General features: G+C 38.6%; 2 protein-coding genes and 1 long non-coding RNA gene across 4 annotated transcripts; 2 read left to right on the top strand and 1 right to left on the bottom strand.

Annotated features, from left to right (window-relative positions):
* Window positions 1–28,354: 28,354 nt before the first annotated feature.
* On the top strand, window positions 28,355–40,262 carry hao2 (hydroxyacid oxidase 2 (long chain)). 2 transcript variants are annotated; one of them, XM_037789069.1, is made up of 9 exons: window positions 28,355–28,450; window positions 30,404–30,462; window positions 35,163–35,315; window positions 36,494–36,645; window positions 36,783–37,066; window positions 37,165–37,386; window positions 38,462–38,620; window positions 39,564–39,633; window positions 39,724–40,262. In XM_037789069.1, exons 2-9 carry the CDS (start codon window positions 30,446–30,448, stop codon window positions 39,777–39,779), a joined length of 1,113 nt encoding a protein of 370 aa, XP_037644997.1. In that variant the 5' UTR covers window positions 28,355–28,450; window positions 30,404–30,445; the 3' UTR covers window positions 39,780–40,262. The 2 variants fall into 2 exon arrangements, with proteins under 2 accessions (XP_037644997.1, XP_037644996.1); XM_037789068.1 differs by lacking the exons at window positions 28,355–28,450; window positions 30,404–30,462 and adding an exon at window positions 34,675–34,813.
* On the bottom strand, window positions 31,545–32,147 carry LOC119499857. The gene is made up of 2 exons (XR_005209459.1): window positions 32,112–32,147; window positions 31,545–31,640 (listed from the first exon to the last, which is right to left on the bottom strand). It is a non-coding gene; the product is annotated as an uncharacterized LOC119499857 (long non-coding RNA).
* Window positions 40,263–41,371: 1,109 nt separating the features above from the next.
* On the top strand, window positions 41,372–55,917 carry si:rp71-68n21.9 (kelch-like protein 9). The gene is made up of 11 exons (XM_037790607.1): window positions 41,372–41,620; window positions 43,922–43,978; window positions 45,606–45,742; window positions 45,919–46,100; window positions 47,427–47,559; window positions 47,985–48,181; window positions 48,357–48,432; window positions 49,533–50,090; window positions 50,344–50,523; window positions 51,791–51,904; window positions 54,457–55,917. The coding sequence occupies exons 2-11, from the start codon at window positions 43,974–43,976 to the stop codon at window positions 54,954–54,956; spliced, it is 2,082 nt and encodes a 693-aa protein (XP_037646535.1). The 5' UTR covers window positions 41,372–41,620; window positions 43,922–43,973; the 3' UTR covers window positions 54,957–55,917.
* The last annotated feature ends 761 nt before the right edge of the window (window positions 55,918–56,678 follow it).

Genomic DNA, 56,678 nt, shown 5'->3' with positions numbered 1-56,678 from the left:
CTTGGTCGGCGAATAGGATTATATAGTGGGGGATTGAGAGGAGATCCTACACAAACAGTGCTATTAAAGCTGGATTTCTGATATATCCTGAACAATAATGGATTTACAAGGCAGGAGTTTTTCCTCTCTCCCGTCTCACAACCTCTTCATTTTCCAGAAATTGAAACCAGACCCTCGGAGAGGAGCGCAGCTCGTCTGCTCTGTGTGCAGTGAGAGGGAGAGAAAGCAGGCCAGATCAGCATTTATCATCGCTTTAAAACACTGAGATACTGGATTGAGAGGAAGAGGGAGAGAGAGAAGCTGCACTGTTTGATAGCTCTCAAACATCCTACATGTGGCAGCGAGAGGTGGAGTTAGAAAGCTCTAACAGATAAGGTGTTATTAGGTGTCTTTCTTATTGTCAACAAACCGTCTCTCAATACTTATTTAACTTCCCGACAATGTCTGTGGCTCTCAGCCCAAAGCCCACCGGTTCCTACTGAAGAGGTCAATCTTTAAAACCTGAGCACCAATATTTAGTTTTTAAAGTGTTATTTTTCAGGATGTTTCCACACACTGTTCGTAGCTATACCTACAAAAAAAGAAATGCACTGTAATTCATAAATATCCCACAAACTCAATTCATATGTAATCCACGTAATTATGAACCAGGAAGTATGAAGAGCGCCACATGACGCGTAGGGAGGAGGTCTGGGTGGATGGGTGCGGACTTTCGCCCTCTCCTCTGTTTGTGTCCCGTGTGAAACCAAAAGTCAACGTTCTTCCGTACTTAAGTTGCGCCATTTCCGGAGTTATTCACGATCTTTTCCAGAACCGAACTAAGTCGTTTTTGTCGCGTAACTTCGGTCACATTCTGTGTTACTTTAACCCAAACCACAATCTTTTCCTAATCCTAACTAAGTTCTGTTGCCTAAATGTAAGTAGTTTTATTTTTGAAAAGGCTGCAGCGGAAATTGACACGTGTTGCTGGACATTCGTAGGAAAACACAAGGAAAATGAGGAATGACGTTTCTTAAGAAATCATACTGTACAAACCGTTGTATGTGTGTTTTTAGCAATCGTCATTCCAACTCAATGTCCGTGGTTCAACTCCAGTTGGTGACCTTTGTTGAATGCATGGCAGGATTAACCTGTTGGTGGCCACGGGCAGCTCAGATAGCTTCATTATACTTTGCACAGAGAACCAGACATCAATCAGTACTCCTATAAAAGAATATTACCTAGTGGCAGATTTTCTGTATGTCAGCTAGTTTATCATAACATTAGAGACTCAGGAAGCTTTGCAGTGTTTAAACCCAGCTTTAAGCTTTGGATAAATTCTATTTATTGTCTCACACTGATGGACTTTATATATTGTGTTGTTTTACTGTATGTAGTGTATTTATTGTCATGTGGTTGTCGTTTGTCTACCTGCCCAGGGACAACAGATGCAAATCTGGTGCAATTAGTTTTAATTGTGTGCTGTTCCTGCAAAAATAAACAATACATACTAATTAATTAATTTGCTAAAATCAAATAAAGAATATTAGAACTGTAATTTGTTTACATAATAATGCAGGACCAGTTGATACTGTACTTTATTTCTGCAAATTCTCAAAAAGCTACTGACACACAGTAAACCCGGGGCTTTTGCATAATGGATAGGATGTAATCAAAATTTCACAGGAAGATTGAAATTCTTATTGGCTAGATAAAGAATAAACAAAACAAATCAAAACAAGATGTGTTTAGTTCCTGCATTTATTCAAAAGAAAAATATATATTTAGATTAAAAAGTCGAACGGGGGAAAGTGTCTTTTCGAGCTCGACTTTTTTCAACAAAATTTCATTTTATTTATCTGACTTCATTCGATTCCTTACTTTACAAATCTATTTCAGTTTAACTTCAACTCAACTTGGACAGAATCTCACGGGGCATTTTTTGGGTGAAGAGGTTTTATAAATAAATTGAAAGACATTCCTTGTTGAACAAACGCTGTCAGCAGTCGAGCCTCCGTCTCTGCTGACTGACCACAGCAGCTTTGTTAAAGCAAAACGCTTCATTCTGTCGGTTCACCACTTTTTCTCCAATCATGCTAGTTGTGGTATTGTCAGCTATTTTAAGGGCATCTCCTTCTTTGTCATCTTAGAACAAATGTTTATGATTTAAATTAAAATGCTGCTTGCTAAGCACTTTGTATTACTTTGTAAATATATTCAAAATGCCACCAGACCACAAATTCGATCTTGACTTGATCTGAAACATGCACTTCTTCTTCTGCGAGTAACAATCGCCCTAGAAAACTGTTGCATGTGTTGAACGTTGGTGTATTGGCTCTGCAAAGAAGTGGACGAAGTCACCGTGACGAACCGTGTCAAATACCTTTTAACGATGCTAATTTCTTTCTAACTTGCGATTTTAAAGCTAGAGTGAAGATACTAATATCACAAAACCTAAGGAATCCATCAGTACCCACCATGTCATGTGTGTCATTGTTGGGAAGGAAGTTAAATAACGCTCCAAAGTTACGCTAAGTATTGTAGAGGAAAAACTGTCATGGCCATTTTTAAAGGGGTCCCTTGACCTCTGACCTCCAGATATGTGAATGTAAATGGGTTCTATGGACACCAACGAGTCTCCCCTTTACAGACATGCCCACTTTATGATAATCACATGCAGTTTGGGGCAAGTCATAGTCAAGTCAGCACACTGACACACTGACAGCTGTTATGATTTGAGCATATTGTTTTATGCTAAATGCAGTACCTGTGAGGGTTTCTGGACAATATCTGTCATTGTTTTGTGTTGTTAATTGATTTACAATAATAAATATGTACATACATTTGCATAAAGCAGCATATTTGTCCACTCCCATGTTGATAAGAGTATTAAATACTTGACAAATCTCCCTTTAAGGTACATTTTGAACAGATAAAAAAGGTGTGATTCATTTGAGATTCGATTGACAGCCCTACTAAAAATGTTTTATAAGTTTCAGAATTTGATAATAGTTTAGATTTAGTTTCATTCGTTTAATTTAAATTAAATAATGTTCAATAGATTATTCAATGGAGGAGAGCAGAATAAGTTTCCATTTGGACATGAAAGAGAGTTACTACACTTGTCTGGATTGTTCATGATTACTTTTTATTTATTATTTTTGTGCTACTTTTAATTATTTAATTTTTTACTTTTTCGCATCTCGCTTCCATTTTGTCTGCTGTTGTCTTAACCCCATACCATGTCTATCATCAACATGACACTGGTGTGACAAAAACAGTGAAATGAACACCAAGGCCAGTTACTGCAATCCGCTCCCCGCTTAGCGACGCGTTAAACACCATCGGTTAGAAAAGCGGGCCGGCGTTCTCAACAGGTCGTCTCGGCTGAAACAGCCTAAAGTATAATGTAACGTGATGGCTTGTGTTGATTTCTGATGAAAACTGCAGACCTCAAAGCCGTCATCCAGATGTGTGTGTCAACACCAGGAAGCACCGGTCATCAAGAAACGGAGAAGAGAGAGGCCAACTGTCAGCATCACACACACACACGCACACACACACACACACACACACACACACACACACACTGCAGACAGGAGATACGAGATAAGAGGGAAACAGTCGCTGTAGATGTGAATGAAGGAGAGCGAGACTGAAACACTGACTGTTGACAGAGGAAGAAAAACTTTACGTTGAAATGGGGGAAAGTGTAACGTTGATGATTATTACAATTCAACTGTGGTTTAAACTGTATCCACTTCAGGAAAACTTTCCCACACTAGAAATGATGTTTCTGGTTTATTTGAAATAAGTTAAATCCAAATGCTGAACATCTTGCTCTAGCAGAAACTATTTGAATATGTTGTCAGATGTTGACGGGAATAAAGATATTGTGGCCAAGTGTATGTTGTAATTTAATGTTGTGACTATATGTTTATGGTATATTATATAACACAACTACCTTCACCTGTACCATACCATACTGTACAACTGACAACAGAACCAGTAGTTTGTATTCAGTAACAGTAATAATGCATTGACTCATGACTTTTGGAAAAAAAATATTTCATTGACTGTTTTATACCGTCACTGACTGCTGACTCACTCACAGTCTAAAAACAAGCCTTACTTCGTCTATTATAGGCCACATTTGAGCCTTTGTCGTGACTCAAAAACTGACATCCATAGAAAAGTTTGCTCTCATTTTGAATCGGAGCATCTGCCGATTATTTCCATACCTTATATGTTATGATAAAGCTAAAGTTAGGCACGATAGAAGATGAATTAATCACAGTTTTTGTTATCTTTGCCGCCATATTTCAGTGAGATTCAACTCTTCTTTGTTTGGGAGGAAGAGGCAGACGCACCTGACACACCAGATGGTTTGTTTTACAGACCCATCTGAGAAGCCGTCATTAGAAATTGTTTGGTAAAGAGCAGACACTGATTGGATGAACCATCTGTCAATCAACTCTTGCCGAAGCCAGTCGGGAGAAGAGCGAAAACATCTTTTCCATCGAGAAAAGCCTTCCGTGCCGTTCTTTACTCTTCCTTCGATGAAGAAATACTCTTCAGTACTGATAGAACTGATGCTTTTGAAGCTACGTTAACCTCTTCAGGAGTTCTCTTCATTGTTGTTTTGAACAAACAGGTCGCCTCTCCGTGTCGTCACGACACACACACGCTCCTCACAGGACACTAATTCGTCCGTGGTCTGGCTTGCCGGACACAAACGCAGTACTTAAAGCCTGACAAGATGGATTTTCGTGTGATATGCGATCCCGCGATTTTAGTATGATATTGTGAGAATCCAGCTGCTGTTCAAGGTAAAGAGGGAGACACACCTGTGGAGGTCTGAGCTTTACTGAGTGCACTTTTCTGGTCTGATATTGATATCAGTATCAGTAGTTCCAATGACATCAAAACCAGAAAGATAAATAACGTTTTGCCAAAGAGATACAAACTTGATAAAGTAAAAACAACAAGGAAATGTAACTGAGCTGAAACGGCACAATCAAGGAGACGAGATGAAGGAAGAATTTCAAGAGAATGTGATTACACCGAAAGAGAAAAAGAAGCAAGAAACAAAACTAGAGAATGTGAGCGAGGAAACAAAATCCTGGAAACTGTCCACAACTCCACAAGTCAGAGCAGAGGTTGAAGCTGTCAGCGGCAGCGTCAGAACCTCCAACCAGAGAGAGCTGCTTCCATGAACATCCACCCAAACTGGCCAACGTACGGTAATCAACACACTGATTATCAGGCCTGGTGATTTCTGGTTGTTGCTCTCCAATGATCTGTGGTTAGCCATCATCTGGATTATATTTCTCTACTGGAAACCAGTAGAAGGAGAGCAGGAGGACGGAGGAGGAGTGGGGGAGATAAAGGAGACAAAAAGAGATGAGAGGAGTATGACAGATGAGGCAAAGGCTGCTCTCTCTCTTTCTTTCTCTCTAATTTGGCTTCCACCGTGGAGCCAAGAGGAAGTGGAGCTGCCATGTCTCCTTTCCCCCACAATCCCTCACCTCGGCTGGCAGCAGACCTCCCGGGGCCCCATGGAGGTGCCTCTGAGAGCGAGGTGCCAGCTTCAATCTCAACCAATCCTCCTCACCTCACTGAGGAGGCCAAACCTCAGGGACGAGGACGAGTGTTATTTTCTTTCCCTACAGGGGGAACCCGGATTCTCACGGTGGTTATCCCTCCTTAGCAGTGTAAATGAGTCGGGATTGGCCTCGCTCCTGGTCTGCATTATACGCCCACTTGTTAATTTGACGCCTTTGTGCTGACAGAGAGAGAGATGATGCTATGAGGCTATGGAGGACAAAAGCTGCCGTTATATTTAATAAATAAATGAAATAATAAAGATAGAAATGTATAGAAATTACCAAGTAAATGTACAGGTTAATTTGAAAATAAATAAATACAATTATCTTTTTTATTTCACAAACTACTTATTTTTGGATTCATTTATTTTCATATTTAATTATTTTCCAATTATTCTTTTCTGTTTATATTTATTTCCCAATTTATTTTTCTTGCAACACAAGTACAATTGATATGTGAACTCTCAAATACATTAATAGCTGTTAAGTGACACCATCAAGACACGCCCCTCCATTGACATATGGGTGAATAAATAAATACATAAATAAATAAATGGTAATAGAAACGAATAAATTGGGAAATAATAAAAAAGAGAAATAAATGTTAAAAGAAAAAATAAATTGTGAAATAATTAAATCTGAAAATAAATGAATACAAAAATAAGTGATTTGTCAAATAAATTAATTAATGTTTCTTTGCATATATATTTATTTTCACATTCATTTGCATATTTATTTGATACATTTCTTTCTTTATTATTTTATTTATTTATTATAGTGGAAATAAATGAATACAAAAATAAGTCATTTGTCGAATAAAAAAAAAATGTTATTTATTTATTTTTTGATTTCTGTGCATATATATTTATTTTCAAATTAATCTACATATTTATTTGATACATATTTTTCTTTATTATTCATTTATTTATTTATTATAATGGAAGCTTGCCAAGCCCTAGTTTATATGCCTTCCCATGAAATCAGGTTGGGCATAAACACTAACAAACATAAAACCATTTAGTCAACATATTAACAGGTACTAGTACTTTTTAGCCTAATTTGCATAATCATAGTATTCTGGTGCATTTACACACTCCCTGCTCTCACACACCACCAGTCACCTAATATTATTCACATGCAGAAAAACACATGCACACATATTAACACCACCCGATACATCTATGACACATGTGGAGCAGACTTCTAAGGCAGATTGATGTTGCACATGTAGCAGAGCGCCCTGATACCAAACCTGCTGTACAGATGTATGGATGGACGCTGGTGTGTCGGCGTGAGGACGAAGAGGGAGAGAATATTTCAGAACAGCATTACAGAAAAAGTTGAGTTCTTCTGGCTGTGCTGCAGCGTCTGACACTTTTGTGAGCTCCGCTATAAAAACCTCAAACTGAGATACAAAAAAACGGATAAAGAGAAGATGTGAGATCAGACGGCTTGCTCATAAACTATAAGCCTGTAAAGCAGCATCATCCAAAACAAATTACATTCATATATGCAGCTATTTAGCATTGTTCTGAAGCCCAGAGTACCACCTGGTTTTCTTTTGTGTTCAAAGCTTTCAAATTGGATATTCTTTCAATATCCATGGGTGGCAGTTAAGGGTTCAACATTTTTGGGAAACACTCATCTTTGCTGTCTTTCCCACTGTGAGATGAGGAGATCAATATCCTGTGAATCAAAGCTGGAGTCACGATGTGTTTAGCCTAGCTCATTATACAGGACGGAGACGGGGAAATATCTGTCCAAAGTGAAAAAATATGTCTACAGACACCAGCAAAGCTCACTAATTAACACGTCATATCTTGTTGTTGACTCTACACACGAATAGAAATGGGAAATCTGTGGTTTCCTGGGGAGTTGCGTGCAGGAACTCTTTCTCGTCACAGTGAGGTGCTCACCAACTACATCTGGCAACCCGTACTATAGCCGGAGACGCTGCACAGAAGTGCCGAGCGAAGGGAAAAAAACTGTTGTTTGTCAAGAAAAAGTAATGGCATGCAACTCTAACTTTACCCGTTTAAATGAGTCAAATCAAATTTTTTTCTTTTATTTCGCTTTTTGTATTTTACTTTGGACAGAACCAGGTTTTCCCTGTTTCAATCCTTATGCTAAGCTAAGCTAACCACCTCCTGAGTCGACCTCTGTACTTTAGGCACAGATAAACCAACCTGACATCAGAGAACTAGCAACGACGAAGGCCGCCTGTTGAGTCTTGACCGACAAGTTACACTTGACCACACCGCAAAGACTACAGCCGATGGCTGACTACCACGTACGTTTTGCGCCTGCGTGAGAGGAAGTAACTCTCCACACCAGCAGGCGGCGGTAGTCTGTATTCATCATTCAAAAAGGGAAACCAGAAGACCGAGGACGGCGGATATACAAGCCGTTGTTATGATACATACATGAAACAAAGTGGAGTTTGCCGAAGATTTTCACACCACTCTACAATAATCTGTGTAATGGAACAATCATATGGGATGAAGATGAAAAACGAGAAGAGCCATCTGTGTTTTTCCTCTTGACTTTACTCGTTGGCTTTCCTCATGTCCGTTTCTCTTCTCGTGCACTGATTTGTTTAAGATGAACAGCCAATAAGAGTGATTTCTCTCAACGACGAGCTCCGCCGCAGATTCAACATGCTGAATCGGCTGAAAAAATGCAGACACGGGCAGACTAGAGCCGACGGTGCGGGACACACCGCAAAAGCTCGGCCGACAGACGCTCCCCAAACTGTCCGACGGCCGACCGTCGGCTTGATGTGTCAGGACCTCTAAACATGACATTGAAATCAACCCTCTCATCTCACTCTCAGAAAGAAAAAGCAAATAAACATAACTTCCAAATTATTAATTAAACTGGTGTGCAAAAAACATTAATGGTAAACTAATTTAATAACATGGTTAGCCAGTTAGCAATTACGAATCTGAACTCAAGGCCCATCTACTGGTCAGAGGCTCTACGCTTCAGACTATGTCACTTTTGGACGTGCCAGGGATGGCGTTTCAGTTTCCGCTTGTTACATGCATAGTGTCTTTTCAAAATAAACTTCCAACGTAGGTTTACTTTGTTTTTAGGTTTACTTACGCAACAAAAGTACTTGATTAGGCGTTAAGGACGGAAGTTACGTAACAAAACTACAGTAAAATAAGTCTACGTTGAGTTTTGGTTTCATATGGGACACGAACAGCTGTTTCCTGGGTGAAAGTCTGGTGTTTGTTTGCCCATCCATCCATCCATCCTCTCCTCCCACCCACCTTAAGCAGATTTTCTCTCTCTTTTACTGCTACTTGCTCTGCCCGTCTAATAATGATGCGGATGTGTTCACATTTTAAAGCCCGGTGCGTCGGTATCTGACCCAGCGTGCCACTGACCAAGTGCCAAATGACCAAGAAAACAGCCACAGAAACCGTGTCTGTAGACGTTTTTCACAACGGACGTTTTGGCATGTCACAGCAGGAAAAACACAGATGTAATTAATAAAATTAATAAGACGTTCATTCCATTTAGGTGTTTCCCATGGCCCCGGTGTCTTGCATGCTGGCTCACTGGCATAGCTTTCTGGAACACTTGAGCGATCTTTAACTAAATTTGTTGCACCTGTTTCTAAATGTCTATTGGCTTCTGATGTTAACTGCCACTCGTTGCATCACAATTAGTCATCTGTTGTCCATATTAGCTCCTCTAATGAGTTTCCAATCGTTTCCACTTGGGGACAGATCCACAGTTTGGTGGTGGGGTTGTTCTTGCTCCAAGCTGCTGCAGCAGTGAAATGTGGATCTTGTATGACGGCTACATCTGTAGTTAAAACAGCATGAAAGCCTCAGTACTTCCCCCCCCGAAGCCTCCGATGCTGGACGGGCTCCCAGTGAGGAGGAACCCTGTAGAGTCAGCTCCGTAACTCAGACAACAACTGGCACACAGGCAGCGCTCGGCCCTTTGTCTGGCCTCTATGTGGGATACATATGTGAGATGGATTTCATCGCTTACAACAATCACAAACAACAACAGCAGTTACACATGGTTGAATATCTATCAAAGCTTTGACTCCACTTCAAAACCCTGTCCGACAGAACGAAACAGTAAAGGAAGCATGTGATAGAAAATTAAGATCAAACTTAAAAGGACATAAGAGGGTTGGGTGTTCTTTCTGCACACTTATGCCTCCCATACACGAGGAGACTTTGAAAAGACTTTTAAAAGACTGAACTCTGAAACCCTCACACATCTCTCACTGAGAGCAACGCTCTCTTTTTCAGGAATGCTCTGAACACATTTACGCCTGGAAGCTGCCCAGTACAACCACAGTCTGATCTGCCGGCCACTGAGCAGCTCCACTGGAGCGGTTGGGGTTAAGTGCCTTGCTCAATGGCACCTCAGTGGTGGTAATGAGGGAGGGGCAAGCGCTGCTTTTCACTTTCCCCACCCAGATTTATCCTGCTGGTCCGGGGGATTGAAGTGTCACTTACATCTAAAGACAATGTGTCTTAAGTCTCAGAGTTTAGACTATAATATTTGCAAACATCTTGCAGGGTCGCTATTTACAAGACTACAACTAGATTCATTTTGAGATGTCCCTTACTGCTCCTGGCGGAAATTTACAATAAGAAAAAGTGTTGAGAAGCAAGTGGACAGAAATTGAGCGCTCGAAGGGACGAGGTATTTTTGTAGGCCAACCAGGAAATTAGCATCACACTGGGCTCCCTCAACAAAAAGCCAATGAGATTTCTCTACCTGGGGGCTTGGTTTCAGATGAAGATTACTAGCTTCAATCATATGAATTGAAACACACTTGAGAGAAAGAGACAGAGCGAGTACTGCAGCCAGATTTGTATGATTGAAGCCAGCAATCTCCAGCTGAAACGTATGGTTAGCTCGTAGGCTTGTAGGCTTCTCCACTCTATTGTGGTACAAATGCGAGGACACGTCAATTGGTTGTTGAAAACGTGTCATTAGACTTACGAACGAGCTTGGACTGAGTTTTATGACAACTTTACATTAAACGATCGAGATCAAGGGAGCGCACCGCAACTCCAGCAAAACTCTTGTGATTTCATTCCGACATTGGGAATATGTCTGCGACAGTGAAATCGTTTGGTGTATGATGCATTAGTTGATCCCTTTGAGTAAACATCATCTCTTGAATGTCTAATAATCCTGTGCGATAATATTTTTTACAAGCTAGTTCAATGAGATTTTAACATTTCAATAGAGCAAAGCCTTTCAGATCTTTCTCTCTCTCACATATGCGCAAACATGGAGCTCTGGAGCTTTCCCATATTGTTTGATGGGAAATGAAGATAGAGATGAAAAGGGGAAGAGTCAAGAGGTCAAGGACATGAGTACATCTCATCTTGGAGAGCACTCAAGAGACGCTCTATCAAAGCCGCTTTCCTTCCGCCCATAAATACCAGCTCAATGAATAATATCCCCCACGCCACACCGCGGGCATGAAGTCAAGATCACAGATCTGCTCAACACATGAGAGGCTTCAAGGGAAACTCAGTGGCCCGTACGATATGTATCATACAACTGTTACAGAGCTGGTAGTGTTTTACTGTAACAAGGTGGCCTGATGGCGAAGATACGGCTTCATCAAATCATCTGTCTTGATAAAAAAAACTCTTTCAACCTGCATTAGCAGAGAAGCACACTCACATATTATCTCCTTATAAAGTTGTTATGGCAATCATAGAAAATAGTTACCAATTTACACGTTCAGACAAACATTAACACTTAGTTTCAGTCGTGTTTCTGCCCACCTGATAAATATAAGTCAAATATTCACTCTGTTTTGATCTCAACCAACTCCAGAGGCAAAGCTCTGGCTCTTAGCTGCTAAATGCTCCACTATGTTCACCTGCTAGCTAGTTGCTGATGGTGTCTGATGTTTGGTGCAGGAAAACAGCTGGAAACAGCTGTCTGCTGCAGCTAGAAACGAGGTCGATGAGAGCGAACCAAAACAGGGAAGATGTGGGCTGTAAAACCAAAACAATGAGCTGAAAGATGCTAAAACTCTTTGCTGAGTAGAACAGCAGGGTTGTCGAGTGACCCCTTCCACATTAAACATAATTTGATCAATTATTATAAAACAAACTAACTACAATAATTTGTGCAATAATTGAACTGTGCAATACATTAATACTGCATTTATACTGTTTATACATTTCAAGGAATATTCTTATTTAATTATTATTTATATCATTCTGGCATTTATATTTAACACTTAATAGATCCCACTTCTCAGCATTTTGTATTTACGTATTTGCACTGTGGCTATTTGTTATATATTGCATATCTTAATGCAAATATTTGCACATATTTCTTATATTCTCATTTCTTATTTTTAATTTTATTATTTACATACATTTCTTTACATATATTGTGCTTATATTGTAGCATTACGTACATAATTTACATGTTATATACTCCTTTATTTTAATTTTCTTTAAATAGATATATTTATATAAAATTATTTTTTATTTTAAAATTATTCTTTTATTTAATATAAAATATTGATTAATGCTTTTTTTTATAGTTTTTCTTTGTATTTTTTATTGTAATTTTCTTCTATTGTATATTTATGTTTCTTGAATTCTTTTTAATTTTTTTCTTATTATATTTATGTTATGCACCAATACACCAAAGCAAATTCCTTGTTAAGCGAAATAGCCCAAAATCTCAAAACTGACCAGTGCATGAAAAACAATGTTTTTGCCTGTAGTGTCTCGCCTTAAATAAATATGTCAGACCGCAGCTACTTTCCCATTCTCTCGCCATCGAGCTGCTGTCAGGCCAGGACTGCTGGAGCAGGTTAGGGGTTAAGTGCTGTGCTCAGAGGCACATCGGAGCCATATTAGCGCAGGACGTTCTGCTTTGATTTCTGTGTTTGTGGAGAAATAAAAGGGTTAACAGAAATAGTGGGTCAACTTAGGGTGATTGGCTTGTTGACAGGTGCATTGATTAGACCTTTTACTGTGGTCAAGTCATGATGATTTGTGAATTTTGTTTTTTAAAAGGCAGTATAAGAGGCTTTTGTGGTTAAGGAGTGGAGACTGGCGAATTTCCAGCAAACTGTTGACTGACGGGAGAAAGAAATGTAAGAATGATGAAATCCTGCATTTAAAGATGGACGGTGTAGAAAGCATGCAAAATATCTTCTCTATAATTGAAGGCTTACAACGGTGTATTAAGGCCATTGTAGGTCAAAAATAATAACTACGGAGCCGGGGGAGTGGGGTAATATTCAGAGAAAAGAAAAAAAAGATTACGAGGAAAAAACTTGGATATTCTCTGAGATTAAAGTGACAAATTTACGAGAAATAAATCACAAAATTCAGACAGCGGTTGGCATCACCAGGTTTTTTTTCTCGTAAATGTATGACTTAATTCTCATAGAATTTTTAACAGATTAACCCCCTCTCCCAGTTTAATTATTTATTTATTATTTAACCTACAATGGCCCCAAATACGCTGTCTCTTACTTTTTATCGGAGCAAACTTAAGTGTGAAATGATTTACATAAAACGTTGTACCTACGAGTTGTGGACAGATTATACTTTTCACTGTCATACCTTTTTATTAGGGCTGTCAAAGTGTCACAGTTTAAGTTATTACGCTTTAAGGCAAATAAGTTTTAACACCACTAATTTCTTTAACGCATTAATGACGATATTGGTATCATATGGAACTACAAAAACCTGATGAATCCATCGGTACCAGCCATGTCATACTAGCTTGTCACAAAGTAGGCTAAATAACGCTCCAAATTTATGCTAAATTTTGGCGAGGAAAAACTGTCATGTCCATTTTCAAAGGGGTCCCTTGACCTCTGACCTCCAGATGTGTGAATGTAAATGGGTTCTATTGGTACCCACGAGTCTCCCCTTTACAGACATGCCCACTTTATGATAATCACATGCAGTTTGGGGCAAGTCATAGTCAAGTCAGCACACTGACACACTGACAGCTGTTGTTGCCTGTTGGGCTGCAGTTCGCCATGTAACTGCAGTCCTTGTGAGGGTTTCTGGACAATATCTGTCATTGTTTTGCTCCAGTATTCCCCTCAGCAGTTCCCCTACATCCACCTTGCTCCTGTGCATCTCTAGTGATTGCTGGCAGAGGATGGAGGATGACTGTGTGCAGGGAGAGAGGGGTTCCTAAAGAGATCTCTACCGGGAAGCCACAGGCCTTAAATAGCCTGTCGGGGGATTACTGCAGGATCTCCTTAAAGCCGGGCTGACAGAGAAATATGGCTTCCAACACATCCATGCTTCTTTTATCAGCCGTGGCAAGTAAGACGGGCATGTGGGGATTTTTTTTTTCCCCTTTCTCTCTCTTTTTTTGGCAGAAGGGACGGGAGGTGAGGAGAGGAGAGGCGGAGGGCAGCGTTCCTTCTTTCCATCAGAGATGCGGAGCAGGAGGACTTCTGCCAGCGAGCAGAGCTTTGAAAGTGAAACGTAAGAATGGCAGATCACAGAGGCCAAAGAAAAATGATATTCTCCTCGTTACGACTCCCCCGGCCAGGCCCTTTGTTGTGGGGGCTTCTGCTTTTAACTGGAAACAGGTCCAGGCGCCTCCTGTGTTTCTGCACCGTCCAACACACACTCGTGTCTATATGAGTGTACAGTACATACGTATATGCACATTCAAACTCTCCATCATTCCTCCATCCACTAAAGCCTGGTGACAGCTTGTTAAACCTGATGCCACGTGCAAAGCCTCGCTCTCCACAGGCACTTTGTCCTCACCTGTCAGTGAGGATACCGGGTGGCCAGGTGGGGGCATCCCACTGCAGACGGCAGGTGGAAACCAAAGGCCACGTTGCAGGTACGAAGGAGAGGAACCTACAACATCCCTCCTGTGCATATAAATCTGTCAACACCATCCTGTTCTCGCTTTCTATCTCCTCCTGAGAAGTATTTCACAACCTGAGATCTGATCTGGTCAATGAAATATTTCTTTATGAGTTTGTTATCAGATATTTCTTGATTATTTTTTGAAGAGAAACGTGACAGAAAATACAAAAGTTCTTTTATATTCTAAATGTGCCATCGCCCACCATTATGCCCTTTATCTGGAATGATAATAAAGATTAAGAGAGTAACATACCGTCCATGTGTCATGTGTCTCACTGGAAACAAAGTCTTCTGGGGACAACGTAGTCTCTTCAAGCGCTGCGGCAGACTTCTGTGGCCGAGACTGAACCGGTATTCCTGGTTTGGATGTTTTCCTCATGCTGCAAAAGATGAAAATCATATTAACAAGACATTTAGTCTAGGGCTGTCACACATGTCACATTTTTTATCTGTTCAAAATGAACCTTAAAGGGAGATTTATCAAGTATTTAATACTCTTATCAACATGGGAGTGGACAAATATGCTGCTTTATGCAAATATATGTTTATATTTATTATTGTAAATCAATTAACAACACAAAACAATGACAGATATTGTCCAGAAACCCTCACAGGTACTGCATTTAGCATAAAACAATATGCTCCAATCATAACATGGCAAACTGCAGCCCAACAGGCAACAACAGCTGTCAGTGTGTCAGTGTGCTGACTTGACTATGACTTGCCCCAAACTGCATGTGATTATCATAAAGTGGGCATGTCTGTAAAGGGGAGACTCGTGGGTACCCATAGAACCCATTTACATTCACTGATCTGGAGGTCAGACGTCAAGGGACCCCTTTGAAAATGGACATGACAGTTTTTCCTCACCAATATTTGGCGTAAGTTTGGAGCGTTATTTAACCTCCTTCATGACAAGCTAGTCTGACAAGGTTGGTACCGATGGATTCATCAGGTTTTATAGTTTCATATGATACCAGTATCTTCACTCCAGCTTTAAACCTGAGCTCACTACAACCTAAAAATCACAAGTTGTGTTAATGCGTTAAAGAAATTAGTGGTGTTAAAACAATTTGCATTAACGTGTTATTATCACGTTAACTTTCACAGTACTAATTTCGTCTCTTATCAACACTTAAAACCGTATTTTAACTCGTAATGCGGATGAGGTGAGGCAGTTCTGCTTCATTTCAGCACAGTTTGATCTGTTATTAGAGCTGAAACTAACGATTATTTTCAGGGTTTGGTCTATGACATGTCATAAAATGGTGAAAAATGTGGATCAGTGTTTCCCATAAAGCCCAAGATGACGTCCTCAAATGTCTCGTTTTGTCCTCAACTCAAAGATATTCAGTTTACTGTCATAGAGGAGGAAAGAAACCAGAAAATATTCACATTTAAGCACTTTTTTTTACTTTAAAAATTACAAATTAATCGATTATCAAAATAGTTGGCGATTAATTTAATAGTCGATAAATAATTGATTAATCGTTGCAGCTCTACCTGTTATATATATATATATATATAAAAACATAAAACAGGAAGATTGATCACTCCACAAAGCTGTTTTGCATTAAAAATAGATTTTCTTTTTCTTCAATAAAGTCAGATTGCAGCTGTCTGTATCGGATTAAATGACTTCTTCAAATGGAGCTCTTAAATGAAACACCCCAGAGCCAAGTAGAGCACAACATCTCACTTCATCCTTCGAGGGGAACCAACGCCACCCCCCCCCGACCTAACTCAAAATACATGCTTTCCATTTGCTATCTGATACGGCTTATTTTTGAGGATTTAATGCTTTGTTGAATCAAACAGAAAATGTGTAAAACTAATGTGGCGCCACTTTTCATTTGGTAAATATGCTTTGTGTGCCCGGCGCCTTGGGTCCATATATATCTGGGGGGCGAGGGAGCAGACCAACGGGCTTCAGAGGCGGCGCCAAAGCCTGCGGCGAGGTGGGCGTAGCTTTGAGAGCACTCGTCTTTTTAGAATAAAAAGACGAGGTGAGTGACAACTTTTAGTGATGGCCGGCGGGGAGATTCAGAGACCTTATACACATGCATGCTTACACACAGAAATGCGTGCACATGCATACCCTTCCTGAGCCAACTGGTGCTCAGAGAGGCGCACAATTTGTCCAGATTTCATCAGAGTAGGAAGAGTTTAGCATACTGTCTGTAATGCATAACAAATCCTTCCCCCCCTCTGCCAAACCATACAACCAAAGACCCACATTTCACAAAAACAACTTGCTGTAAAACCCAGTTACTTGGAGAGATGAAGGGTTCGTATATACAAGAGCACACAGTAAAACATATTTAACCTTTCGCCTCTTTAACTTGAAAGTCTGCTATTGTCTCTCACAGGGTTTCATATTGGCAGTGACACAGTCAGTCAGTAAAGTGATCCCCACGCCTCCATCTTCTCCCACATCTGCTGCATATCATTAAATGGAAAAATCCAGTAAAAAAAAAATATTTACTTCCCCCTCGGCTCTTTGAGCTAAATATACTTCTCCAGTTGTGTTGGGAGTGATTGGTCTCTGAGAAAACGGTGATGGTCTTTCTTTATGTGCAGCTGTCGCAAATCAGGTGTCTGATTCTCATCAGTTGAGTTCATGCTGTGACAGATTAGTGTTGCACAGCAGATGGACCGATGTGGAAACCGATGCCTTCTGCCGTTCACTGCCAGAGACACAAACACACTTGAATATTTTGTTTTATTGCTCATTTTAAAGAGATAGTTTGGGTGTTTCTCAGTGGGGTTGTATGAGGTACTTCTCCATAGTCAGTGGATTACCTACAGTAGATGGAGTTTGGAGAAACAGACATGATTGTTTAGGTGTCTAAAATGCGTTTACAGCAGTACATCGCTTTGCTCCTGCATGTGCTGGTAATCGTGTCTCCAAACTCCATCTAGGTAATACACTGACTATGGAGAAGTACCTCAAACAACCCCACTGAGAAACACCCAAACTATCCCTTTAAGATATCACATGCTGCCTCAACTCATCGGTCCTGTTCTTCCTGACATGGTGTTTGTATTACAATCTCACTTTGTAATGCATTATGTTGTGGCTCTCATTCCTCTAAAGCCTCAAATGAGTCTCCTAAATGAGGCACGTCACTCCTCCATCACTTTGGTAATGGAGAGGATATGTTTCCTTCCTTCCCCCTGAATTAACCCCGCACGACACGTTTACAAAGTAGCCCAATGTTGAGTGTGACTCCACAAGGAACACATTATGCTAAGCGCCACAGCTGCAATATTTATTTGCTTTTTGCTTTTTACATCATCAGATAATTACGTTACAGCATTTAAGTGCTTGCGGGTGGGTTTTTAGTAGATGAGCAGAGCTTTGTGCTGGAACTAATAATCCCAAAGTGATGGTAGTTGGAAGGGAAAGTGTAATACTATTAATATAAACACAATTAATATTTAAATACAAATAATCCACAACTGAAATTTCAATTTGCCAAAATATTCAGCTAAATTTGATATTTTACTAACACTACATTTTGGCTTGTATAATGGAGAGCAAAATATTGGATATTCAGTTTGGTATTGTTGTCAGTGTTGACCTTCAGAAAGCCATTTCTGTTGAGACTAAAAGTCGTTTCACACCAAGCGCGGATATCCGTCTGAAAAATTTGCACGGAAATTTATTAAAAGATTATTTTGTGGGTTCTTCTGAATCCTCGCACACAACCCTGTGCGGGGGAAAATATATTCGGACGGACCTCGATTTCAGTGGATTTTCGTCTGCCAAAACCTGTCTGGATAGGCTCTATTTAGGAGGAAACTCATTGACGAAATGGAACACGGCAACGTGGATAATTTGCACTGGAATCGGTGTGCATAGTTGTCATGCGGAAGATTTGCACACCGATTTTCCGCATTCCTGCACCGCATTTTCACATCGCACTGGTGAGAAACGGCTTTAACTCCATACTGCTGAAATATAAATCATTTTTGTAGCTGCTTGGGAAAGTTAAAACTTGTTTATCAGGACTTCAACAAACTATTGCACATCTTCACAAAATGTATTTGTGATCTAACTATGTTTTCCACAGCAGCTTTCCATCTAGACCAGACCAGACTCTAATGACAAAAACAGTCATTTAACCTCGCAGAACACCGGTGGTCTACCGCCGCCTCGATCAGTTAGTTTGTTAGTGTTATTGTGCGACTTTCAGATCTGAACTAACGTGGCGTCCACAGCAGTACATTGCTTATCTTCTGTGCCGGTACTCCTGTCTGCTTCTCCAAACTGGGAACACGCCGACCGTCATCTCAAGGTACTGTATGTAACGTTAATAAACTGACTATAAGGATGTATATATACTGTACATGTAGCAACGTCATCATGCAGAAACCTACGTCAGGTCACTTGGGAAAACGTTTTTAGAAGTGCTAAAACATACGTACTTCGACCGTACTTTAATGTTCGGATTTGAATACATGAGGAACACCACTGGCAAGCTACAGGATGATATAAAAACCTCAAAAATAATGGACCAAACCAAACTCAGTGCTGTAATACTTCTGAAACAAACCAGACGCCTAAATATAGACAGTTCCCTGACCTTTGCTTTTGATTACCAAATAAAAATGAAACAGAGGTTTTGCTCGTTAAATCCCAGACGACGACTTTGTTCTCTGAGGTAAACAGTATAAATCTGTATTTGTATCAGCTGAATCTCTGGCAGCTCAGCCAGAACAATCCACTTATCCAGCATGTGCGAGTCTTATTTGTATGTGTTGCCATGGGTGTATGAACGTATGCATCCAACCCACAAATGAGCACACCTGCTTGTCTCTATTCAACGGCATCTAGAGAAGACGTGAAGGTCAGAGACTCCAGATGTAGACAAGAACAATTTGAATATTGGCAACGCGGCGTCTTGCTACATCCCTCAGTCATGTAGGATATACTGTAGGTATAGCGGCTGTGGCCTCTTCCTCCCCTCCACAGGGAAACAAAGAGAAGCAGCAGGAATGAGTAGTTTGGTTTGACTCTAATTGGTCAGGTTATTATGCTGTGATTTGCATAATCTGTACGAAGGGAAACGGAGAGAGCTGATTAGAGAAAATGTCATAGTGGATTCACATTTCAGCAGCAACTGATTGGACATGAAGCTTTCCAAATGAGCCTCGAGGACACATGAAAAGTCTTCAGATGATGAGGGAAAAAAAGAAGAAAGCGGCAAAGAGGGCAAGCAGCAGAGTACTGTTATCCCATTCTTATTTCATGGAGGCATTAAATCAAAGCTTGCTGCATTTTCAATGATCACAAAGAATCATTCCAGAGTATTTATTACATATTGTGAAGTGGAAGAGCTGCACACTCCATGAGTTTTATGTGTCTTTTTATTCTCGTAAAGTCTTTGTGTCCCCGAGTCAAGTTCAAGTATTCACCCCAGTAAAAAGGGTTCACACATGAGGACACAAAGTTATTGGACAAGTTGAGCTTTAGTCCCCCCCAAACTTCAAATGGTTTCTTTTTTATTATTATACCAGTAGAAAATAAGTGATTAGTCATCAGAGTTGTTTTTCTGAACGACAACAGCAGACAGTCTCTGAAGCTTCTTTGCAATCAGAACTAATTTCGGATTAAAAAGTGTATTTTGTAATTTGTCAAAGGTCCGATAACATTTGGAAAGTTTAGAAGAGCCACACGATTGAATTATTCTATTCGTACATTCAAGTTAGCATAGGGCTAAACCAGAAGTTAGCCGGCTCGGTCGGCTGAAATCTCTGATGTGCATGCTGCAGAAGTAGAGCACAGCAGTGAGATGGCTAACAAGAAGAGTTGTATATACTATAACTGTAATAAACCCTGGCTGGGTGGTTAATAACATTTATATTTCTGTGGTGTGACAAACTCAGAACACATACTTATTTGTGCTCTACCAGGACTTTAAATTATTTATATAACTTAAATCTGACTGACTGAACTGGAGATTTCTTGCTTATAATTGATATCCGAGAAAAAAAAAAAAAATAGATCTCTTGTTGGTGGGAGAAATAAAAGCGTGTCTGCTTTAAAGCCATTATTGAATTGGCTCTATCATTAAAACTGTGACCAGCATGTATCAAACAGATCTGGTCCTCATCAGGACTTTAAAAGTACTTCAGATGTCTGGCAGATCCACTTTCACATTTTTGGATGCTGATATATTACGAAAACACATCTCTACTGGTGCATATTGTTGTAGTAGTTAGATAAAACCATTTAACATCTGATGTGTTTCCTGGATTTGTTCCCTTAAATGACCTCAAGTTGCAATTCCTTAAAAACAACTTAACAAGACCTCCTTCGACCGGTGTAAACACCCAATTAAAGAGGTGTTCTAAGCAGGAAATGTGTTCCCAGAAGGTGAAGAAGAAGTGTTTCTCTTCCTCCTCCATAACTGCTGTCAGTCAAACGAGACACTGAAGACGTGGAGCTGCTCAACACAACCAGCTGTGTGTCTGTGGTGGACGGCTATAAAGTATCACACACACACTTTCCCTCAGGCCGTTTCTGTACGTCCTGATGCTGCATTCAGATTAGTAATAGATGACAAACTAGATATCGCCACGTGTTAATAAGAGATGACAGTAAAATGCATCAACACAAAGAACTGCCAACGCTCTTGACTTTCTGCCGCCCGTCGCCGCAGATTTACAAACTAGATGTCGAGTCTGTCAAAACTCTGCTCGTCTTTCAACTAGATATAAACCCTCTGATGACATGCAGGGTGCTGGGAAGAGCTCCAGCATCACATTCTGCTGTTTGCTCTTCATGGGTTGACTTGGTAAACCACCTTAAAGCTGATTCATACTTTATCAATCACAGTGAATAAAACAAAGCTAATAATGCATACCGAGCCGCCACAATCTTCACACACGTGTACAAACAACAAGTCAAACAGTATAGACAGAAAGGTCATTTAAGGTATCTTTCCATGAAAACACATCATTAGTAAAATTGCTGATCTTGACTTTAAACCAGGAGACCGGTGTTTTGTTTTTTAAAGTTACGCTTGTCACATGTTTTCCGTACTTATGTTACGTTGTTTCTGTACGTATTTTACTTAGTTTATGTGCTTATTTTAAGCCCAACCATGATGTTTTTCCTAAACCTAGGCGAGTGTTTTTGTTGCCTTAACCTAAACTGCGGACGTTACCGTAGTTCTGTTGCTTGGCATACAAATGACACGCAGAATGTCCTTGTTATGTTATGCTATTTATACACCTTCTCATGAGATCATCAAATTATATTAAACTAGAAAACCTAATGAATCCATCGGTACCATGTCATACTAGCTTGTCGTGAAGGAGGCTAAATAACGCTCCAAACTTATGCTGAATTTTAGCGAGGAAAAACTGTCATGGCCATATTCAAAGGGGTCCCTTGACCTCTGACCTCCAGATATGTGAATGTAAATGGGTTCTATGGGTACCCACGAGTCTCCCCTTTACAGACATGCCCACTTTATGATAATCACATGCAGTTTGGGGCAATATTTTTAATGTTAAATGAAGTACCTGTGATTTTAATTGCAATTAATTGCGATTAACTATCTCAATCGATTGACAGCCCTAAAAATGACATAAGTCAGACTTGAGTTTCTGGAGGTTAAACAATAAGAACTTAGAAAACCTGTTGTCAAGAGAGGAAATAAAAGTGTATTGAAAGTTAAATGACTCCCTCACTCTTACGTTTCAACAAGCTGTTTAACTTCCTGTTTCATGTCATGTCCAACTAACCCCTTCCTGGAAAACACTGACTAGTACTCTGACATGTGCATTTGAAGACATCAGGTTCCTTTTACATAACTTGACAGGACAGGGCTCCAAACACTCTCTGGACACATGAATAAAGACAACACTCGGACTACAAAAAGGAGCAGCGAGGAGGAGGAGATGGCGTTTATGTGCAGACCGAAGTGAAAGTTAACGTCTTAATGCGAGTTCACAGTCGTCACAACAGCTTCAAGCGCGCTTCAGGGACAAATGAATCGCTCACACAAATAACACTTTCACACAAGACCAACTCCACCACCACCACCACCACCACCACCCCTTTGTTTGATGTGAGCAGGTCGTCCGCTGCTGTATGGATTGAATCATAAGCGTCTGAAATGGCGTGACTGCGGACTGTGAGTTATGCTCAGATCTATCCCAGACATCAAATGCTCTGGACATCCATCACTCAGCCGCTACATGACATTTACAGCCACTCATGTGTTCGCTCCTTTGCCTTTTGCTTTGGCACTCTGAAATACGTTGCGGCTACAAACTCCCAGATATAAAGAGAGAGCTTTCCTAAGCCAGCTCCTCCATAAAATAAACTATTAAAATATAACTTAAAAAGTCTACTTTGACCATTTAAAAAAGCATTTCTCATCTAAAAGAGCCCAAACGTCTAGATATTTTCAATTCTTACTCATAATTTAAAAATACTATACAAAATACATGTTCATTTTCAGTATAATGATCCTGTATAAGACTGAGTTCGACTTTAAAACTATCGTATGAGGTCAGAGAAAGTCTAATATCCAACCAAGTTGTGTTCAGGTGTAAAGACAGATTGCTCTGTCTATAAGAGAGGCAGTTCATTTACCACACATGTAAATACAGAGACAAATACAGAGGACGAAACCTGCCAAATAAAAAAATAAATGAATAAATAAATAAATGACTCAATAAATAAATATGTCATTAAATGTAACAAAAATAATATTAAAAATAAATGTAGCCATTAATTAATTGATAAATGTGAAATAAATTGATCATGTATTTATTTATTTATTAGCTGCAAAAAGAGCAAAGTCATCTTAAAGACATTAACACTGTGGGTTTGATTCAATTCAATTAAAAGCTGTTTTTCAGCAGATGTCCTGCTTTCCCACACACCTTAAGACAAAGGAGCAATAAAATACCACAATGATTAAACAAGATAAACAGCAAACAACAAAATTAACTGCAGGTTTAAAGGGTCAAGGATAAGACTGTTCTGCTGTTCTGCTGTTGATTTAGTCCTCATCATCACATATTTGTGATGATGAGGACTAAATAAATTAAATTGACTTCACTTTAATGAAATTAAAATGAATGACACATGATTTTAAAAAATACAACACTCTTCGTAGGGTTTCAAAGGCTGAGATCAAGATTATAGTTGTTTAAAAAAAGACCTGTTAATGATTACAGTTTTGATTCTGAAGTACAAAAATGCAAATATAAACTTTTAAACCCTTTGACAGTAAGTTATTTTCATATTGTTGGAGTTATATGAGGCTGACATTTTTAATATAACTATAGTCACATACTGTAAATCCATTATATTTGGGCTTATTTATGTCTGTATGGAGGACGGAACCTGCCAAAATCAACAATATATGAATAAATAAATAAATGACTTGATTAATAAAAAAACTATGTCATTATATGTAACAAACATAATATTACAAATAAATGTAACCATTAATTAATTGATAAATGTGACATAAATTGATATTTCTGTTTTAATTTGCTTCTTTATTTATTTATATTTGTATTAATTCCCTTATTTATTGACTGTTCTGTTTAATTTTCCATTTTATTTTATTTATGTATTAATTCTAATTATTTATTTATTTATATTATTTATATTATTTATAATATTTATTTATTCATTTTTGCATTTATCATTTATTTATTTATTTTTGCATTAATGTTTTATGTATTTAATAATGCATTAAACAGAACAGTAAATAAATAAGGAAATTAATTGAAAGATAAATAAATAAAGAAGCAAATTAAAACAGAACTATACATTTGTGGCGGTACTGAGTTCCCCAGACTTTAGTTGTTCAGTCAGAAGACTGAAAAACAGTTCCCATCCACATAATAATATAAAATAAAATGCCTTCTTAATAATAATAATGAACAAATGCCTCTATAATAACAAACAATTAAGGAAACTGAAATATTGGTTTTGCTTTTCCTTTTACCCTCCTTTAAAGTTTTCCCAAATAAAATACACTAAAAGAAATGGGTATAAAGGGTTTCATTGAAAATCAACAAATGAATAGAATACAAAAATACAGCCTGCAGGCGTTAGGCTATTGTAAGGCAAGCCAGATCGTTGCACAAATAGTACCTAAACGTCCCAGTGCAGGTAACCCAATTGGTTGGCACTTAACTTGTTTCCCCAACTAGGAGAGTCAACACTCTCAACAAACAAAACACAAAGATCACAGAATCCCAAAAGGGCCCAAAACAGACCAGAGTTTCTGATAAAGCTGATAACACATGTTGCATTGAGTGAAGGAGAGATCAGAATGACACTGGGTGTGCAGTTTCCCTCCTCTTTTAAGCCCTACAGAAAGGGCGTCGTTACACCCTGATTGGCCAAGAGGGGAATGCACCAAGCTGCTCTCAACTATCATTTAAGAGCCAGTCCCCACACCCTGCGCAACAGGTGAACTGAATAACCCTCTAATCACTCAGCAACTCAACCAAAAAAACACCAGGGAAAAGGGAAACAACAGCAAGCACCAGAGAATTGGCAGCTGCCACACATTTATTCCACATTTTATCAAGTAATTCAATTTTTTTTATATTATCTTTGCTACATTTAATGACATATTTATTTATTTATTAATTTATTTTTTATTTTGGCAGGTTCCATCCTCAATACAGACATAAATAAGCCCAAATATAACGGACTTACAGTATGTGACTATAGTTATATTAAAAATGTCAGCCTCATATAACTCCAACAATATGAAAATATCTCATTGTCAAAGGGTTTAAAAGTTTATATTTGCATTTTCTACTTCAGATTTATCATTAACAGGTCTTTTTTAAACAACTATAATCTTGATCTCAGCCCTTTAAACCCTGCGAAGAGTGTTGTATTTTTTAAATCATGTGTCATTCATTTTAATTGTGTTTTACTAAGTCAAGTGAAGTCAATTTCATTTATTTAGTCCTCGTTATCACATATTTGTCAGTTCAGATAATGAAGAGAGAACAGAACAGAGATGAGAACAGTCTTATCCTTGACCCTTTAAACCTGCAGTTAATTTAGTTGTTTGCTGTTTATCTTGTTTAATCATTGTGGTATTTTATTGCTCCTTTGTCTTAAGGTGTGTGGGAAAGCAGGACATCTGCTGAAAAACAGCTTTTAATTGAATCAAACCCACAGTGTTAATGTCTTTAAGATGACTTTGCTCTTTTTCGAGCTAATAAATAAATAAATACGTGAATAAAATCTAATTTTCTCTGTCCCCTGTGTGTGAAAGGTTAAAACCGTGATGGACAGCCGTCAGGTTCAGCCTTCCTGCAGAATTGAATGAATTTGCTGCATGAATTTGCGGCCCGTGTCCGCGGACTCTGCTGTATTTAGTCTGATAATAAACCAGGGAGAGACAGAGGTGGAGGAGCCGAGAGCCTCGCCAGGGCATGATAACACCTTGACAATTCAACACACATGTGCCGCGGCGTGCTGGGCCGCCGCCTCGGGGCAGAGCCTCAACCAGCATGTGGAAGAGGTTTTCCACTCAGCTGAACGTCCAGTACCTCCAGTGCGGCGGCCCCGGAGCCAGATCCAACTCTGCGGTATTAGGCATCGAGGCCAGCTGTGGATTAACACAATTTGCACCTCCTCTCGGTGCAGGTAACACCCGCACCTCCCCGCGGAGGTCCAACTCGTCAGATTTAGCCGTTGGCTCCACCTTCACAGCCTTTTGAGTTAAAGCCAAAATAAAAACACATAAATTTGCGAGACACACACAGAAAGACGAACGTCTCTCAAGAAGCCAGGTTTTGTTACCGAAGATATTACATTTACAAAGAGTAAATTCAATTCGAGAGCCGTAATGAAATAAGAGCGAGAGAATCTAATTTAACATCACTGCTGTTTTAAAATGCTTGAACAACTTCTCGAGGCATTTTGTTTCGTCCGCGGCGAGCTGAGACACTGTGGCATTCACATTCTCCCTCACATCCTGCCATCGATCCATCACTTACGGGCGGGGACCCTAACATAACAAGCTCTTGATATCAAAGGTTGGGACATCTGTGTTTTATATGTAAAGACCCTCAAAACACCTGTCAGAGTCCACACTCCACTTGACAAGTTTGACATTTCCAGAGAGAGCGCTGGTTTCTGTTTGTTTTTCTCTCCAGCCTTTGTCTCTTATATTTGATCAGAGTTGGATCAAGTCTCTTTAATATATCTGTGAGTGACACGACTGAAATGTAAATATCAGGCATTTACACTTAAAGAGCTCTCAGGAAACAGATGTAATAATTTATCAAAAGAAAAGCTGGTGTTTATTTACAACAAAGTCTCACAGAAGTTTGTGAAATAGTCACAAAATTTAATCTGTTTTAGTCGTGTACATAGACATGAATTTCCCTTTTTTTTCTCGTGACACTCAGCATGACTTTCAACAACATATTTTTCGTGCTTTTTCCTATGAATGTCCAGCAACACGGGTCAATTTCCGCACCAGTCTTTTCAAAATAAAACTACTTAGTTAGGTTTGATCAACTTGGTTAGGTTTAGGTTTTTCTCTCTCTTACTCTCCATTTCTCTCTCTGTCTCTCACTCACTGAATGGCTAGCATCGAGCAAAGCCCATCTTTGGATGCTGCATGCTGTGATGTGTGGTGAGCGCAGCTCAAACTTCTTGTGTCGCGATCAAGCCCTCAGAAAGAGCGCCGGCCTGTGAAGCAAATTTTCGTAGTGGCCAAACGGCGGTACTATAACTGTGTCGGACACGTGATGCCATTCGGCCCAAAAAGACTTACATTGGGAAAAAGACGTCTGTAACTCAGCATGAATCAACTTCCCAGTAGGAACACTTGAATAGCCCTTAATCTAGAGTTATTTTCCTTCCTCCGTTCATGTGAGTGAGACCCAGACCGAGGCTGGAGCGAGGGCCGGGAGGCGGAGTTAAAGGAAACGCTACTGCGCCTGCTCTACGGACCAAATGGATGCGGAAGATCGCCGGGTGATCCGGGTATTTTATCTCTCGACAGTCGAGCCATTTAGGCTTCATGTGCCACTGAGTGACTCTCATAGGAATGAACGGGAGCCCGCCTGCGATGCTGTATCCAGTTCTCTTTATACATCCATGGTCGCGATCAGCTCTCTTCCCGCCGGAAAACAACATTTAGCGTAGCTGTGTTGTCGTCTGGATGAAAACAGTAGAGCTTATACACTCTGTACAGTGCCAGAAACAGATTGTGACAACGAAGAGGGAAAAAAGGTGTTTAAATCGGGAGAAAAACTGGAGAATTGTGACGCCGAGAGTAAACCGGGAGAGGGCAATGAAAAGTATGAAAGTATGTACGTAAACAACGTAACATAAGTATGGAAAAACATGTCACAAACGTCACCAACGTAAATTAAAAATAACTCACTGATTGACTCTTATAATCGCAAAAACATTCATGAATATTAAAAACACAGGGAGGATGAGGTTGAGAAGTTAACAGGAAGTGAAGGAGATGAGAAAGGAGGAAAGGAAGGGAGTAAAGCAGAGAGTGACAGGAAGAGGAAAGAGAAAAGGAAGGAGAACAAGTGAGGGAGAAAAGAAGGAAGGGAGGAAAGATGATGCAGATTTATCTTTCCTCTCTTCCCTCTTTTTCATCCTTCCTTCTTTCCTTTCCTTTTAAAGCAAGGGAGGGAATGAAGAAGGATGGAAGTGAGGAAGGATAACGGGAAGTGTTTGCCGCTCCTACAAACAATTGACCTGTGTGAGCTTTTGGTGTTTTTTGGCTCACAGAGAGAGAGAGAGAGAGGCCGGGGCTCAGAGTGCTGACGCGAGGTTTAGCTGGTGTTGAGCCGCTGTGGGCGGAGCTTCACACTGTGGGGGGGAGGATGGGAGGGATGGGGAGGCAGGATGAGGTGGTGGGGGGGCGGGAAGGTCTGCCCTCTGACATGACCCTGTCAAATGAGACGGGAAGCAACACGTAGGCCTGCCAAAAAGCTCAGGTGAAGGTAAGACTGATTTCATCACTATTTTTTCACACTGTGTGCACTTTACTAGATTATACTGTGGTTAATCTCTTATTGTTTACACCAGATGAATTAATAATAGCAACACAGTGTGTGTGACATAAAAAAAACAATCTCTAACAGAAGCTGGTTCACCTTGTTTAGTGTCGCTACCACACACATTCAGGTATTCTAGAAATTCACCTGGACAATGTGCTCTGAGCAGCCATTCAGTGGGTCTAAATGACCCACACCTTTCACCGCATACACAGGACAGAGGCTCTCATTATTCACCTCACACACAGCCACACTGAGGAAAACAAAACCAACAGTAAATCATTAAAAATATACAGAAATTATCAGAAATTTGTATAACGTTTTATGAATTTAAAGTGAGAGACAACAAAGAGCATTCACAAAAAATTATATATATATATATATATATATATATATATATATATATGTAAATAAATATAAAAGAGCACAAATATTATTTAATGTAACTTTTTTTATAATTAAAACTATTTTCAAGGACTCACATGAGGCTTATCTAAGATATTTAAGTTATTTTAAGTATTTTTTTTAAATAAAAAAAACAGTAAATACAGTAAAACTGAGAAAATATAACCACAAACACATATTTTTAAAGGATTGTTTCATATTTTTACTGTTATTTTCTTCTATACAGCTTTCTTTTGAATTCAGATATATTGTGCCAATTTCATAGTAATTTTTCTATTTTTATTTGAATTTTCTTCTATATAGTTTTCATTTTAATTCAGATATATTGTACATATTTTAATGGTATTTTTTCCATATTTTCATTGTAATGTTCTTCTATACAGCTTTCATTTGAATTTAGATATATTGTACATATTTTTTAAGTATTTTTCATCTTTTAAGGGAAATTTTCTTTTATACAGCCTTTATTTTAATTCAGATATGTTGGACATATTTTTATAGTATTTTTTTATTTTTTCAGAGTAATTTTCTTCTATACAGCTTTCATTTTAATTCAGATATATTGTGCATATTTTTATAGTATTTTTTCATATTTTTATCCTAATTTTCTTCTATTCTTTATTTAAGTTTCTTGATTTTTGTACTTACTTTTATTTTTCATTTAATTTTCTCTTACTATGTTTATATCTTACTTTGTTTATGTTATGCACCAATACACATAAGCAAATTCCTTGTACGTGAAACCTATAATAATAATAAACCAGTTTTAGTTTAACCTTACAAACCAATCAGGAAGCAGGTACATACAGCACAGTGTCGTACAGTGTGTACGGTACTACTGTAACAGGTGTGACATCAGAGGTTATTCACAGAGACACTGAGCGTGTACTGTGTAGTACTGACACACACACACACACACACACACACACACACACAGTAAATGAAAGTCTGCTAGTGTTAACCTGCTTTACACATGTTGAATGGACTTTCATTCAGTGCTGCACTGCCCTCAAGTGTTCATTGTACTGTAGTGTTTATGACTAGAAAGGTTTTACAGTATATGACGGTATCTGTATGAACTGTAGTACTACGTCTAATAAAAGGATGCTTTGTTCAATATAAAATAAACAGATTTTTTCTTATCATTGTTACTCTGTTTGTATAAAATCTAAAAATATATGTAAATGTTTCTGTATTGTGGTACACTGTATGGCAGTACTAGTAATAGTAGCAGCAAGGTTGGTGATTTTAATATTAATAAACTGCAGGTAGTATTGATAGTAGTAGTGGTAGTAATTGTTGTTGCAGTAGGCACAGTAATAGCTGTAGTTTACATTAATATTTAAGGTTGTAGCATCTTCAGTGTCTACAGCACTGACATTGACAAATGTGTGGATTTGTGGTAGTAGTATCAGTAGTACTAGTAGTATCAGTTTTGTCATTAGCAGTAATCGTAAAGCAGTAATGCTCTTTGTTCTGATTGACTGTTCCCAGGTTATGAGTCTATCAAGAGAAAAGAAGTTCTGCTGAGAGAGAATGAACATTTGTAATCGGTGAGTAAACAACCATCATCATCTCCGTCTACCTCTAGAAGCTATTTGTAGAATTTAAATTTTAATTTACTTAATTTTTTTAAAATGAGCTCAGTCTGTTCGTATTCAGTTAATTTAGACTTTTGTATAACCCAGGAGTCAGCAACCTGCAGCTCCGGCTTTTTAAAAATCTAAATGAATAACTGTTTTTTGTTTCGTAATACGCTGCTCTATTTCCCCTCTAAAATAACACATAAAACATATGACTTTACTATCGTAATATTACGATTTTTTTTCTCGTAAAGTTACGACTTTATTCTCGTAAAGTTACGACTTTATTCTCGTAATATTACGATTCTTTTGTCATAAAATTACAACTTTCTTCTCGTTATATTCCGACTTTTTTTGTCGTAAAATTATGACTTTATTCTCGTAATATTACAACTTTTTTTCTCGTAAAGTTATGATTTTTTTCTCATAATAATACGACTTTTTGTCGTAAATTTATGACTTTATTCTCGTAATTTTACGACTTTTTTGTCGTAAATTCATGACTTTATTCTTGTAATTTTACGACTTTTTTTTCGTAAATTTATGACTTTATTCTCGTAATTTTACGACTTTTTTGTCGTAAATTTATGACTTTATTCTCGTAATTTTACGACTTTTTTGTCGTAAATTTATGACTTTATTCTCGTAATATTGTGACTTTATTCTCGAAATCTCAGATTATTTTTTTTTCCTCAATGTGGCCCTAATACTCCGTCGTAATTTACTAACACGCACTGCAAAAGCACAGGACACAACCTCTTCTACATCCATGGTCTTTGGTCTATTGGACTCATTTTTGGATCCTTGACATGAAAAAGCTAAAAAGTTTAATAAATAAATAAGTAAGTAAGTAAATAGTTATAATAGTATGCATATTGATCATATTTTTAATGTTCAACACAGGACATTTCGGTAGAGACATTAAATATGACAATAGAATATAAATAATGTAGTTTTTGTCAAGTTATTGTTCGGTTTATGTGCGTTGTCCAAACTTGAAAGAGACTGAAACATCCACTGTAAGATTTTAACTGGAATCCACTCAATGAAACAGCTTTTCCTTTTTCTCTCCTTTATTTTTAGGTTGAGTTGCAGGTTCATTTCACTTTAGTGATTAGCCATTAGCCATTAGGCGTTAGGTGAAAAACCTTTCAAATAGAAAAAATACAGAAAAGAAAATATTCACATTATTACCAAATAAGTATAAATAAGAACAAAGAGAGACTATGCAAAATGTATTACTCCTTATTTAAGTTAATACACACACTCCCATTAAATGTCTCATGTCAAATACAAATAAGCCTTAACATAAAGGTAATATATCCACACACACATATACATATATACATACATATGCGCATTATATTATTTTATTTAATTACTATTTTTAATTATTTAATTAAGCACAAAGTATCTTATATTTCATAATTACTTTTGAGTTCATATCAAATCACGTAGCAATCCTAAACTACATTTCCCATAAGCCCCCACAATTCACCGCCTCTCACCGCGTCATCCACCGGACACTCAAAACAAACAAAGTCAACCACCGGCACAAACAGACGGACTAAAACACCAGCAACAGCGAACAGTCTCTCAGAGTGATTCAGTATCCTTACCGGCTGCCTCTCACACTTTGTAGATGTTCTTTTCGCACAGTTTTGCTGCAGATTGCAGTCCTGGTTTGAATGAAAGCCCTGCTAGTTAGCGCTCCGCTGTTTGTTCAGGACCCTTTTCCCTGTGACACTGAGGAGTGCTGCTTTTATAAACTCCGGGTGTGATTTGATTAATTACTTCCCTCCCTCTGCTTTACTCACTGAGCACTCAGTTTTGCTACTGGACTTATTAATTTACAAATTACTTTCTGATTTATTTATTTTCTATTTTTCTATTTATATTATTTTCTTAATATTAATATTTTAATCTTAATTTTCCGAAACTTCAGTTTGACTTGACAGTTTTGCTTTAGTGCAGCTCTTTGTAGGCGGACGTTTAACCGGCGTCATTATGGTTGTCCATAATGGCGGCGGCCTAGCTGTGCTGCTGGGCGCTGGCGTTGCGATGGAACCTTCTTTAAAGGGGAACAGACTTCAACATGACACCTGCCTACGTTCACGTCTTCTCTCAGGGCTTCCGTAGAAGACATAACACCATGAAAAGTAAAAGTATATTGTAGATATATAGCCTAGTATTAGTATTTGGTTTACAGGCTGCCTTTAAATTGAATTAGTCAGGTCATATTTTCGACATGTAACGCTAAACGTATGAGATTCGTGAAATCGCGGGAGCGCGTTTGCTTTTCAACTGACATTCAAAATGGTTAGCTAACGCTAGCTTAAATATGTGACGGACTTTTCATTGCTTTTTCATTTTAACACCATATTTAGTTACTAAAACAGTGGAGTCGATGACAAAAAGTGAGACAAGATGTAAAAATAGCCTAACCTACTTTAACAGGGGTGTTAAAATGGTGAACTCACCTGCATGCAACAGGTTGTTCCAGATAAAGCTGTCCATCAGTTTACGGTGTCGACCTCCTTGTTACTCAAGGAGTTGTTACTCTACCTAACTATGAGATATCCTGACAATATATAACCCGTCTTCCACCGCCGAAACATCCACCTTTAACTCTCCCACCTGCGGAGATATTAGCCTGAACCAGCCACCTGTACCAGTATGTTCCTGTGTAACAACCATTCCGGTTACAACTTCTGCCTGATCAAACCTTATCTTCCTAGTCCTGATAAAACTCTGTAAAATAATCTATATTTTTCCAAGTATAATAATTCAACTTTTCTATTATATTTTTTGTAAATTTTGAAATTAATTTAAGAATTGTTGGAAGTTTATTTCCCATAGTTTCCACTACTTGGTGTTCTAAAACCTAAGGAAAACTGTTTTATTGTTATATTTCTTAATTTTTCTAGGCCTTTAAAAGAAATACTATCTGCCTGTTTTAGTTTATTTTTCTATTTTATTTAATGCTTTATTGTGATCTATTCTTTATTATGTGCATTCCTTACAGGAAATAATTCAAACTACACCCCAGGTCCACAAATCTCCTTAAATAACATGTCCTCTGTGTCCTCAAAGCTTCAGTAATTTTATTAAGTAAATTTACTTAGCCTAAGTGTTGTACTGAAGTCAAATGTAAATTTATTTGTACTGTAGGCTATTTAATTGTATGCAAATTTATACTTTTACTGTGCTTCACTGCAAATATTTGACTCTAAACATTTATTTTACACATTTTATTACTTTACTTATAAAATCTGCATATAAAATATCATGCATTATTCTTATATTATTATTTTATTAAATACATTTACTTAGCCTAAGTGTTGTTCTGAAGTAAAATATTGATTTACTTGTACTGTAAGCTATTTAGTTTTATGCAAATTTATGCAAACATTTAACTCTAAAAAATCTATTGTACACATGTAGTTACAGAACTTGTAAAATCTGTGTATAAAATAGCATGCATTGTTATTATTTTATTTGTAATGGAGTATTTTTACATTGTATTATTGCAACAAACTGAGTACTTCTTCCAGGTCTAGATAGTCCTGACTAAATGTTCTCCAGCTGTTGTGTGTGAGAACATCTGCATGCTGTTGATGATGATTATCTTTTTATTTATTCATCAGTGAGGATATTATTCAGATTGAACTTATTGTTTTCTAACAGCTTATAAAAATAGATTATTTTTTTTTAGTTTTCATATTAAAAAATAAATAAATAAATAAATAAATAATAATAATAATAATAATAATAATAATAATAATAATAATAAATAGTCGTAAATAAAAACTAAAATATTTATATTAAATATTAAATATTAAATATTTTTTATATTTTTCTATAATTAACATATAAAGACATATACACATCCACATGTCTCAATACACATTTAAATATAGACAGACACAGCTACAGTATACATTGCACTAGTAAGCATAAAAGACAGGCTCATTGACAGTTACAGTAAAAGAGGGGTTTTCACATGACATAACATCAGTATCCTATGCATGTGTTTGGATGTACACAACATGTAAACGTGCGTGTCCATATGTACCATCTGGACCACAGAGCACAGTGTCAGACGCCTCTTGTCCTCACTGTTGTTGGAGTCACCATCAGCACATTTCCAGCTTGTATAAACACAATAAGAGCAAGGGTCACACTCACCGTCGGGTGGCTTTCACACACAGGCTCTATAGCAACGCCGTGGACACACAAGGATTCATCGCCGTTTAAAACCACATAGAAAACGTAAAAACTGTCATTTTTGCTCAGATGTGAAAGTGTGGAAGCTTGACTGGTGAGTTGTTGATTTGTTGATAGGAGGGCAGTTTGAGCGGTGATGTTCAGTCCTTCATGGAGGCAGTGGTCATGTGAGAGTTGTTGTTTATGAAAGACTGATTATTTTGTGGTATAGTCTTCTTGAAGCTGAAATTTTGTGCATTTAGAGTAGTTTTTTTATCTTAACTTTAAGTGTCAGAGCCTGCAGCTATTTGTCTCACATGCAAAGCAACAGATTCCACTTTCCAGATTCAATTATTCAATTATTCAATAAGAATTCATAGCGATTGTTGATTCTCTAATTCCTTTTCTGCATGTTTTATTGTTTTATTGCATGCCGATATCACTTATAAACTGTTTCCACGCAGAGAGGGAGGTCGCTGTGCAGAGATGGCTATGGTATGCCTGACAGACTTTGAGGAGTATGCTAAGGCGCATCTCTCAAAGGCCACCTGGGATTATTACGCAGCCGGAGCAGACGAATGCTGCACCAGAGATGACAATCTACTGGCTTATAAAAGGTAAGGTTTAATAAACAAAGTTTACCCAGACGTTCAAGGTCACCACAAATACACAATTTAAGCAGTGTTTATGTGCTGAATAACATAAAGATTCACCATCGGGGGTTGACATAATTCATGTTAAGATAGTTTTAATAGTAAGACTGAAGATCATATGACGACACCGTCTGTAAAAAGGACCATAAATTGAAGCTTCTGTGGACTGCTGTAACTGATTTGTGTTTATGCGTTACAGTATGTGTGAATGGGACAAAGATTAACTTCGTGGTTCTCTTTGTGCATTCCTGTCAGCTTTCCTAACGTCTCCATAAAGAAAGACTGATGGACTGTTTCTCCTGATGGTTCTGTATATCTCTGTTTTGGCTACAACAAGCCGGTTACTAAGGAGGATTTGTTGATTTGTTTGCTGATGCGTTTGGGGGGTCAAGTCAGACGTGTTCCCCCTGCAGGAATAAAGGTTGGGTTGTGTCTTGGAAAGATGATCTCAAGTCGTATAGCTTTGGGAAAACAGAATCCCAGAAAAGAAATATGATTTGTCATCTCAAATTACTGGATTTTGCAGTTGGTTTGGTTCGATGAAAAGTTGTTGTCAATAACTTATGCAATGTAAGCAGGCAACAGGCAATGCAGAGAAACAGAAACATATTTTTTTAAATCTTCAACTATAGTTTTCATCTTCAGTTGCCGGTCCCTGTATGTTGCCTCTGTCAGATTAAAGTTGAACAAATCTATTTTAAATGTAATGTAATGTCAGATTCCACCACTTTATCATCCATTAAAGTGGCAGTAGGCGGTATATTTTTGGCATCATTGGGCAAAAATCCCATAATAACCTTTCAGCATATTGTAATTCAAGTGTTCTGAGAGAAATATAGTCATCACAGTAACAGAATATTGATTCATATTTGATCAGCGCTGCCTAGTTTCACCGTTTGGTCGGAGTTCACGGTTGATTGACAGCCAGCTCAGAGTCGGCAAGGCTCCAGATCAGCTCTGACTGCTTGTTTTCCTCCAGTCTCTGAAATCTTGCAGATGCCTTTAGGAGCACCGGAGTACACCGAGGAACATGAGATTTTCAGGTTCAACATACACAGAGTTGGCCCCGATTTATCCTGAACCCCCATCCGTGTTAGATTCGGCGTTATTATTTACATGTTCGTCTGTTCTTTCCCCGTCAGGATCCGTCTGAGGCCTCGTATCCTGCGAGACGTGTCGGTGAGCGACACTCGGACCACCGTGCAGGGGACAGAAATCAGCTTTCCTGTCGGTATCGCACCGACTGCCTTTCACTGCCTGGCCTGGCATGAAGGAGAGATGGCCACAGCTCGGGGTGAGGACATAAAGTAACACCCTCTCTAATCAGAGGAGATCATAAGAGAGTCTGGGGCGCCCATAAATCAGCTTGCTGAACATATAAATTCAGTCTTTAATTCCCACGCTGATAACTTCTCAACTTCCTCCTCCCAGGCACCGAGGCTCTCAACACCTGCTACATCACCAGCACGTACTCCACCTGCTCAGTGGAGGAGATTGTGGCGGCAGCGCCGAACGGTTACCGCTGGTTCCAGCTGTACGTGTACCGGGACCGGAAGCTGTCCGAGCAGATCGTGCACCGCGTGGAGGCGCTCGGCTACAAGGCCCTGGTCCTCACCGTCGACGTCCCCTACACCGGGAAGCGCCGCAACGATATCCGCAACCAGTTCAAGCTGCCGCCGCACCTCAAGGTCAAGAACTTTGATGGAGTGTTCCAGGTAACTGAAGACATTGCAGACAACATAAAACAAGAGAAAATAAAGTATTTGTATATCAAGCTGACACTAATGACCGTTTTCACCATGTGCACTATCAGCAGGAGGCTGCCGCCGCAGAGGAGTATGGGATACCGGCCAACACCTTGGACCCCTCCATCAGCTGGAAGGACGTGTACTGGCTGCAGTCCATCACCCGCCTGCCTGTCATCATCAAGGGGATCCTGACCAAGGAGGACGCCGAGCTAGCCGTGGAGCACGGAGTCCAGGGCATCATCGTGTCAAACCACGGAGGCAGACAGCTGGACGGAGGCCCGGCTTCGGTAACACGTTACTTCTTCTTTAGTTTTATTAAAGATCGTTATGTTTCTCATGTCATGTTCATAGACGTTCATACCCACGTCAGATAGCAACAGCAATGACACAGCCCGGTTATAGGATTTTAAGAAGTAGTATAAGAAGTAGTAGTAGTAGTAAATACAGAAGTGAGCAGCCAAAGCAGTAGTAGTAGTAGTAGTGCTGATGTGGTTTTATTAGAGTAGTGGTAGTAGCAGTAGAACAAGAAGTTGTGGTTTTATGTTTCTTGTTGTCATTGAAACAGAGTCACTGTGCAGAGGGAAGTAGTTCAGCACATGACCACCTTGTAAAAAAGTATTTTTTAAATATTTTTTTACAAGATATAAAGTGTTAATTACAGAGTTTTAGATGTGCTCCTATGTGGATTTTGATACCTTTGGACGAGGGCTGTCTCAATATCAGATTTTCACAACACGATTATTTGTGGCCAAAAGACTTCACGATAACTTTATTATTGCGATATCTACAGCAATTTCAGATAAAATAATAACAATGTGATCAGTTAAAATCATCTTTGAATTTGTTTATTGTGCGTTTTGTCTTTTTTTTGGCAAACGCTCAAAATACGAGTGTAGGGAGTTGGAGAAACAGTCTCTAACCATAACTGTAACTATATATAAACTTATCTAAGAGGCGCTGCATTGTTTACACCAGTAGTTCCCAACCTGTTTAGCTTGAATGATGTCTTTGCATGCGGGAGACCAAACAGTTCTCAGTGATAGTGTTGTTTTTGAAAGGCTAAACGCCAACAAATTGTTTGTTAGATAAAAACATACAATAAATATTGACTTTTAGACTTTAAAACGCCCTTAAAAAATGGACATTTCCTGCTTTTCTCTGTTTCATATCATATTAAACTGAATATCTTTTGGGTTTTGGACAAACAACAAAGACATTTAAAGACATCATTTTGGACTTTGGAGAAACTGGGATGGACGTTTTTCCACTTTGTTTTATAGACCAAATGATTAATCGATTACTCTGCTAGACAGTTGGAAACACATCCTATGCTAACATCTTCTCCACCTCTGCGTCTAACAGATTGACGCGCTGTCGGAGATCGTGGACACGGTGCAGGGCAGGATCGAGATCTATCTGGACGGAGGCATCAGGACAGGAAGTGACGTGTTGAAGGCGCTGGCCTTGGGAGCCAAGTGTGTTTTCATTGGTCGTCCAGCAGTGTGGGGCCTCGCATACAAGGTACAAAGAGCAACGGATTCAGATTTCAGATTTCAGATTGATGGTGTTTCTTTTCATTGAAATATTATTACTGACCACTATCTGGCTCTCTTGACATATTTCCCCACCACATACATACATATAATTGATCAAATGTGACATTAATTAATATTTCTGTTTTAATTTACTTCTTTATTTATTTATCTTTGTATTAATTCCCTTATTTATTTACTCTTCTGTTTAATTTTACCATTTTATTTATTTATGTATTTATTTTTATTATTTTTTTAAATGTATTTATTTATTTTTTATTTATCTATTTTATTTTATTGACAGCCCCCTCATTTGCAAAATGAGGCAGAAATGCATAAAGAAATGGGTAAAATGCAAATGGAAAATTGTGCATAAATAAATAAATAAATAAATGCATAAATACTAAAATAAATACATACATTTAAAAAGAAATATAAAATTAATAAAAAACAAATACAAAAAGAAAGAAATAAAAAAGAAATGCAAAAGAAATAAAATAATAAAAAAATTATAAAAATAAATAAATACTTAAATAAATAAAGGGAAAATTAAACAGAAAAATTAATAAATGAAGGAATTACTACAAATATAAATTTGAAAGAAGCTAAATATCAATTTATGTCACATTTTATAAATTAATTAATATCTACATATGTTTTTAATATAATTTTTTGCTAAATTTAATGCCATATTTATTTATTTATTGAGTAATTTATTTATTCATTTATTTTTTTATTTTTGCCGGTTCCATCCTCCATAGGGATAAGCCTCATACAGAATATTTAGGTCCAAGTGAAATTAAAGTTTCTCAGTTGGAAAGAATGAACACGTCTAAACTAAAGCAGATGTGTACCGATGTTGATTTTATAGATAGATTATAGGATTACAGAGTGTGTATTTTATAGTAACTGGGTCTTGTTTTATCTTTCAGGGAGAGGAAGGAGTGAGGGAAGTGCTGCAAATCTTAAACGATGAGTTCCGTCTGTCCATGGCTTTATCAGGTGAGTGCTATTATAATTTGTGCCAAAATAAATGCAGCAACATCCTGTCTGTCCTAAAACAGCTGACGTGTTTATATTCATCTGATCCAGGTTGCAGGAACGTGGCAGAAATCAACAGGAACCTGATTCAGTTCTCTAAACTCTAACACTGCACTGAGGAGGACTGAACCAAACCAGCAGTATTGAACTATAAAGAGACTAAGAAATATGTTCAACTCAGAACTCATGACTTTATCATGACTTGGAAACACGAGACAGTGTTTTGGGAATGTTGAGGGTCAGCAGCAGATTTATCAAGTGAATAAAGAAAGTGTGTTTTTTAGCTTTTGGAGTGGAGAGGATGGAGGAACTTTTCATGAAACCAACAAACTTGTTTCAGTTTTATTGTTTGAGATGCTGACGGTGATTGTGGTTGAATAAACGCCTGCTGAAGTGATGGAAGATCTGTTGCTCTTCTCTGGGTCTATTATAAGCAGACGATAACGGACGGAGTCGTATAAGAAGTCTGTCTTTTGGTTTTTGTTTCCCAACTTTATACACAAGACTTTACCTTTACAACCATTATTTTTTAATGCAGGGGAGATCCTATGGAGGACGGAACCGGCCAAAATAAAAAATGACTCGATAAAAAAAAAAAATGACTCGATAAATAAATAAATGTCATTAAATGCAGCAAAAATAAAATTAAAAATAAATCTAGCTATTAATTAATTGATAAAATGTGACAGACATTGATATTTCAGTTTAAACTTTATTTATTTATCTTTTTAATAAATTCCCATATTTACTCTTCTGTTTAGTTTTCTCTTTTATTTATTGATGTATTTATTTGTTATTAATTTTTAAATGTGTGTATTTACTTAAATATTTATTTCTGCATTTATTTATTTAATTATTTCTGCAGGAGTTTTCCTTTGCATTTCACCACTTATTTATTTCTCCAAAACTTATTTATTTATTTTTATACATTTTTAAATTTATTTATTTATTTTGCATTTATGTTTTATTTATTTATTTTTGCATTTATTATTTATTTATTTTTGAATTCATATTTTATTTACTTACAGCAAAAGACATAAAAAAATACCATAAAATATAAGAAAGAATGACAATTTTAGACAATACATTTAATTCCTCCTCCTTTAATTGGGTTTGCTTATAAGCAATCGAAGACCTGCCGGTGCACCTGTATATACTCAAATTTGAGAACATAAACATCCAAAATGGACCCCATTTGTATTTCCTGTTGAAACCCTAGGCAAAATACAACGGCCAATTTTGAGATTTTTGGCTATTCTTCTTCCATAACATGTCTTCTTTCAGACTGGTGGAAAGGAAACATCCAAAATACACATTTAGGTGTTTATTTTACTACTTTGTTTATTTGCGTCTGTAGATTTCTCCCAAATTCACCAAAAGTTACCATCAGATAATGCCTCATTTGCATATTTAAACTTAACATTTCAGAAAATTTGTAAAACAAAAAATAATTGTTTTAATATAAGTAATCAACTGGTGAAGTTTCATGCTGATATCTATTAGTTAAACATTTTACCATATTCATCTGCAGTGTTTCAGTAACTGACAGGAAGTAAACTTGGACCACAGCCGTTGCCACGGCAACAGACTGGCACTGAAAAGGTCTACAGTATATGCTCAACTCGAAACCTTAAAAAACAGCTTGTAAAACTTGTTGCTGGTTATTTCACTGACAGTATCAGTGAAGTGTGTCACACCGGGGTGGGGAGATGCAAGAAGACGCCGACAGCGAAAAAGAGAAGTAGCACAGGAAGTGACTTGAGGTCTGAGGGTTTTTTAAGGCGAACAGACGTTGATGCTCACCCAGACGCTTCAACAAGCTTCAACTAGCTGGCACCGTGCAGCAGACGCTCTCTCTGCTCAGCGTTCCTCTCGGAGTTCTGGCTGGTTAGACGAGCAGGCTGGAGGGAGGCCTCGGGTCCAGTCTTCTGAGGAGGATTTCTTCAAGGTAGGTCACCAACCAACCAGTTGGTTTAGAAACGGCTCAATGATGTGATGTGAGGCGCTCCAGCCATCACAGTACACGAAACTATCACGACTTCATTCTGCACAGCTGTACAGGAAGGTGCATTTCGGCTGCGGGGACGCATTTCATTTCACTTTAATTCTGTTTTTTAAGTATTTGTGACACTGAGCTACTGCGTCTCTTCGTTACTACACGTCAGTTGAGTCAGAATCTGCGTTATTGGTCAACTAGGGCTCCCTCTTAGTCGATTAGTGGACTAATCGGTCATTTTGGTCTTAGTCAACTACGATATCTTTGGTTGATTAGTCATTTTTTGTGCATTTTTCATGGTGAATGACTTATTTCCTAAGAAACTTGTTAGCTCATCTCTAGTGAACACCAGATTTAAAGTGGTGCTTTTGTGTGTTGAGTGTTATGCTGCCTTCAAATGGGGTCGTGTTTACCGTGTTCACGAGATGAGTCCATATGAACGCCCCCCTCTTGTGGCATTCACGACCTCATAAGTGGAAACTTTCCGAAAGCTCTGAGTTTACGAGTTGTGACGTGTTTGTTGACGTTGTCAGAAATGGCGGAGGCTTTGGAAGTTCATTTTTCGGTGCATAAAAAGTTAAAATATTGTAATTTTAGTCGTATATTGTTTGTAACTTTATAATATGTCTGAGGAAAATGTTGATAGTCATTATGTCTTTGCATTTCCTGCATTATATTACCCACTTGCTAGCTTGCTCAATTGTTAACCTCTGTGGCTTCTAGACGCCGACAGTAATGTTAATATTGCCGTTGCTTAGCAGCGGTGTTCTCACGACTTTAACGCCAAGCATATCGTGAACACGACTTCCCGTGTTCATTTGAAGGCACCGTTAGTCGACTAAGAATTTCTTTGGTCGAGGACGGCCCTAATGTGTGCACACACAAGGAATCTGGTTTTAAGTTGCTTCTCAATGTTACTAACACACAGAATGATTTACAGGAAGATAGAAATAGACCCACAGCTAAAAACAACGACAACAAAGCTGAACAAAGATAAGGTAAAATAAACTAATATGTACCGACAAAGTAGGTGAAAGAAGATGTATACCTAAAAATATGTGAAAAGCAGCAATAAGTAAGGGATAATGTACAGCGAGCCGGTCGTTGTTGTGAAATAAACCCCGACAGGGTGATGCGGCACCAACTGCCAACCCCAAGATAATTTCATTGTGTTTGTCACTATTTCAATGTTTTTCAGATATTTATGTTATTTGTTACATAATTATATGTTAAATAAATATTTTTTTTTAAGTAAAACTCCCAGTAAGTATGTAAACATGGCCGAAACATGGAAAGCGCCTGAGTACATCTTCATAAACTGTATCATAAATGTCGTATTTTAGTGTATTTTCATTAAATTGATAATTACAGTTGTAGTGTAAAGCATAGGAGAAGACATTCAGTTGCATTATTGTCTGTGGGATCTTGGTTTTATTGGTGATATTGCCTTTGAAATTTGGATTTTATACTCGGTGAAGATGAAAATCTTATTTTTTTGCCTTTATTGCATCTCCATTGTAATCTCCATGTTAATATAGTTTAGTTTACTTACAATTTATTCATATTCCTTGGCTTCTTAACTTTCAATAGAGACCATATATATGCATATACACCTTATGGTTGAAGAGCTAGTCCTGATTCATTTTGGTCATTTTAGGTGTTTTTTGCGAGAGAAAGGACTAGGGCTTTAACAGGTTATGGAGCATAAAGAAGTGTATTATAGATAGGTGAAGCTGTGTAATACAGATTACATACTGGTTTTATTAACATTAAACATGTGTCAAGAATGTTTTTAGCACTCATATAAATACAACATGAGCTACCGGATAGTACACGTCAGGTACGAGTGAGTGACAGATGCAAACGTTGCTGCAGCTGAACGTTACAATATATGAAACATTATAAAAAAAACAACCACACATCCTCTGACGTGGCTGATTTTATCTTTAATAGACACACGAGAGGATGTAGAAAATGAGTTGTCACTGTCCACAATATTTGGCAAACATGAGAGGGAAATGCTGTTTGGCAGAGATAGGTCTGACACCGTCTTCCAACAAGCATGGCCACGTGAAACACTAAACGAAGAGTCATCTTACAGAAGAAGTGATGTTTTTGCATTAGCATGAATTAACTTTTCCTGTTAATGTCTTCTTTTTTAGTCAAAACATGACACTCTCTACTATGAAGCAATCCTGTTTTGCTCATAAAATCAATTTCTGCCTACTGAAGCTTTTTTTTGTCTTCACACAGGAAGTCTCACCAGCGTAACAACCAGCGTCTTCAACCACAAGAGGACAATCAAATGGGGTAAGGTGCTTTTTGGGGGCTTTAGTGTTTCAACATTTCTGCTCTTGATATTGCAATTTTTTTTGCAAAATTTCAACATCCTTTTATAATATTTAATTATACATTTTATTTAAGGGATTTATTACTCACTGGAGATGAGTCTTGACGACAGGTTAAACAACATCACAGAAGATAAAAGTGTTGGATACAATCATTTTACAGCATCCGTTTTGATCCCTACTACTGTACATTATGTTTAATGTTACTTAGTTAGAAATTGTATTGTCCACAATGTGGGAAATTGTCTTTGGCTTCACAACAATCAACATGAATTACAAATAAGACAATGATGGGTTTATTAAATATTATATTATTTAAATATTTAAAAATATCTTTACATAAATATTTAAGCATTTGGAGTCCTGCAAACTTATATAATAAAATTAAAAAAAATGTAAACAAGAAATATAAAAAAAAGATAAGTCAAATTAAATATAAATAACATTTTATAAAAATATATAATAAAGCAATTAATAACCGATTAAAGAAAATGATCTACCTATTTCCCCCTGAATTAAAAAAAATATATATCTTCACCTAAATATTTAAGCATTTTCATTCCCTGCATACTTATAGAATAATAATTTTTAAAAATAAAATGAAAAAATAAAACATTTATTAAAACAAATTTATATATGACACAAGTAAAATAAAATATTTAAAATACATATAAAAATATAAAATAAAGCAATTAATAACTAATTCAACTTTAAATTGTATAGCAACATTTAACCTGAATTAAAAAAAATATCTTCATCTAAATATTTAAGCATTTAGATTTCTGCATACTTATAGAATAATAATTAAAAAAAGCAAACATTTATTTAAAAAAATAAAAAGTAAAATAAAATATTCACAAAAATATATACAAATGTATATTAAAGAAATGAATAACTGCTTAAACTTTAAACCTTAAAGAAAAATATTTAGAAAGATTTACCTGTTTTCCAGTGGTTTCCTATCAAAATAAAAATGATCTACTGTTTTTTTCTCTGAATTTTAAAACAAACACTTTCTTGCCTTTATTTTACAGAATGTACATTTGATAGTTGTATTTTGTTTTCTTTCTCACGGTATTCATACCTTATTTTTTACCTTTACTCACTGTATGTGGGTAGCTTGGCAGGAAACAGTTTTCAGAAGGGAAGTGGTCAACTGGTTCCTCCTTCTCAGATCACAGGACGCTCAACACTAAACAGAAAAGGGACTTGTGTGAGCTGCAGGCCTTCTTACTGTCAGGAAACTCCACTAATGAAACGCTTCACATTAGAGATGGTTAGAGTTGGGCTTTGGGCCATGTGAGCAGTCAGAGTCTGCTAAGTTAAACAGAGGAAGTGGTACGCAACCTAAGAGGAAGTGCTGAGAGACAAACACAAGCTTACTGTTAGTACTAGTTTCACCCTCATTTGTATTACATACATAATAGATTTGCATTATAAATCCATGTAGCTGTTATGGACGCAGGCTCAACATCATAATCCTCTGAACAAAGTTAGGTTGCACTGCAAAGAGAGTCTAGTGTTGGAGATATAAAATGACGGAGTAAAGCATCCTCACTTCCTCACTTCCTCTTCCTCCTCGTGTGCAGAGGAAGTGGTGAAGACAGCGGTCCTGGGAGGCTGAGCCGCAGGTTTTCCCGTCTGAGCAGCAGGTCCAGGGATCCCCCGAGACCTCCAGCTCAGCCCGAGAGACTTCCTGCTCCGCCTGACAGACCTCTTCAACAAGGTCTGTGTGCTCACTGACTCTCTACAATTCTATTTTATACATTTATTCAAGGAATACTTTTTACTCCACTATGTTTATTTGAAAGCACTAGATAGCAGTTCCATGCACCTGCAGCAACAACAGCATCACGACTTTCCTCATCTCTCAAATATCTGTTCTCTATTTGGGTTTGATAGATGACAGGCCTTCTCCTCCAGCTCCAGCTCCTCCTCCAGCTCCTCCTCCAGCTCCAGCTCCTATCCCCACTCCCATTGAGATGCCACCTAAACGTCCAGACAAATCCACGAAGCCCAAACTTCCCCCTCGGCCGCTGTCCAAGGTGTTCAGCAGCACTGAGCATGGAGTAGCTGTGTTGCAGGTACATATTTATCACTTATTAACAACTTATTTCTCTACATTATACTCTACATCAATATGCAATTCTGGTCCTATAAGCTTTGACATCAATTCATCATTTTGGAACCACAATTAACTTGACTTTCGTCTATTTATTTCCCTAAATAGTCAATTTCTTTCTCTAAAAAAGGTATTGAGGACGGAACCTGACAAAATAAAAAATACAAAAATAAATAAATGACTCAATAAATAAATAAATATGTCATTAAATGTAGCAAAAATAATATTAAAAATAAATATAGTCATTAACTAATTGAGAATATATGACATAAATTGATATTTCTGTTCTGCTTCTTTATTAATTTATCTTTGTATAAATTACCTTATTTTTTCACTCTTGTGTTTAATTTTCCCTTTTATTTAATTATGGATTTATTTGTATTCATTTTATAAATGTATTTATTTATGTATGCATTTATTTATATTTAATTTGCATTAGTATTTTATTTATTTTATATTTATTTGTTTATTTGTTTATTTATTTGTTTATCTATTTTAAAATGTTTCCATTACTATTTTATTTATTCTATATTTATTTTTAAATGTATGTATTAATATGTATTTATGTATATATGTATTTTTTTTATTATTATTTCTGCATGATTTTCCCTTTGCATTTCACCCCTTATTTATTTTCCCAAACTTATTTATTTCTCTATTCTTTTCTTTATACTTTTTTCACATTTCTTTATGTATTTTCTGCCTCATTATGCAAATGAGGGGCTTGTCTGCTTTTATTATTTTTTTTATTTTTTTTATTATTATTATTTTCCGTCCTCCATAGAGATAAACATCTTCAAAATATTTTTTTTCACCAGCTGTCTCCTCTACCTTTTCACTGTTAGGAAAGCATCCTCCTCTGGTTTGGTGCATACTGTATGTCATATTACCCACCAAATCCAACACCATTAAAGGAACACTTCACCCACAAAATGACCATTTGTATATCAATTACTCACCCCAGTGTTACCTTGAATTCTTGAAGGAAACGGAGAATTAAAAAATGAAGAAAAGTTTTAGTCCGGACAAGTCCAAAGTGTATTAAACACGGCCCACATTTACTTCAATTCATAAAGACTTTTCTCTGTTTGACTCTCCGTTCACTGTGGAGGAATGAGAGAAAAATAAATTTTTCTTCAATAATTCAAGTTATTTTGAGGGTGAAGTTTTCCTTTAACACAGTAAAGAGGCAGAGAAGAATCTAGCAGAAGCCACGAATCACCATCAAATGTCTTAACATTATCATGATAGTGATTTGCTGATTTTACTGTGTTGTTTTTTCCTGCAGGGTTTTGATGCTTTTCGTGCAGATGAGACTCTCTGTGACGTCGTCTTGGTTCCTGGAGACAGCAAGGACACTTTCCCCGTCCACAGAGTCGTCATGGCTTCATCCAGCGACTATTTCAAGGCCATGTTCACAGGTGAGATGTCCTGGTTTTATCAGGTTGAAAGCAGAAAACGTAGGAAGCTTTTGAGTTCATAACACGGTGAAATATAGTCAATGACAAGTGCATATAAAAGGGAAATATAAAGTGCCAACATATTTATTGTTTTCAGGCTGCCACTACTCATAATTTCACTCTTAGATAAACATCCACAAAAAGTAAAAGAAAAGAGGAAGTAGTTGTCTCACTTCTGTATTAAACTTCCTTTCAGTTGCAACTTCTCAGAAGATATTTGACAACCTAATTAACTACTTAACCCTTTTATTATCCTCTCCCTGTATAATGTCTGACTGTGTCAGCATTGTCTTTGCATATTGCCGACTGTGCACTTCATGCCTGCACAAGACAAATCTTCTGAAACGATGGATTCACCTCGTCCTTGTGTCTTTGTCCTTGTTCAGGAGGCATGAGGGAGCAGGAGATGAGAGAGATCAAGCTGCATGGGGTCACTAAGTCGGGTTTAAAGAACATTATTGACTTCATTTACACATCCAAAGTCAGCCTGGACATGGGTAATCTCCAGGACACGCTGGAGGCTGCAAACTTCCTGCAGGTCATGCCGGTCCTGAGCTTCTGTAATCAGCTTCTGAGCAGCGAGGTGAGAGAATCCACCATGTTGCATAAATGTATCTTCAGCTAGAGGTCTACTGTAGCTCATTAATCCCTCCGAGTGCTTCAATGTCCTTTAATGCCCTCTCTGAGAATGAAAGATATTTATGAGTGAAGTAATGCAGTGCAAAGACATTCATCTCTGTGTTGTGTCTTGGATGTAGATCACTATTGATAATTGTGTGGAGGTGGAGCGCATCGCCACTGATCTGCTCCTGGAGGACGTTCACCTCAATATAGGTGAGTGTTCGTGAAACTGATCCAAGCGCACAGTAACAACAGTACAATCTTTCTTAAAGGTCCAGTGTGTAGCATTTCAGGGGATCTATTAGCAGGAAATGGAATACAATATTCATAACAATGTTTTCATTAGTGTATAATCACCTGAAACTAAGAATTGTTGTGTTTTCGTTAGCTTTGAATGAGCCCTTCATATCTACGTACATATCCTCTTCATGGAGTCCTCCGCATTGCTCCTCCATGTTTCTACAGTAGCCCAGAACGGACAAACCAAACACTGGCTCTAGAGAGAGACTTTCACGTTTTTACGTTACCTAAAGGCCACCGTAGTTCTCCGTGGCACTTGTGAAACCGTGGTACCGCCAGACGCCGTCTGACTTCCGTTGCTCCTAGTATTGTAAAGGCCTTTTCACACCGAGGGCATTTTTTTTGTGCAATTAATTTGCACATCAATATATAAAATAAATAATAAAACTGTTTTTGTCACGAATACTTTCAGACAGAACGCGAATATTACACAGCGTAAAAGCGACATACATTTTTCAGAATGAGGTTGATTTTTCTGAGCTTTCGCACCGCGAATAAAGTCATCAACCAATCATGTTGTGCAGAACGATTTGAGATGCGTCTATATTTATGAAACAACAACACGGAGGCTCCGTAGTCTGAACCGAGAAGGCAAACTTTATTACTCCTTTCAACCTTGATAAAAGGCAGCACAGACCAGATCCACTCCTTCTGTTCTTACCTTTCAAGATAAAAGCCCTAGCCATATAATATTTGCATTATCATCATAGTCATTTATTCGTTACGTCCCCGGTGTGTAAAGGACTTAACTAGATGTCGCCAAATCCTACACACACACACCTTTACAACTGTATTAATACGTAGATCAGGTGCAAGGTGTGATTAGCATAGAGCTTCTGTGTTGGAGTTGTTCAACTCTTCAAATCCTCAGCAATCCCTGAAACCAGTCAGTCCATTATTTATAAAAAAAAACATACAGTAAGAAAAGTAAAGATTAGGCATCATTTTGGTTCATCAAACTAAAATAAACTTCATGATGATCAGTGTTGATCCTCTTTGTTGTATGAAATTAGGTGAGTTTGTGAGCCAGAACCTCTCAGCGTTGGTGGAGAGCGACCGCTACCTCCAGCTAACTGAAACCAGCATGGCCAACGCTCTGTCCAACAACTCCCTGAAGGGTTTCTCTGAGATGGAGCTCTACCACATCGCCAAAGGATGGCTGAGCCACGACTCCCCCAGCCGCCGCTCCTCCGTCTACGCCTTGATGCGCCACATTCGCTTCCCGCTGATGAGCCCCAGCGAGCTGATCCAGATCTCCCAGGAGGATGAGGAGGGAGGCGACTCCATGATGCGTTCAGAGACGGCCTGCGTGAACCTCCTGCTGGAGGCCAGCAACTACCAGATGATGCCCTTCATGCAGCCGGCGCTGCAGACCGAGCGCACGCAAATACGCTCGAACGACACCCACATCCTGGCGCTGGGCGGCGTGATGCGACAGCAGCTGGTGGTGAGCCGGGAGCTGAGGCTGTACGATGAAAAGACCGGCCACTGGAGGGCCCTGAAGCCCATGGAGGTGCCGCGTTACCAGCATGGCGTGGCTCTTCTAGGCGGCTTCCTCTTCATTGTTGGAGGTCAGAACACCAACACTTCAAGTAGTCAAATGTTCACGTCACTCAACACAAGCCCTAGTTTTCTTGCTAATAGAAACTGTGGACCAATAATTGCATGATTTTATTTTATGAGTTAGTTGGAGGTGAAGTCATGGTACATTATGCATCATCAAGACTCAAAGTATGACCGAATTTTAAGAAATAAGAAGCTTAAATGCATGCTTTCTCTCACTCTAATTCATCCTCCTAACGCTGATTCTTGTTGACGTCTCAGGCCAGAGCACTTATGACACCAAGGGTAAGACGGCTATAGACAGCGCCTACCGCTACGACCCGCGCTTCGACAAGTGGCTTCAGATTGATTCACTCAACGAGAAGAGGACCTTCTTCCACCTGAGCGCTCTGAAGGGGAAACTGTATGCAGTCGGAGGACGGAACGCCTCAGGAGAGATTGGTGAGCTGCTGCTTATTCATGTTCTACTACTGCTGTCAGTACTGCTACTACTTCTGTCAGTACTGCTACTACTTCTGTCAGTACTTCTACTACTGCTGTCGGCTGACATTTATTTGGAGGCCACCTGATGTAAGTCCAATATTCACTCTCTTTTAGCTCTGTTTTTGGTCTCCACCACCTCCTGAAAGAAATATCTGTCTCTTTAGCTGCTAAATGCTCCACTATGTTCACCAGCTAGTCTCTAACTGTGTCTGTCTGCTGTTTGCTGTTTGAGCGGGTATACTTGTACAGTGGCTTTTTACAGCTTTTTGGCTGAAAACGACGCCATGAGAGCCGTGAGAGTGAATCAGAACAGTATAGTTGTGGCCCGGACAGATAACCAATAAACTGAAACTCACTATAAAGCTCCGTAAAGCCGAGGGGAGCTGCCAACCCATTCTCACTCCCAACTCGTCAAATACCAACGCTTGGTCAGAGGCCTTTGGCGTCGGATAGGGACGCACCAAGGCACCCTTTAACGTCTGTATGGGACGCACCGGGCTTTCAAATGTCAACCCATACATGTAATTATTAGACGGTCAGAGTAACTGACGTAAAAGGGTGAAAAAGGCTGCATATGGGCAGGATGGAGGGGAGGTTGGGTGGGTCAAACCAAGTGTGAAACCAAGTCAACGTTGACTTATTTTACCGTAGTTTTGTTACGTAACTTACGTACTTAACTAACGGCAGTTACGTAACAAACGTACTTATTTTAGATCATAATCTTTTCCGAAACCTTACTAAGTTGTTTTGTTGCATAAGTAAAACTAAAAACTAGGTAAACCCTCATTGGAAGTTTATTTTAAAAAGAGACTGTATGCATGTAAAGAGCGGAAACTGTACATTTCCTTTGAACACAGAAGTTTATTTTGAAAAGACACTAGTTCTGACACGGCCAAAACTGACACTAGAGGGGTACCTACTGTAGAGCGTCCTAGCTTGAAGCGTAGGGCCGCTGACCAACCACCACCACGCTGCTGGAGGCCGTATTGCTAAGCAGGCTGGAGGGAAGGGAGACACAGGAGAACCAGAACCAGGACTGAGCAGGTCAGAATGTCAGACCCTGCTGCTGCAGTTCAATGAGAGGTTTTCTAATGGGACTCTGGTGCTCGGAAACACTACCGCTTTTCTCCACAGGGACCGCCAAAATCAACACAAAATTAAAGCTCCTTGTAGTAGCTTTAAATAAATTGCTTAAATAAAACGTCATCTCTGTCTCTTTGATCAGACACGGTGGAGTGCTACAACCTGAAGAAAAACGAGTGGAAATTTGTGACCAACATGGTGGAGCCTCACTACGGACACGCTGGAACAGTTCACGGAGACCTCATGTACATCTCAGGTACGTTAACAACACAGCTGCTCAAACTGTCGCACCTGTGTTTACTTCTGTTTTCATGATACAATGATAAAGAGCCAATAAGCTCTGAGATCAAATCAAAATGTTTTCAAAGAGCACACTAGCAGAGAGTTAATGCTTCAGACCCAAAACTTAAACTCAAACGGATCATGAACGTCCTCATACATAAACAAGAAGTCAGTCACTGAACAACCCCTCTGACTGTTTCAGAAATGACTCATATAACCATTTTCTGTTCTGCTACCTCTGTGGTTAAAGTCTGTTTTAGATTAGTAAGAACTACGTGGTCAAAGGGAAAGATCAAGGTTGGAGTTACAGAAAGCTCGCCCCTTCATGCTAAAAAGAAACCTAACATCAACTGCTCATAGGGGGGACGCAACCTTCACTCACAGTCTGCAGTGTTGACAACAACACATGCTTTGTACACCCGAACATCTAACTTCCTCTCTCAGGGGTTTTCACAGCTGTCTAACAGTCATGCATCGCCTCCCTTTGCAAGCGCCAACCTCCGGTGCTGAGAAATGAAGCCAACGTGGAAGTGCTAAAAACTGCAGTTCCTCAAATAGCCAATTGAGGCTCCAAATCGAGTCAATCCCCAAAGACCCCCGTGTTAAAATGATCGACTTTACAGCAGAAATGAACATGTCTAGTCCACCACAACATTTAATCGTGCAGGGATTGTCTATCAGCGACACAAGGCTCCATTTTTTTCAAGTTGAATTATTGACAAAAAGCATGCGTGGCTGGTCAATTTGAAACCACTTCCTGTTTAGCAGCTGATCTCAGGTTACAGATTTCTTAGCAACCTTGGACAGGAAACTCTCGCTGAGAGCAGAGAGTTTCACATGTTCGAAGACTGAGAAGCAGGAAACACTGTGGTTTGAAGTGGGTCCTAGTATTTGCAGCAAATTTAAAACCCACAACTTTCTAAAGCTGTATTGTGTTGGTGGTGATTACCAGAATAAAAAACACGTACCGTATTTACGTGACGTCCACCGGACAGTTTCTGAGGCGAGACTCAGTATAAAATAAACAGAAGATATAAGCACTAAGTGCTAAAATGTTAAAAGTTGCAGGAATATTGATTTAAAAGTACATTTTTGCACGTCTATACGAAGGTACACGTAATATATTGTGCGACTGTGGAAGGAGAAAGATTCAGAATACAAACCAGTGAACATTATCACAGTGTTTTGTCTACATGTTAACACAAACAACAGCTCTACATGAGCTTTCCTATCAACGGTTTCTGGCCTCCTGTTGAATGTCAGTCCGGTATCCAGGTGTTTAAGACACTCCTGAAACAGCTGCTTACTTTTTGTTTTAATACTGTCTGAATAACCAAAACAATGAGCTAAAAGCGCATGAAAACTGCAAAAAGGCTGCAAAACAGAGCTATGGTAGTTGAAGAGCACCAGTTATTTTGCCTGCTGTATGCTGATAAATTCAACAAGGTGGATTTATGTTGTGCTCTTGAAAGCCAAAACACGACGGGGCAGGTAAAAGAGAGAGTTTTTTTTCCCCTAAAGATCTTGAAAGACGCAATAAAACGGTTATTAGCAAATGTGCCAAAAGTGAACCCATAAAAACTAAGAGATGACACACCAAAAGGCCTTGTAGAAACTTGTAATTAATTTGTTAAACACACTAAAACACTGTCTGATCCTTTAAGCCAAGGAAATTATTTTAGACTTATCAGCTATTTTAAGTATAGTTGACTCAACACTTTTTCCATGACATCTTCACTTTCTTAACATGCCGTATTTTCTGTTGATGCTGGTAAAATGACACAACAGTGAGCGATTGAACTGTATCATCATCATTTCTTTAAAAATGTGGGATGGCTTCAGGAGTTAGAAATTTTGTTTACTTGTGCAGAAAGTGTATCTTTCAGGGAGTCTCCTTTTATTGGGGTCTTTATGGTTTCATTCTTGGTTTCTATAAATTATTACAATTATGTTGACGGAGCTTCAGTATCAGAAAATACTGTAAATGTTACTGTATGATATCATTTCATGATATAGAGAACATTCAAACTGTGTCTGCAGAAGAGAAAGCCTTTTATCTACTCTCAATGACGTGTGCTTTTTTCATGCATATTTCATATATTTAAATGTTCTGCGTCTTTGAATGTCTATTTTTCTATTTTTAATGTAAATTTGTATTTAATTTCTTATTTAAATTGTGGTAAGAAAGGAAATGTGATCAAAGAATTTCACCGATTACTGCAAATTCCTGTTCCTCTGCCCAATAACGACAGTAACAACCTTGACCATGACCTTGTAGGAGGAATGGGCAAAACCACAAGGACGGCGTGGAAACAAGCTTTTTTAATAGATAGATATAAGTACAAAAGAATCACAATTTATGGAAATACATCATTTGCATCGTCTTTAGAGAGTGAAAGGAAATGTGTTGGTTCCTTTTAAATCTCTGGCCACAGACTCATATTCACTCATCTCTGTGAGAACAAAGTCGTCTCTTTCTACTTACTTTCATCAGTGGTGTCCATCGTATTCTCTTTTGTCACGCAGGTGGCATCACCCGTGACACGTTCCAGAAGGAGCTCTGGTGTTACGACCCCGCCGCTGACACGTGGAGTCGCCGCGCCGACATGATGGAGCTCCGCGGCCTGCACTGCATGTGCACCTTGGGAGACCGACTCTACGTCATGGGTGGGAATCACTTCCGAGGCAGCAGCGACTATGACGACGTCCTGGGCTGCGAGCACTACAGCCCGGAGACGGACCAGTGGACAGTGGTGGCGCCGATGTCGCGGGGCCAGAGCGACGTCGGCGTGACGGTGTTCGACGGGCAGATCTACGTGGTGGGAGGGTACTCCTGGAACAGCAGGTGCATGGTGGACATTGTGCAGCGGTACGATCCAGAGCGGGACGTGTGGGACAGGGTATTCAACGTGCTGGAGCCTCTGGGGGGGATTCGTGCCTGCACGATGACGGTTCATCTGCCGGAGGGGTCGGTGGATGAGGCTCAGATACAGGAGTGCCCCCTGCTGCCCACACCGAAGAGCTGATGGCGCACCACAGGCGGGGGGGTTTCCGACTCTGTCAGACCGGAACTGGCAAGACGAAATTTACCTGCATGCTAACAGCAAAACAGGAAACAGTGTGGGCTGCAAACACAAGCAGGTGCAAGCGTGGCTAGCTCTCTAACATTAGCATTCAACATGTCTCTATCACACTTTACCATCTTTAGTATTTCCTGTCCTGTCCAGCATCCGTCCTGCTCTGCTTGTGTTCTTTCTCTCTGCAGTTTCACTATGTAAAAGGAAACAATACGTCTTTAATGAAAGGTCAAACCCATCCTCCCTCTCAAATTGGCTGGACATCGATTTATAGAGTCTGATGACATGACGGTGTTGGCTGGAGGCAAAACAAAGGAAAGACTGGAGGCTAACACTAGTTAGCAGTGGGCTAAAGTTAGACATCTAAAATGTCATCTTGCTGTGTTGTTGTTGTTGTTGTGCCAGAATCCAGATATCACATACATTTGAGATGACAAACTGTGATTCGAGAGATTGAAAGCGATCAGATTGACCTCAGAAATAACTGGAAGGGATTTTTGGTTTAGGCTTAACACAGCTTCTAATTTCAGCTTGTGACTAAAGGATATAGCTGGCATCATTTTATCTTTTCATCACAACTAGACCAAAAACAACCATGACTTCATCCTGCTAACAAACATTGTCTGTGTGACTGTCGTCTGCGATGATGCACAATCCGATGAGGAATCAAGTCATGAGGTTTAAGAAGACAAAGACAATCTGTTATGAATTAGAACGTGAATTGGAAATTCCGTCTTTTAATTAAGTATGTAAATAACACAGGAAGCCACCGTTTTTTCAAAATAAAACTGAGCCGATTAGAGCACAGACTCAACAGAAATGTACAAAATTGAATGGATAAATGTTTATGTTTTGTATATTTATATATATGCAGTGTTTTTAAAAAATAAACAGTTGATTATGATTTTCATGTCACACTAAGAATCACATTATTCACCCAGTTCTATCACCTGCAACAGCTATAGGTACACAAGCATATTAAAGGGGACATATCATGCTCATTTCCAGGTTCATACTTGTATTCTGAGTTTCTAATAGAACATGTTTACATGCTTTAATGTTCAAAAAACACATTATATTTCTCATACTGTCTGTCTGAATATACCTGTATGTCTGAAACTCTCCGTTTTAGCGCCTGTTTCTTTAAGACCCCGTCCTGAAAAAGCCCAGTCTGCTCTGATTGGCTGGACAGAAAGAAACGGTGCACCTTTATAAAGGTAGTCAAACAGTGCGTTCCAATCCGCGTACTTCCGTACTTACACTTGAGTGCATTTTGAGTGCATAAGTGCGTTCACATAGTGAAGTATGGCAAAATACAGTGCACTCGAAGTACCCGGATGTTGTACTCAAAACAGTCAAATCGTTGAGTGTGGAACGCTGGACACTTTTCACACTCAATGGTCGCCATCTTGGCTACGTAGCGGAAGGGCCACGACCACTATTCAAACATGTGAAAATGGCGGCAGATGATGCAGGGGCTTTTGCGGTGCTGAACAACGTGGCTTATAGATGTCTATGGGCTACGTAGATAACAGAATAAAACAAGACAGTACGTAAACATACCGGTGCATTTTCAGCCAACAGGAGGACACATCGTAGAAGCAGGCGACCACGTTGGAAACGTAATTTCCACTTTGCTTTAATTTTCTGTGTATTCTTGATCAACAAAGC

The sequence above is a fragment of the Sebastes umbrosus genome, chromosome 13 (genome assembly GCF_015220745.1).
Source record: "Sebastes umbrosus isolate fSebUmb1 chromosome 13, fSebUmb1.pri, whole genome shotgun sequence".
Taxonomy (NCBI): Eukaryota; Metazoa; Chordata; class Actinopteri; order Perciformes; family Sebastidae; genus Sebastes; species Sebastes umbrosus.
The sequence above is the reverse complement of the archived record's forward strand: the minus strand, read 5'-3'. Positions and strand labels throughout refer to the sequence as shown.

Coding starts and splice junctions, on each gene's coding strand:
- hao2 (XM_037789069.1), top strand. Junction 35,316..36,493: donor AATCTACTGGCTTATAAAAG/GTAAGGTTTAAT, acceptor TTTCCCCGTCAG/GATCCGTCTGAGGCCTCGTA. Junction 38,621..39,563: donor TGTGGGGCCTCGCATACAAG/GTACAAAGAGCA, acceptor TTTATCTTTCAG/GGAGAGGAAGGAGTGAGGGA.
- si:rp71-68n21.9 (XM_037790607.1), top strand. Junction 46,101..47,426: donor ATGGAGTAGCTGTGTTGCAG/GTACATATTTAT, acceptor TTTTTCCTGCAG/GGTTTTGATGCTTTTCGTGC. Junction 47,560..47,984: donor TTTCAAGGCCATGTTCACAG/GTGAGATGTCCT, acceptor GTCCTTGTTCAG/GAGGCATGAGGGAGCAGGAG.